Source organism: Carassius carassius, chromosome 15 (genome assembly GCF_963082965.1).
Source record: "Carassius carassius chromosome 15, fCarCar2.1, whole genome shotgun sequence".
NCBI lineage: Eukaryota > Metazoa > Chordata > Actinopteri > Cypriniformes > Cyprinidae > Carassius > Carassius carassius.
Window position 1 is genome coordinate 20968377 of NC_081769.1, and position 72089 is coordinate 21040465.

At 37.8% G+C, this 72089-nt stretch overlaps 5 protein-coding genes across 9 annotated transcripts; 3 read left to right on the forward strand and 2 right to left on the reverse strand.

Annotated features, from left to right (window-relative positions):
* The first annotated feature begins 1346 nt into the window (after positions 1–1346).
* Positions 1347–4555, forward strand: LOC132158509 (Golgi-associated plant pathogenesis-related protein 1-like). The gene is made up of 5 exons (XM_059567939.1): positions 1347–1701; positions 2564–2672; positions 2775–2878; positions 3289–3366; positions 4230–4555. The coding sequence occupies exons 1-5, from the start codon at positions 1689–1691 to the stop codon at positions 4388–4390; spliced, it is 465 nt and encodes a 154-aa protein (XP_059423922.1). The 5' UTR covers positions 1347–1688; the 3' UTR covers positions 4391–4555.
* An 828-nt stretch (positions 4556–5383) lies between these two features.
* On the forward strand, positions 5384–14769 carry LOC132158511 (uncharacterized). Of its 2 annotated transcripts, none has more exons than XM_059567942.1 (2): positions 5384–5951; positions 13521–14769. In XM_059567942.1, exon 2 carries the CDS (start codon positions 13523–13525, stop codon positions 14462–14464), a length of 942 nt encoding a protein of 313 aa, XP_059423925.1. In that variant the 5' UTR covers positions 5384–5951; positions 13521–13522; the 3' UTR covers positions 14465–14769. The 2 variants fall into 2 exon arrangements, with proteins under 2 accessions (XP_059423925.1, XP_059423924.1); XM_059567941.1 differs by lacking the exon at positions 5384–5951 and adding an exon at positions 12829–13053.
* Positions 14770–15984: 1215 nt separating this feature from the next.
* Positions 15985–21238, forward strand: LOC132158512 (Golgi-associated plant pathogenesis-related protein 1-like). The gene is made up of 5 exons (XM_059567943.1): positions 15985–16419; positions 17277–17385; positions 17488–17591; positions 17999–18076; positions 20933–21238. The coding sequence occupies exons 1-5, from the start codon at positions 16407–16409 to the stop codon at positions 21091–21093; spliced, it is 465 nt and encodes a 154-aa protein (XP_059423926.1). The 5' UTR covers positions 15985–16406; the 3' UTR covers positions 21094–21238.
* Positions 21239–21835: 597 nt separating this feature from the next.
* Positions 21836–37294, reverse strand: LOC132158510 (serine-rich adhesin for platelets-like). Its single transcript, XM_059567940.1, has 10 exons — positions 37275–37294; positions 33794–33908; positions 25076–29821; positions 24731–24976; positions 24542–24630; positions 24005–24076; positions 23754–23900; positions 23464–23595; positions 23100–23222; positions 21836–22112 (listed from the first exon to the last, which is right to left on the reverse strand). Exons 2-10 carry the CDS (start codon positions 33876–33878, stop codon positions 22098–22100), a joined length of 5655 nt encoding a protein of 1884 aa, XP_059423923.1. The 5' UTR covers positions 33879–33908; positions 37275–37294; the 3' UTR covers positions 21836–22097.
* A 3244-nt stretch (positions 37295–40538) lies between these two features.
* tbrg4 (transforming growth factor beta regulator 4) lies at positions 40539–51451 on the reverse strand. Of its 4 annotated transcripts, none has more exons than XM_059567944.1 (12): positions 51307–51451; positions 50395–50867; positions 50131–50312; positions 49027–49171; positions 48713–48887; positions 48459–48616; positions 48243–48353; positions 47998–48142; positions 45695–45937; positions 45425–45536; positions 45227–45341; positions 40539–41192 (listed from the first exon to the last, which is right to left on the reverse strand). In XM_059567944.1, the coding sequence occupies exons 2-12, from the start codon at positions 50797–50799 to the stop codon at positions 41091–41093; spliced, it is 1893 nt and encodes a 630-aa protein (XP_059423927.1). In that variant the 5' UTR covers positions 50800–50867; positions 51307–51451; the 3' UTR covers positions 40539–41090. The 4 variants fall into 4 exon arrangements, with proteins under 4 accessions (XP_059423927.1, XP_059423930.1, XP_059423928.1 ...); XM_059567947.1 differs by having other exon boundaries at positions 50395–50816; positions 51307–51370; XM_059567945.1 differs by lacking the exon at positions 51307–51451 and adding an exon at positions 51178–51267.
* Positions 51452–72089: the final 20638 nt, after the last annotated feature.

Genomic DNA, 72089 nt, shown 5'->3' on the forward strand with positions numbered 1-72089 from the left:
CTGAAATGTTCCCAGACCCAGAACAGAGTAAAAACATAAATAAAACAGTCCATGTGACATCAATGGTTCAACCTTAATTTTATAATATCATGAACCGTGACTTGGATTAGAGGAAATTGTTAAATAAAATTTTTTTTTGCACACAAAAAATATTATTGTAGCTTCGTAAATTACGGTTGAACCACTGACGTCACATTGACTGTTTTACCACTGTCCTTATTATGCTTCTGGACCTTGAGAACATTTCAGTTGTGTTGCTATCTCTGCGGGGTCAAAAAGCTCTCGGATTTAATCAAAAAGATCTTGATTTGTGTTCTGATGATGAATGAAGGTCTTGTGGGTTTGGAACAACATGAGGGTGAATAATTAATGACAGAATTTTCATTTTTGGTGAACTAGCATTAATTTTAGCATTAGTGTAGATGCCCAGATAATTATATAAACTTTTAATAATATATATATGTTTTACATATATGTACACATTGTATTTACAACCTCTACCATTTATTGAGTTATTTTGTACAAACGATTTCTTTTTCTTTTTTTTCGTTTGTACTTCTAATTTTGTCCACCCTCTATGTTGGCTTGCTGGTTAAATCGCTAAAATCTAGCTAAAACCTTGCTGATATTTTCTGTCATTATTATTACTTTGATTTTGAACTGTAATTGTTTTTCTTTTAGGTATCTTTTTATGTTTATAATTTTTTTTTAGAAATGTCATATTTTAGCATAATATACTTCAATCTAATGTCTAATTGCACTAAAATGTCTTTTAGCTGTTTGAATCTGGTCTAAATTAACATTGATTGTAAGTACATTGATGTTATGTAATATCAAGTTGGTCTTTTGCTAAACCAATAAATATGACTATAAAACAGTAGTTGGCTTCCTAGTCTTCATCTGATAGGGAAGGAAGATTCATATATCCACACTCACATTATTTTGTAAAAAATATCCAAATCTTTTTCAGTTGCATGTTCCTTTAAATAGTGATAATGATAAAAAACATAAAGGTCAGTGGCACACTATTAATAAAAAATTACTGTCAAACAGATAAAAACAAACCATATTTTGTGTAGGATTTTATCTGTTTTTATCTAATACAATCTGATTTATTATAGGACTAACAGCCCTTAAAAAAAAGAAAATGAGGATTTGAGTTTATAATCTTAATTTCAGGTAATAAATCTAACCTTTTCATTCAGGGCTTGGTTACAATATTTTAAAATCTTGTTCGGCACATTTCATGCTATCGGTTTGCATTTAGTTTAACTCAAGTAAGTGGTTTCAGCTCACTGCTTCCAGCTGAAAGCAGCAATGCCAACACCATATAAGGCCACTTGGCTCATACAGATGATGTCATCATCACAGTCCTGACTGGAGAGTCTCCTTTGCCCAGTACAAAGTGTGAGAGAAAGAAAGTGAAGGAGGTGTGGTGAAGACCAAACAGAAAGAAGAGAGCATGCATTGTAGGTAATGCTAAAATAGACCTAACTGAAGCTTGTTTGTAAGATGTTTTAGTGTGTGGCTTCCAGAGGATGAAAAGCTAGATGCTACTTGGTTTACTGGAAAAACACAAGAGCGAAAGAGAAGAGAGAGAAACGGGTGGGGAAGAAGAGTGAAGGATTGTAACAGCTGCCAGGGACTGACAGTGAGGGAAATACTTCACTTAGAGGAGTCTTCTTACCATGGGGAAGTCAGGTAAGTGCACCATCATCCTCTTCTAAATCCCTGTCTCACTTAGCATTTGTGATGTTGTCAAATATAGATTTTCTTCAGTCTGTCACTGCCATCCTCTGCTCTTGAATGAAGTTTTGTCAGTGCAGGTTGAGTATATGCCAGCTTTATCACGTTGTATGTGTGTGCTGGGGATTGCTAGCTACTCAATCCTTGCTTTGTTTGAGTGGTGGCATGTAGTTGGATTTATGACTCAGCAATAGAGGCAAGCACAGCTGTTTGACAACATTTGTCCATTGTCCAAGAGCACAGGTTTTGAACGTTCAGTTTTCTTTATCAAAAATAGATGAATTATCAAAAGGATTAAACCATATTTTAGATAAATTATTGACTGCTCAAAACAATTAAATATAATTTATTTTTAGCAGAAATACTTTTTGAAATGTTGTTATTAGAAATATAGGCCTACTGAAACATTTTAACATTTTATTCTAACACAAAGTTCCAAAAAGCAGACCGAGGGCTGTGTAAATGTTGCATTACTGTGTTTGCATCTAACTACAGTATGTTAAAATAAAATAATAAAGTTCACCTACATTCTCTACATTTCAATGGAGATAAATAAATAAATAAATTGGCTCGAAATTAAGTTATGTTCCAAAGGCTTGTTTTTCACCATACCCTCCCCCCAAACACACACACACACACACTTGCCGAGCCAAATAAAGGGACATCAAGGGCCCTGGTTTGGACAACTCTGTTTGTCAAACGAGTACTAGCCTTGAGTAATAAATATTTTAGACCATATGTTTGAGTTTAGCAAACTGTATGAAAAAATTGCAGTACTTTCTAAACCCTTTCTATTGATTCACTGTTGATATTGCAGCTTCCAGGCTTTTTTGTGAAGAGGTACTGAAGACTCATAATGAGTACAGGAGAAAACATCAAGCCCCTCCTTTAAAACTCTGCAGTAAACTGAGCAGTGAAGCGGCACGGTGAGATCTTTTATAAGCTTGCGCTACTATTTGCTGTTAATTTCTTATCTTTGACATTGCTTTCATCTTTACTACAGTTTAATGCTCTTCAGTGTCTTGTAGATATGCTGAGAGCCTCGCAAGCACCAGAATCCTGAAGCACAGTGTTGAGTCTAGTAGAGGAAACTGTGGAGAAAATTTAGCATGGGCATCTTATGATCAAACGGGTATGAATCCTCTTCTTCGGTTTAAAAATGTCCATCTTAAACATTTACGTGGATGTAGGAGTACAGACTCTCAACCTCTTCTCTTTGCAACAACTAGGACTAATGAATTGACTATCTCCATGTTCAGTCTATAGTTGATTACTACGTAGATCGTAATGTCTGGCCAGTCTGGAGTCATTTGTAAAGTGTCACTAAATGTATAGTGTGTCATGTAAAGCTTCAAGTTGTACCCTGGAATCTTCAGATGGATTTACTATAATATTGTAATTAAACAACCAGATTATAAATACACATTCTACGGAGTAAGGAATTTGGGATTATTTGAATTGATTAATAATAATAATAAATAATTAACTTATTATTTGTAATTCATAATTCCATTTCACATGAGAATCTCTGTGTGCCGACAGGTAAGGATGTGTCGGATCGCTGGTATAATGAAGTGAACCAGTACAACTTCAACCAGCCGGGATTCTCCTCTGCAACTGGTAAGAGTATTTACAGCAGTGGGGCTCCTTGAGATCTACTTACCTGCAAAGTTTACTTTAGGAATGCTAGATTTTGTACTTCATTCACTTACGTTCCATAACAGCCTGAATGACTAAACTGCCCAAAACCTCTCTAAAATCAGTCAAATGACCAGAAACAAGAGCTACGAAAACCAGATTTGCCTGGTTTAAGATGTTCTTTTTTTTAGCATAGAAAGAATGTAAACATAATTTATTAACTTCTTGGCTCAGTACTCAGAAAAACAAAATGGAAGTCTAAATCTTAATGGTTTGCAGTGCTTCAGGAATGTAGAGTGGATGGCTTTTTTTTTTTTTTTTTTCTTTTTTTTTTTTTTTTTTTTTTGGAAGTCAACACATAAAATCAAAATTTACCCTATTAGGACACGTACTAGTCAATTAATGCATGTCATGTAATGTAATCATGTAATCCTCAGAATTTTTGTTTTGTATTTTGTAATCTCTAAAATCTGAAAAGTTCATTATGATTATGTCAGTTTGACAGCTTGAGCACTGTTTTTATATTAATAACCCTTGTTTTATAACCAAATATAATATAAACACATACAGCAGATAAGTTTGGCCCAGAACAGTGTAATACAATATTCTTCAGTATAATTTGTAAGCTTTCCAAAGTAATTAGCTTTGGAAAAGCATTTGCCAAAAGCATAAATTGAACTTGAGTTTCTTATTCCACTCAAAAGTTTCAAAATCTCTCAGCATATAAAAATTTAACGGAGCACTAACACAAGCACCAAATGGTTTATGTGAATCAACCACTTTGTGACAACCACACATCGCTGCAATACACACCAATTAATGAAAGAATCATTGTTTTGTTCTAGGTCACTTCACTGCAATGGTGTGGAAAAGCTCGAAGAAACTTGGTGTTGGTAAAGCTGTGGCCTCCGATGGTTCTACTTTTGTAGTGGCACGTTATTTCCCTTCCGGCAACATTACCAATCAGGGCCACTTCCAGGCCAATGTCCTGCCCCCTAAAAACTGATCCAAATGTAGCTGGACACAATGAAAACGAAGGTAGGGAGGGGAACTAAATCAGGATGGGGAACAGCTGAAATCAGAGAGACTTTTATCTGGAGGTCCAAACACAGGAATTGTTGGCCTTAATAAACAAAACTTACTTGAATAAAGAAGAGCTTCTGTCTTTACATTTTTAGGCTTTTATTAACTTGAATATAAAGAGGCTTTCAGTAAACTAATTGTTGAACCTAATGCTAGTTATACTTTCCATTAAGCTATACTTTCATTGTGGTGATTGTGTGCCTGTTTGTGCATGGGTGATGTCAACAAAACCGTATTATAAATTATTTTTTATGAATGAAACAAACACAAATATAATCACATACCTCCAGTGCACTAGGGGCAGAGGGATGGAGTCTTGGAGGTATGATATAGTGGAATGCGTTTTTGTCTATTACCATGTGTGGAAAAGTACAGTTGTTAGGAGATGTAACCTTGAAGGCTAGGGAAGAGATCTAATATGGGATGAAATTAGACTCAGTTATGTTAAAAAAGTGAACAGTTTAAGTCATTTGTAGATTAATGCTTATTGGAGACGCAAACCATTTCAAACGATTCCTGTTCGATTTGGTGAACTGGTTCAAGAAGAACCGGATAAATCGCATGATTCATTCGCGGACCGGACATCACTACGCTGCGGTGTTGTGAACGTGCTCACAGCAGACCCGCAAGAGAAGACAATGCTGAATAAAGTCGGAATTTTTGTTATTTTTGGACCAAAATGTATTGCTTCAACAAATTCTAACTGACCCTCTGATGTCACATGGACTACTTTGATGATGTTTTTATTACCTTTCTGGACATGGACAGTATACCGTACATACATTTTCAATGGAGGGACAGAAAGCTCTCTAAAATATCTAAAATATCTTAAACTGTGTTCCGAAGATGAACGGAGGTCTTACGGGTTTGGAACGACATGAGGGTGAGTTATTAATGACATAATTTTCATTTTTGGGTGAACTAACCCTTTAAGTAAAGCAGGGTTTGTAAACAGTGAAGTGCTTGGCATGATATTATATAAGTGATTTGCACTTAAAAGTAAACATTTAGACATAATATACACAAATCTATGAACTAAAAAGATAAAATATGTTATAATCTAGAACAACGGCGCTCAGTCTGGCTTTTGGAGGTGCTTGCACACTTGTCCATAATTCTTAACAGCTTGGAGAGATGTGTTAAGAGTAGCATTGGAACTAAACTGAGCAACCTTGCTATAGAATGTAAAACCACAACAGCAGCAGTTACATATCCATTGCTGGCATCGTCTTTCAGATAATTTTCTAGTTCTAAATTTGATCGTAAACCATGTAAAACTCTAAAAGCTATAAACATTGTCAGAGTCAGACGTCAAGGTCTACATATGCTGAATATGTTTGTCATTTCAGGATGCATTCAGTCTGTTGCGACATTTCACATGATGGATGATCACAAGCAATGGATGAGACTCCTGCAGGTGTGATGATGCAGATGGATGACACACTGTGACTGGATGCGAGCATTCAGCGTTCTCCTGTACTAAGGTGAGTGGTTCATCCAAACACTCTTTCACATACTCCAAGATGTTACATTCAGGAGGGTGGTTCCATTGAAATATTTCAGAGGCTCTTGGGGGATATTGCATCCTCAGCGGTGGTCATACCAATCGGGGTGGTTCATATGTGACCACTTCAGCACTGGCTTCACCCCCGAGTCCCGATATGGGCTTGGCAACAGGACACGTTCCGGGTGATCATCACTCCAACCTGCCTCCGAACCTTCACCCCGTGGTTGGACCTCTCATTTCTATGGGCTGGTTTTCCCCTAGAACCAGTGTCCAGGCATGTTATTGTGTCAACAATAAGATGCTTTAGCCATGGGCTGGGGTGCCATGTGCAACATACATGCTGCGTCAGGCTCCTGGACAAGCCTCTGACTTCAGTGACATGCCCATTGCCTCGAGTTGCTAGCAGTACAGCTTGCTCTGCACTGCTTCAAGGCCCTGTGGAGGGACAAGCACGTACTGAAAAAGTGAAAGTGACGGGACATACGGCCAAGTATGGTGACCCATACTCCGAATTCGTGCTCTGCTTTTAACCTATCCAAAGTGCACACACACAGCAGTGAACACACACCGTGAACACACACCCGGAGCAGTGGGCAGCCATTTCTGCTGCGGCGCCCGGGGAGCAGTTGGGGGTTCGGTGCCTTGCTCAAGGGCACCTAAGTCGTGGTATTAAAGGGGGAGAGAGCACTGTACTGTTAACACGTACATCAACTGTCAGGGTGGTCTACGCTCCCGTCACATGTCGCAACTTGCTTGCCATCTCCTCTTGTGGAGTCAGAAGCATCTGATGTCGCTTTGTGCCATTCACATCCCAGGCAGGCTCAATGGGTTCGGTGCACAAGATGGCGCTAGTGAGCTTCAGCGATGCGAGTGTGTGCATGCATACTTCCGGTCTTGCGACGCTCGCATCTACTATAAGGGAAACTTGCATACGAAACTTGGCTAGATGTATATAATCAATGATTTTTTTTAATTTAACAGCGGATAGTGGCATATCGAAGACATGGGGAAACATCCTCCCTACATTTTTGCGTACTTCTGTGTGGAAATTCATCATGATACAACGCGGAGATTGCTTTATTTTTCTGTTGATTATGCGGATCAGCATCGACGTCAGGTTAATCAGTCCACAGTGATTTCTTCTTTCAAACACAAACCACTCAAATATGCAATACTTTACATCTTCGAAGAGCTGGTTTTTTTCTGACTGTTATGTAAGATCAAGGTTTTATTTTATTTGATAATTTATAACTGTAACTGTACAATTAAACAATGTAATTATGGTAGGTTTACATTAATTAAAAATCGATGTTTGCATTCATGTGTTTTTATCAATGTTTATATGTTTTGTGAAAGATCTGCAGCATAAATCATTATCTGACTGACATAAATCATTATCCGAGCAGCGCAGGTATATTGTTATTCTTTTGCATTAATTATCAGATAAAACAGATATTAAAATAAGTCATGTATTAGTTAATTGTGTAAAATAATAAAATATGTTGTGGAAATAATGATGAAACAAACTGATGTATGTGCACAATTGAGAAATGGATACTTATGAAGATAAATCGCAGCCCACGTCTCACGAGGTAAATATTTCATTAAAAAAAATCCATGTAATACAAACATTTTCGAGAAATAAGTAATTTGTACATTTACATAATTGGTAAGATAAAAATACATTATGTAGCTGTGTATACACACCATGAGTTCAACTTTCATTTTCATTCGTGAACAGTAGGGAACAAGTGTAATAAATTCATTCACCAGACCAGTGGAAGTTTCAAATCCACTGGCTCAGTTAACATTTATAGTATAGTAATAATAGCAGTGTATATCTTATTTGCATTTGAAGTGATATTATAAATCCTGTAAACATATAGAAGGTAATATTTGGATTTCTCCGATTCTCAGCACTGATGTTTAGCACAACCGGAAATATCTATGCACACACTCACAAGACTGGAAATCCAAGATGGCGGAGCTATGCAACTAGCCCATTGTGCATACAGCGAGCTTTCATGTCAGCAGTCTTGCCCCGGAGAATGGAGACTCCACCCAAGTCAGTTCAGCTGATTGGGAAACGCTTTGGAGATGCTCATGTCGACCTATTTGCCTCTCCACAGAATTCCCACTGTCAGTTGTTTTTCTCCCTGACCGAGGGCACCCTTGGCATGGATGCACTGTTGCACAGCTGGCCGCTGGGCCTTTGCAAGTATGCATTTTCCCAGTGAGTCTTCTTGCACAGACATGCCTGTGCTTTGAAGTGGAACCTCTTTGTTGCTTGGTTTTCTTTATGTTGTGAAGACCCTCGGAGATGCCCAACAGAGTCAGTGCTTTTTACTTTCTTCAGTAAGGGTTGGAACAAAGGCTCTCTCCTTCCACCCCGAAGGTCTATATGGCTGCCATTTCATCTCACCATGACCCTGTGGATTAAGTTGTAAGTTTCTTGGGAAGCATGATCTGGTCATCAGATTCCTGAGAGGGGCCAGGAGGCTCAATCCGCCTCGCCCTCATCAACTTCCTTCTTGGGACCTCGCAATGGTTCAATCTGCACTGCAAAGGGCTCTCTTCGAACCCTTTCTCTCAGTAGAGCTGAAGTTTTATCATTAAAGACTGCGCTCCTGACAGTTTTAGCTTCGGTTAAAAGGGTTGGGGACCTGCAGGCATATTCAGTTGACGAAGCGTGTCTGGAATTCGGGCCGGCCAACTCTCACGTTATCTTTAGACCCCGGCCTGGATACATGCCCAAAGTTCCCACCACTCCTTTTAGAGATCATGTGGTGAACTTGCAAGCGCTGCCCCCAGATGAGGCAGACCCAGACCTGGTGCTGCTCTGTCCAGTATGTGTGCTCTGGACCTATGTAGACTGAACTCAGTACTTCAGGACCTCAGACCAACTCTTTGTTTGTTACAGAGGCCAGCAGAAGGGAAAGGATGTCTCCAAGCAGAGGTTATCCCACTGGATAGTAGGGGTGGCTGGATTCCCAGACATTACAACAATAGCAATGAGGATAAAAAAAAAAACCCTAGACAAACCATTCACTCTTGATCAAGTGAAAAAAAAGTGAAGTAACATTCAGCCAAGTATGGTGACCCATACTCAGAATTTGTGCTCTGCATTTAACCCATCTGAAATGCACACACACAGAGCAGTGAACACACACACACACACACACACACTGTGAGCACACACCCGGAGCAGTGAACACACACACACACACTGTGAGCACACACCCAGAGCAGTGGGCAGCCATTTATGCTGCAGCGCCCGGGGAGCAGTTGGGGTTCAGTGCCTTGCTCAAGGGCACCTAAGTCATGGTATTGAAGGTGGAGAGAGAACTGTACATGCACTCCCCCCACCCACAATTCCTGCCGGCCCGGGACTCGAACTCACAACCTTTTGATTGGGAGTCCGACTCTCTAACCATTAGGCCACGACTTCCCTTTGATGTGAATGCCTTATATGCTGGAATGAGAGCAATCATTTATTCTGTAATCACCCGGCTGCTGATAGCAGGTGCGCACAGTTGAGACCTGAACAGCACATGTTAATATTTATTTAAACTAAACTCATTTAAGCTTTGTCAGTTTAAACATTTAAGAGCCAAAGGACACGTGCTCGCATGCACAGTGAGAAGAATTGTGCATGCGCTCTCCTGAACGCACGCAAATATTTAGCTCTCTCTGAAGTATTGTTTAAATGGACAAATTCACACAAAAATTGTCAAAATACCCGTTTTTGGTAAGTATCCTACAGCAGACATAGCTGGCTGAACGTAGGCCTGCTGTATCAGTGTATTCTCTTAACAAGTGGCAGTCTTTATATTAATAGAAACAGCAACAACAAAGAAATCCCTCACTGCTCTTGATTAAAAAGCTTTTATAACTTTAATAAAGAATAATTTTTAATTTATACAGTCCAATTACTTTATTCAATTTCTGTACCTAAAAACTTACGAAAATCACTGTTTATTGTTTGTATCTTTCCTCTATTGTATTTATTTATGCTGTGGATGTTATTGTTCTGGTTTATCAGACTCTAGACCTGCCATGCCCCCTAGGGGTGAGAGCTCACTCAACTCACTCACTCGCTAACAGACATCTGTAGAGCTGCAGGCTGGATGACACCTAATACATTTGTGAGATTTTTATAATCTCTGTGTACCTGCTCTGTGTCAATCCGCTTGCTACGCCATTCCACTCCACGGACTGGATGCATGCTCTATTCCCCTCAGCGGAGTTCCTCAGTGCAGAATACTAGGTTCCTCCAGCACTGTTGATGTCCAGAACTTGCGTGCATGCCCTATTGGTCAGCCCCTGTTTTGTATTAGGTGTCTCCATGTGTTGTGATTTGCCCTTTTTGTGCAATCTCTTGTCTGTGTTTCCACAGTAAGTCTCTTGGTAGGATGTGTCTTTCCCTTGGCAAGCCACCTTGCCATCTGTCGTTGAAACATTCCACCCTGTGGGCTGAGTACCTCAGAGATTCATCTGTATCACCCCCACATGGTTGGTATCTGCCCTTGGAAGTCCTCCTATGAGCAGACAGTCTGCTAACATACATCCAGCTGGAACATGCTACCCAGTGTCTTCTGTGTCTGATATAGGCCCTCACTCGTGCAGGCCTCACAACAGGCTGCTATCACTTATACAGTTCACTGGAAGACAGGCATGTGGCGTTTTGTAGGGACCCCATTCGTCAGTCTCTTTCTGACCTAATGTCGAACATGACCGACTGAAAGGGAACGTCTAGGTTACATATGTAACCCTTATTCCCTGAAGGAGGGAATGGAGACGTTACATCCCCGTGCCACATCGCTGTTTCGCTGGTCACATGGTTTGGCTCCTCAGCGAAGACTTGAATGCAAGTTTCTCGCGCTGCGAACCTACCTGTGATTTATTTTATTTATTTTATTATTTTTTTTTTTTTCATGATCCTGAAGACACTGAAAACTCAGGTGTGCTTGATTAGGTTTAGAGCTTAACTCTGCAGGAAAGTGGATCTTGTGAGTCAGAGTTAAGGATCACTGGTTTATAGTTATAATGCAGGAGGCGGGCGCTTCTGATTCTAGAGATCCATTGATTGGTCAAAAGACTTGATGAGGAGATAAAGTATGATCAAAGAGTATAGAAGCCCAGGAGGCGAAACTCAATAGAACGCTCCATAGCAACAGTTGCCCCCATGACGTGATGGTGCGGCCGCCATTATGGACTGAAAACTGAAGGAAACGCAGAGAAATGGCACTGAAAAACTTAACATAACAAAAACTTAACAGAACTTAATTTTTTCTGGCCGTCATATCTAAATATGAAAACAATTTAAAATACATTGAGGATGACCGACATTAAATGACGTTAAATGACAGAAAATATACGTCTATGTGTTGGTTATGCATGGCCTAATTACCCTTAGGAAAAAAGTATTTTGGGACAAAATATTACTATAGAAGTACTATAAGACTACTAGAAATACTATAGCGGCTCTAGGATATTATAGAGGTATTACAGAACATAACATACTTCTGTGATGTTCTGTAATACCTCTATAATATTTTAAAGCTGCTATAGTATTTCTATAGTAGTCTTAACGTACTTCTGTAGTATGTCCCAGATTACTATAGGCCTAGTATTCCTATAAGATTACTATATTTTGATTCCTATATAATATAAGATTCCTATAGCACTTTTTTGTAAGGGTATGTCCCCCACCGAATCGGCTTCATTAGCCTACCACTAACGGTTTGCAAAGATACAATTATAAAATTATTGCAAACCTTTAATCCATCAATATTTATGTTCTATTATGCATTTTCCTTGTTATATGAATAACAGAAATTCATGAAATGATATATATAGGCAGACACACAGTAATAAGATTTATTCAAATGTTGATTTTGACATTAGTGAACATCACCATCACCATATATATGATTTGGAAAAATAAATAAATAAAAGACAGTTCACCTTTAATAAGAATATCACAAAAATATTAACAACTTGTTTTTCAGCATCTTCAGTGAAAGTGCACACAGTGAACGTTTCAATGGCAAGAACAAAAACAATCTGTGAATGTCCTATTACAGGCGGAAAGGTACAAAAAAAGATGTGCAATCTAGCAAGTGCACACACGAACTATAAACAGTACTAAAATGGAAGTGGTGCCATAAGATCTCAGTAATTAATCAGACACCACCATCTATTGTGTGTGCATTTGTGTATGAGAAGTTTGTTTGTATTTTTTTTTCTTTTTGTGAGAGAAGAGGCATTGACATAGAATGGAAGCATTAGTCAAAAAGGTGTATAATCTAGCAAATGCACACATGAACAAAAAAGAACTCTGACCATCTTTCGGAAACTAGTGTACTACTAGCCAGCTACTTGCTAGCCAGCTACTAGCCAGTTCAAGTTTTGTATAGATTTCTAAAAACGAACAGCAAAACCTCTACACTCAAACTGCGCTAACGATTTCAGCAGCTTTCAGTCCATAATGGCGGCCGCGCCTCCGCAGCGCCATCTACAGACTGTTACCCATAACACAACAGAGTTTCGCCTCTTGGGCTTTCTATACTCTTTGGTATGATGTGACGTGGAATTATTTGTTGAGCCATTTTGGCAGAAGAGAGAAACCGCAACCTTTGAATTCTTACATGTTCTTCTAAATGTAAATTTTGACACTGCCTTATAGATAGCATCAATGTGTTAGTTAAGGTTAACACCCAAAAAACTAATTTAGATTTCATGGAAACTTTAAAAAAAGGGAAATCATAGCAGGTTTCATCCATATGTTAGTTTAAACGTCTGCGTTTCTTAAAATTGCATCTTTGGCAACATTATTATATAAAAATTATTTGTATTCCGATTCTGACATCTAAAGGCACATTTCTCTTATTCCATGGATTTTACCCTTTTCCCTCCACTACCAGTGTTTTTCTGACACCACAATGCGCGCGCAGCTGCAATTCACGTAACTGTGACGTGCTTCTTTACTTGCTTTGAATCAGAGGCGAGTGGTGGAAGCTGCTGATCATTTTAATGCAGAAAGTTTATTGAGCGGATTAAAACGCCTCTTTCATAAGGTAAAATTGACAATTAAATTATGAATCTAGTACTTTATAGCTGTATTGTCGTTATTGCTACAGTGTTTTGGCACGAACGAGCAATTTCTTGTTTTTATAATTTGGCGGCAAAGTCGTAAATTATAGGCTGTTGAACCGAAATGAAAAGCCATCTTATTATGATTCTACGGTAGGTGAAATGACTGAAATCTCTCAAAAGGAAAAACGCAAAGCAATATTTTTGTAACGTTACCCTTTTAAAGCATTTCATGTTAACAATTTTTTTGTTCCTTTTTTTTTTCACTGTAAGAGCCAAGTAGCGACTTTGTTTCGGTCTAGAGGCTAACGAAATGAGGACGAGACACAAGAAAATGAAATATTGTCATCCTTATAAATTGCAAGCTTGTTCGGGATGGTTATATTTAATTTCAAATACTTTGATCTTTTAAAATAGATGGAAAGTTAATTCTCATCTTATTTGGTTTCAGAAATGAATATGAGTCGAAGTGCACGTGATTGTGAGCGGACGACTTTTAAGCGACAGCATCTGAGTCTGTTGGACCTAAAAGAAATGGAGTTACAGCATGGATACCTGTATAAGAACACTATCCCTGCTTATCCTGAATCTGTGGAGTTCTGTGTTCAGAAAGTGTCTCATGTCACTGGAGAAAGTGGTCTTAGGGCTATTTTTCTTGATTCAGGGTTCAGACAGCCACCGGACCTGGTAGATAATGATCAGCCCCATTTCCTCTGGTGGAGTTTTGTAGTCACACCTGATGACATATCCTCAGCTGAGGAGCGTTTCCTCACATCTTTATTCCCTCATCGTAGTTCTGCCCAAATTTACAACCAGCCACGTGTCCTTGAGCACTTCACCAACTCGAAGGCCTTCCAGGAGAAATCTTCCTATGGAAACTTTTGCTTCACTTTTTCACTGAAGGAGCTTCTCTGGCACTATAGCAAGCAGTTTTGTGGTGACCAAAGTCCAGTTCTGCGTGTGTATGAGACTCTGCTTTTCAAAAAAGAAATTCAATATACAGTTGTAGTGCATCCTCGGCACGTAAACCTTTATGATGATTTTACGCGACTTCCAAGTCAGGGTGATGGTGTGTGTGGGTTCCGTGAGGGGGTCATGTGGTGGCGATGTCAAGCCCCCTCTGATATCCATAATAAAAGGCTTGAAGTGAACAGCTTTGATGGAAGAATTGATGTGAGACCTCATCACAAAGAAGAATACTACGTCTGGGATCATGTGTGTTTAGCTTTCCACATGGAGCCGGGGTGGGTGTTGAACGTGGACCGGAACAGACTGTTTAAAAGGGTGAATGCATGTGAAGTGTCTCAGCCGTGCCTTCTGAGACCTCCGGAGACTCCACTGAGTTTAAACGAGGCTGAGTGTGTACTAGCTGATCTTAAGGCCGAAATGGGCTAGACTGAAACTACTGATAGCACATACATCATGTACATAGCACATATACCATGGAGACGTCTATTTGACGTCTGCATTTACATCTGCAAGATATATTCTTTTAGAGTGTTTGCTCATCTGCAATACTGGACGTTTCCTATCAGATGTCAAATGGACGTAAATTTGATGTCTTTATGTGTATGATTTAGAATGTATGTGAAACTGACATCTGAAAGACGTCTGTCAGACGTTTGCACACACCAGTTGTGTTTCAGATCAAGAGATCTTTAACAGACATCTTGCAGCCATAATTGTGCTATCTGTAGATATTACATTCTCAAGGAATTGCAAAAAATAATGATTCTATGCATGCTAGTTACATAATTTACACCAGTTGCCTTCATTAAACACCATAAATTCACAGCTGTCATTAAAAATACAAAGCCTTACTTACAAAGCAACACATTTTTCATTGCATTTTTCAGTCATTTTTTTTCAGGCACTTTGAGGCATTTATAGATTTTTATATTTCATACCCAGTGTAAATCTGGGTAAATCTAATCAACACATTCTGAGGCTGATGATGCAAACGATTACCCTAACTATCTAGATATCTGCTTTCGTCCTGTTTGAGGGATTACTAATGCGCCTTTGCACTGATCGACACAATTAAGTGAAGAATGAAACCCAATTAAGCATTTATGCAGATAATGCTAAAATATAATTAACTTTTCCGTTTTACATGTATGTTCACATTGTATTTACAACATCTACAACGAACATATTTTGTACAAACATTTTTAAAAGATGCACTTTTAATTCTCTCCACCAGAGGTCTATGTTGGCTGGCTGGTTATTTTGCAGTCACATTTTTACTTAAACCTTGCTGATATTTTCTTTCCTTATTGCTTTGATTTTTAACTGTAATTGTTTTTCTTTTAAGCATGTTTTTTTAATGTTTATTATGTTTTTTAAATGAAAGACTTTAATCTAATTGACTTAAATCTAATGTCTTTTTGCACTAAGGTTTTTAAATGATTAGCCTAATTTTGACATTGATCAGTGATGTTACTTAATGTCAAGTTGGTGTATTGCTAAACCAATAAATATGACTATACCACAGTAGTTGGCTTCCTAGTCTTCATCTGATAGGGAAGGAAGATTCATATATCCACAATCACATTATTTTTAATAATTAAAATTAAATAAAAAATTATCACAATGTCCAAATCCTTTTTTAATTGTATGTTCCTTTATCATTAATAATAACAACATAAATGCATTTAAGCATCTGCATCAAGGTCATAACAGATAAAAACTAAATTTTTGTATAATTGTATCTTTTTTTATCTAATCTGATTTACTATATGACTAACATACAATATCCTTTTTTTTCTTTTTTTTTTCTTTATCATTAAAAAAAAAAATCAGGTTTTGAGTTTTTAATCTTTATTTCAGGTAATAATCCACCCTTTTCATTCAGGGCTTGGTTACAATATTTTAAAATCTTGTTCGGCACATTTCATGCTATCGGTTTGCATTTAGTTTAACTCAAGTAAGTGGTTTCAGCTCACTGCTTCCAGCTGAAAGCAGCAATGCCAACACCATATAAGGCCACTTGGCTCATACAGATGATGTCATCATCACAGTCCTGACTGGAGAGTCTCCTTTGCCCAGTACAAAGTGTGAGAGAAAGAAAGTGAAGGAGGTGTGGTGAAGACCAAACAGAAAGAAGAGAGCATGCATTGTAGGTAATGCTAAAATAGACCTAACTGAAGCTTGTTTGTAAGATGTTTTAGTGTGTGGCTTCCAGAGGATGAAAAGCTAGATGCTACTTGGTTTACTGGAAAAACACAAGAGCGAAAGAGAAGAGAGAGAAACGGGTGGGGAAGAAGAGTGAAGGATTGTAACAGCTGCCAGGGACTGACAGTGAGGGAAATACTTCACTTAGAGGAGTCTTCTTACCATGGGGAAGTCAGGTAAGTGCACCATCATCCTCTTCTAAATCCCTGTCTCACTTAGCATTTGTGATGTTGTCAAATATAGATTTTCTTCAGTCTGTCACTGCCATCCTCTGCTCTTGAATGAAGTTTTGTCAGTGCAGGTTGAGTATATGCCAGCTTTATCACGTTGTATGTGTGTGCTGGGGATTGTTAGCTACTCAATCCTTGCTTTGTTTGAGTGGTGGCATGTAGTTGGATTTATGACTCAGCAATAGAGGCAAGCACAGCTGTTTGACAACATTTGTCCATTGTCCAAGAGCACAGGTTTTGAACGTTCAGTCTTCTTTATCAAAAATAGATGAATTATCAATAGGACTGAAATGCTATGACTGTCGCTCAAAACAATTACATGTAATTATTGTTTTTATTCTTAGCAGAAATACATTTTGAAATGTTGTTAGCAGAAATATAGGCCTACGGAAACATTTTAACTTTTTTTTTTTTTTCTTTTTCTTAACACAAAGGTACAAAAATCAGACCGAGGGCTGTGTAAATGTTGCATTACTGTGTGTGTGAATCCAACTACAGTATGTTAAAATAAGTCAAATTCACCTATATTCTCTACATTTCAATGCTGAAAAATAAATAGATAAATTGGCTTGAAATTAAGATATGCTCCAAGGCTTCTTTTTCTCCCTATTTCCCCCCCCACTCAAATGGTATGCCGAGCCAAATGAAGGGGAATCAAGGGCCCTGGTTTGGACCACTCTGTTTGTCAAACGAGTACTAGCCTTGAGAAATAAATATTTTAGACCGTGTGTTTGAGTTTAGCAAACTGTATGAAAAAATTGCAGTACTTTCTTATCTCTATTGATTCACTGTTGATATTGCAGCTTCCAGGCTTTTTTGTGAAGAGGTACTGAAGACTCATAATGAGTACAGGAGAAAACATCAAGCCCCTCCTTTAAAACTCTGCAGTAAACTGAGCAGTGAAGCGGCACGGTGAGATCTTTTATAAGCTTGCGCTACTATTTGCTGTTAATTTCTTATCTTTGACATTGCTTTCATCTTTACTACAGTTTAATGCTCTTCAGTGTCTTGTAGATATGCTGAGAGCCTCACAAGCACCAGAATCCTGAAGCACAGTGTTGAGTCTAGTAGAGGAAACTGTGGAGAAAATTTAGCATGGGCATCTTATGATCAAACGGGTATGAATCCTCTTCTTCGGTTTAAAAATGTCCATCTGAAACATTTACGTGGATGTAGGAGTACAGACTCTCAACCTCTTCTCTTTGCAACAACTAGGACTAATGAATTGACTATCTCCATGTTCAGTCTATAGTTGATTACTACGTAGATCGTAATGTCTGGCCAGTCTGGAGTCATTTGTAAAGTGTCACTAAATGTATAGTGTGTCATGTAAAGCTTCAAGTTGTACCCTGGAATCTTCAGATGGATTTACTATAATATTGTAATTAAACAACCAGATTATAAATACACATTCTACGGAGTAAGGAATTTGGGATTATTTGAATTGATTAATAATAATAAATAATTAACTTATTATTTGTACTTCATAATTCCATTTCACATGAGAATCTCTGTGTGCCGACAGGTAAGGATGTGTCAGATCGCTGGTATAATGAAGGGAACCAGTACAACTTCAACCAGCCAGGATTCTCCTCTGCAACTGGTAAGAGTATTTACAGCAGTGGGGCTCCTTGAGATCTACTTACCTGCAAAGTTTACTTCCAGTTCTTACCAAGCACACCTGAACCAGCACCTTAAGGTCTTTATGTGTGGGAACGCTAGATTTTGTACTTCATTCACTTGCGTTCCATAACAGACTGAATGACTAAACTGACCAAAACCTCCCTTAAATCAGTCAAATTACCAGAAACAAGAGCAACTTAAACCTGAAAACCAGATTCGCCTGGTTTAGGATGTTCTTTTTAGCAGAGAAAAAATACAAACCTCATTTATTAACAACTTTGCTCAGTACTCAGAAAAACAAAATTTAAATCTTAATGGTTTGCAGTGCTTCAGGAAAGTAGATTGGATGGCAATTTTTTATTTTATTTTTAGCACACATACTTGGCAATTAATGCATGCTTGTTAATCCTCAGAAAAATTTATTTGTAATCTTTAAAATCTGAAAAGTACGGAGCCCCGTACATGACATGCAGGAAAACAATTAGGCTAAATCGTGTGCACTATTTGCTATTTTGTTCCCTCGATTCATAAATTGTCTGCATGATTTACTAATTCGTTTGCTAAATCGTGTATCTGATTTATAAATCGAGAGAACGAATAAGTAAATTGTGCATACAATTTATTTATTTTTTTCTTGAAAAGTTATGTGCGGGGCTCTGTAGAAAAGTTCCTTACAGGAGCATCTCAATAAATTAGAATGTCATGAAAAATTTCATTTATTTCAGTAATTCAACAAAAATTGTGAAACTTATATTGAATAGATTCAATGCACACAGACTGAAGTAGTTTAAGTTCTTTTCTTTGTGATTTTGGCTCACATTTAACAAAAAACCCATCAATTCAATCTCAACAAATTAGAATACTTCATAAGAAAATTTAGTGAATTTTTGGCCTTCCAGAAAGTATGTTCATTCACTGTACATGTACTCAATACTTGGTAGGGGCTCATTTTGCTTTAATTACTGCCTCAATTCGGCTTGGTATGGAGGTGATCAGTTTGTGGCACTGCTGAGGTTGTATGGAAGCCCAGATTTTGACCGTGGCCTTCATCTGCATTTTTTTTGGCCTCTTGTTTCTCATTTTCCTCTTGACAATACACCATAGATTCTCTCTGGGGTTCAGGTCTGGTGAGTTTGCTGGCCAGTCAAGCACATCAACACCATGGTCATTTAACCTTTATTTTGGTGCTTTTGGCAGTGTGGGCAGGTGGCAAATCCTGCTGGAAAATGAAATCTGCATCTTCAAAAAGCTGATCAGCAGAAGGAAGCATGAAGTGGTCCAAAATTTCTTGGTATACGGGTGCAGTGACTTTTCAAAAAACACAATAGACCAACACTAGCAGATGACATTGCACCCCAAATCAACACAGACTGTGGAAACTTAACATTGGACTTCAAGCAGCTTGTGCTACGAGCTTCTCCTCCCTTCCTCCAGACACTAGGACCTTGGTTTCCAAATGAAATACAAAACTTGCTCTCATCTGAAAAGATGACTTAGGACCACTGGGCAACAGTCCAGTTCTTATTCACCTTAGCCCATATAAGACGCCTCTGACATTGTCTGTGGTTCAGCAAATTCCTTGACACGTCTGTGTGTGGTGGCTCTTGATGCCTTGACCCAAGCCTCAGTTCATTCCTTGTGAAGTTCACTCAAATTCTTGAATCAATTTTGCTTGACAGTCCTCATAAGGCTGCGGTTCTCTCGGTTGGTTCTGCATCTTTTTCTTTAACACTTTTTCCTTCCACTCAACTGTCTGTTAACATGCTTGGATACAGCACTCTGTGAACAGCCAGCTTCTTCGGCAATGAATGTTTGAAGGGTGTCAATGATTGTCTTCTAGACAACTGTCAGATCAGCAGTCTTCCCCATGATTGTGTAGTCTAGTTTACCAAACTTAGAGACCATTTTGAAGGTTCAGGAAACCTTTGCAGGTGTTTTGAGTTGTTTAGCTAAATGGCATGTCACCATATTATAATTTGTTGAGATCGGTGAGTATTTGTTAAATGTGAGCAAAAATCACCACAATTAAAAGAACCAAAGACTTAAATTGTGAAACTTGTGTATTAAATTTAATGCGCACACAGACTGAAGTAGTTGAATTCCTGCAATTAATGAACTTTTCCACGACAATCTAATATATTGAGATGCACCTGTATATGATGTCAGCTTGACAGCTTGTGCAGTTTTTATATTCATAATCAGTTATATTTGGTTATAAAAGACACATACAGACATGCGTAATACAATATTCTTCAAGGTTTATAAATATATATATATTTATTTATTTTTTTTGTAAGATGCTTCTCATCCTATTGGAATTAAGCTTTTTTTTTCACATGTCATCAGCTGCAGGAAATGAGTAATACTAGCCACCACCTCAAGAGGGCAGAACACTTTCGATAGTCACAATTCTACAGCAGCTGATCCAAAATCTTCTGAAGTGACTGATAATATAGATTGTGGATAACGTGTATACTTGACTAAACCTTTAAATATGTGGTTGGGAATTTAGGAACGGGTGTTCCTGTAACTCTATTGGTAGCATATGGTGTTGTCAACATCAAAACTGTGGGTTTGATTCCCAGGGGGTAAACACAAAGTGATGAAATCACCAGTAATTAGCTTTGGATAAGCATTTGCCAAAGGCATTAAAATGTACTTGATTTTCTTATTCTACCCAAATGTTTCCACTCTGTCTCTCAGCATATAAATATTTAACTGAGCTCTAACACAAGCACCAAATGGTTTATAGGAGTCAAACAAGCATAAACACTTTGTGACAACCACACATCGCTGCAATACACCAATTAATGAAAGAATCATTGTTTTGTTCTAGGTCACTTCACTGCAATGGTGTGGAAAAGCTCGAAGAAACTTGGTGTTGGTAAAGCTGTGGCCTCCGATGGTTCAACTTTTGTAGTGGCACGTTATTTCCCTTCTGGCAACATTACCAATCAGGGCCACTTCCAGGCCAATGTCCTGCCCCCTAAAAACTGATCCAAATGTAGCTGGACACAATGAGAACGAAGGTAGGGAGGGGAACTGAAACAGGATGGGGAACAGCTGAAATCAGAGAGACCTTTACCTGGAGGTCCAAACACAGGAATTGTTGGCCTTAATGAACAAACCTTACTTGAATAAAGAGCTTGTCTTTACATTTTTAGGCTTTTATTAACTTGAATATAAAGAGGCTTTCAGTAAACTAATTGTTGAAGCTAATGCTAGTTATATTTTCCATAAAGCTATGCTTTTATTGTGGTCATTGTGTGCTTGTTAGCTTATGGGTGATGTTAACAAAACAGTATTAGAAATTATTTTTATGATTAAAGCAAACACGGATATAATCACATACCTCCATTGCACTAAAATCTAATGTGAATATTTCTTTTGGTTGCATTCTTCATGCTGAATGTGAAAAGAAGTGTGTGACCTCACATGACATTTAAATACATGAGATGCTGCAGAAATAAGTTTTGGTAATGTTCATCCCTTTTGTATCATAGACTGATCATTCACTATTATTACTTTGGTCCTCTTTGTGTACAGTATATTGATATGGATTAAAATTGACAGTGTTCAAATATTCTATCAGATGTCATGATTGCATTCAAAATTGAGAAAATATTATCTTTGATTTAAGTGGAATTTTAGTGTCATGTGCACTATTTATGCTTGCAAGATAAATATACATATACCCCAGGGAAAAGTAAAAAAAAAACTTCAGGTCAGATTCAAGCCATCAGCTTTGAGGACATAAGCATTTATTTCTACAATCCTCTGATTTACCATTTGAGCCATTAAGGCAATATTAAAATTTGTTTAAAATGTATAACGATACATTTTTGTTTGTAAGGTGCCTTTATATGATTCATAAATAGTGTTGGGAAATGAACAACTCGTTGTAATTGATTTATTTCAGCAGGAGTTTGGGCAGCGCAATATAGCAGCATTACTTAGGGAAGAAAACACGCAAGGGGGCGGGGAAGAAGTCTTTTCCTCTTTTACATGGTCAGCTCCTGAGAATAGACATAAAAGATGAAATATAAACAGCAATCAAAGGGTTTGCTTATATTTGTGAGCCATCACTGTTTACAGGAACTAAATGACTGAAAATGGCCTCACCAACGGTAACACCTCAAAAACAAAACAAAACTTGTTTTAATAGCATTCACTTAAAGGGGTCATTGGATGCCAATTTTCAACAAGCTGATATGATTCTTTAAGGTCTTAATAAAAAGTCTGTAACATAGTTTGGTTAACATTTCTCAATGGTAGTGTAAAACACTGTTTTTACCCTGTTTTTTGCATTCCACTTTAAATGCTAATTAGCTCTGCTCACTCTGCCGCTCTCTGAGAGAAGGTAAGTTTTAGCGGCAAAAATCGCTAACTAGCACATTATTGTTGTTATTTGCAAAGATTCATTAAAAAAAACTTTACACTCACTCACTGGAGGTGAAGCTGGATCATGAATGATTTGTGCAAACATAGACGCATTTAGGTAGATCGGGGGGCGCATTCCCTTCAGAAACTAATGTAATCCACAGCGTCTTCAGCGGCTCAGATGTTGGCAGTAAACTTTGGAATACTGATGACAGCTCAGGGTGGGTCTAAGGTAAAACACCAGTCCAGTCTGTGCTTAAACGGAACTGTCAATTAAACTATCATGGGAGATCTCAAACCATCTGAGATTAGCTCGATTTGAGAAAGTGGAAATTATTTAATGATAAACACACTGTGGATCTTTATAATTTTAGGGTGGTTGTGTACATTTACTGACAACACAAATTTCAGTTCAAACAGATTGTAAAAGTGCAAGTCGCATCCGATGACCCCTTTAATAATAATACAGTACATTATTTTCACAGTTAACAATGCCAAAAATATGGTTTGGGTTAGTTTGTTTACTTAATTAAGGAACAATAAAACATCTATGTGAGGCTAGATTAGAGGGAATCTAGAGTAAAATTAGGCATTAGACAATGTACAAATGCTGAATCACTCACCATAATGGCATTGACAATGTCATTCTTGTTGTGGCGCAGTGCACGGACTGCTTTAGCTCGAGACACATTGGCCTGTGCCATCACCAATTCGATATCTCTCTGCTCCAGCCCACCCTCATCCAGCTTACAAACAGACAAAGAGAATATGGTTCATCTTAATTTAACTGCTTTATTCATTCAAGCATATTTCTAAAAAGAAATGGCCATCCACAAATGGTGTCATTATTTACTGACATTATTTCATCACAGAACCAAGAAAGACAAAGGTTTGGAATGAGATGAAGCTGAGTAAAATATATGACAGAATGTACTTTTTTTTTTTGGGTGAACTATCCTTTAAATGGAGGAAATGAAAGATTTATACCTCCTCTTCTTCCTCGCTCTCTTCTTTTATTGTCAGGCTTGGTGTGATGTCTGATGCCAGAGGTGAGGGGTCAAGAGGAACCTTAAATTTCTCTGCTGCTGCCTTGTGTACTTGTTGTGACAGGTCTTCAATCTGAGAAGAAGAGACGGACAGAAAGCACAGATGAAGATCAATGAACAGATATAAATATTTAAATATCCATCTTGCAATTGGAAATCTGTGCCACTGTAGCCAGATTTTGTAAGGTATCTTTGCATATGCAATAAACAAAATTATGTGAAAATACTAACTTTGGCCTCTCCAAAGACTATGTAAATATCCGAGGCAGGACTTTTGAACACATCTGGACGTGTAATAACAAAGAGAATATTCTTGGACTTCCGAATGGTGATGCGTGTCACTCCGTGGATCTGTTTCAGCCCGAGCTTTGACATCGCCTTGTAATGATAACAGCCACATGGAGGAAGAGAGAGTAGGTCAGGGACATTTTGCACAATACAGTGAGTCTTAAAACTGCATGAAACTGCATTTGCATTCCTACCTTTCTTGCTTTTTTCTCACTTCGACTCTGTTTGGCTCTGCTCATTGACTCATCAGCAGGAGAGTGTGAGAGCTATGAAAAAAGAAGATATGAAGGAAAAAGAGAGCATTGTAGGACCAAACATTGTTCATTCAGTAGATCCAACTAGACTTAAAAGTTAAAAAATATATAGATTTTTTTAGCAATGATGCATGCAAGTATATCTTTGTTGATGCTTCCAACATATGCTCTGCTGCACTCAATTAATTGCTGCTTGTCCGGTTTACTTAATTTTAACATTTATAGCTGTCCAGTTCTCCTTAAGTGTATGTGTGTGTTTTAAATCAAGATAAGAAAAAGCATTTAGTGTTATGTATTGTGCATGTTGCTTTACTCATAGTTTACACCGCAAAGGTTACTACAGAGTAGCATTAGTATTTTAACATGCACTACTGCTATGCCAACTTGTAGTTATTTGTAAGAAATGCAATTGTGATAGTTTGACAATTTTGAGTTTTATTCAATTCACTCAAGATCACTCATGAATATACAGCCCACCTGTGGATTTGAGGGTCTCAGCAATGTCCCACTGGGTTCCTCTAGCTCAGGTACTGAGCCATCACTGTCGGTTTCATTACCTGAACCTACTAAAGGAAAGAAAAACAAATAAACACTAAAATTGCTTTGCTAGAGAAGGTACTTGGAAAGATGCTGATGCCTTATGGCTAAAACAGATGATGAACATACTATTGTTTTTGAATGGGAGATCCAAGTCCTCTCTGCCTTTTGATCTGTAGCTGATTGGGCACACGCCTCGCTCTATGCTCTGTCGCTCAGCTTGCTGTGTTTTTATGAGGGAGTCTGGTCTTGGACTTAAGCAGGGTAGCATCTCTCTTTCATCTGACTTTTTCCGTGTTCTTTGGGCATGGTTACTGTCTGATTGTCCAGTGGATGTTGTTGACTGGGACTGTTCTGTTCGGTGACCCTTCCATTCTATTCAAGAAAAAAAACACATGACATGTCTACAGTTAAATACTAATGATTCCTAGGATGAAACTAACTCAAAAACTAAGGAAACAATCTAAAGTTTACCTGGAGGATTCTCATGTCTGCATGATTTTGTTGTCATGGCTGTTCTCTCACTTTCATGATCGCACATGTCTTGAATAGGAACCAAAGTTTGTGTTTGTTCCACTGTTTCCCATGCTGCTGATTTCAAACTGGTTATTCCAGGAGTCCGACAGAGACTTTGATAGTCAGGTTGGTTGGGTTTGCTGTCTGGAGCTGTATGTGAGAAGGCAGCAGATGTTTGGGAGATGTCATGAATGGGCTGTGACTCCTGAACGGGGGTAGAGAGATCTTCCTCCTGGACAATGGTGGATGAACATTTTGGAGAAACCCTGTCTTGTTCTATACACGATGAACTGCCCCCTAGGTGATTGTCATTGATGTCTCTTGTGCTTTCTGTCAAACTTACTCTGCTCAAAGAACTGTCTGGAAGTTCTTTCTGCCTATCTGGCCTCGTAAGGTCTGTTGTCTGAGATACAACCACTGGCTCTGTATGAACAGACTCTTTTGGATCAATATAGTTAGGGTCAGGGGAGTTAAAAATGGATTGTTCTGGTGTTTGATCAAGTTCACAGTTCTCCGTTATAGAGTCATCCTCTTTCTGATGAGTTTCACCAAATTCCTCTCTCACTGAAAATCTATCAAAACTTGGCGCTTGATTACCTGTAGTCTCCATTTCCTTTCCTTGGCACTGGATTTTTTCATTGTCCATTGAGGCTAAATCTGCAATGTTGGTTTTAAGGGCATCAATTACCTTTGGTTTTCTGGCATGACTTGAATTAGCAATCTGTGCTGTTTTTGGTGTTGCCTCATCACTGTCAGCTTGAGAAAGACCTGATTTATGTGAACCATCATCATCAAGAGTTTTGTTCTGCTCCAGAAACGAAACATTCTTTGTAAAATCTTGTTCTTCTCTATTTTGACAAGTTTTCAGTCCCTCGTTTCCCTTCTCATGGGAGTCTGATTGATCTATCTCCTGATCCTGAACGTCAGTTGTAGTCGCTTGTTCCTGAAGTTGTGTATCAGTGGTTTTAGCTTCATCGGTTACGGTTTCATTTTTGATGTGTTCTCTCAGCTGAATTACTTTCTCCCCCACAACCTCATTTGAAGAACCATCATAGGGATTTGTCTCTTTATGTGAGACAGAAATCTGTTGGATAATTGTTAATTTTGAGGAGTCAACAATCTTTAAATCAGTTGGTTTCTTTCTGAATGTGAAGGTGCCAAACGATCCTCCTTGCAAGTTGAATGTGAGCTTGTTTTCCGAGCCAGAGTCAGTGTTTGTTAAGGTAATCTGTTGAGAATTTGAATTACCCTGATTTAAAACTGGACTAAGATTATCTGATTGGTTAGAAATTACTGTTTTTGTAGAAGATTCACTCTGATCAGTTTGTTCTGGGGAGATGGTTGCTATTAACATAACATTATCAGGTTCTTGACAAGATTCCAGCTCCTCAGAGTGTTCAGAAGTTATTTCATCACTTTCTTTCCTTAATGTGTCTGAAGATAAATCCTCTGGAATGTTGAAGTCTCTATTTGTAGTTTGATCTTTCCCATCTTTCCCATCATCTGAAAGCATATTCAATGTTAGGTCTGATGGATCACTCACGATTAAGGGCGTGAATGTTTTTTCTGGATCATTCCACGATTGCACCAGACACTTATCAGAACTGCAATGTATAATTGGATTGCTCTCTGGATTTTGAAGGTTATTTGCATCATCCTCACCCCCTCCTGCCTCTGAAAGATCTTCAATTGATCTCCAGCTGACAATGTTTGACTCAACCACACCAACATCAATGTCTGCCATTTTCTCTTGGAGGTCACAATATCGGTTGTTGTCCTCATCATCACCCATGTTGTCTTCTCCAGTGGCAATGTTATGAGCGACTGGCAAACCTTTACTGTGCACTGATCTAGCTATCTCACACATGAGCAGATTTTCAGCCTCAAAGTCACAGCATTCACCTAAAGACAGGGGATCCCTTGGTGTCCAGCTGTCAGCGTAAAGTCCCCTTTCTGTCATACTGCTCTCAGAGTTCTCTTTCTTTGGTGAAATGACAAGTCTGCTGTATGTGGAGCAGGACATATTTTGAGAGCTATGGTTTACATCATCATTGCCAGGTTGATTCTCTGTCAGATTATCTTGATTCATGGAACGTTCAAATGGTAAAACATCTGTTGATGTTAAGTTATCTGGCACCTCACACAGTTCAGGATAGGCACAAACTGGAATGTTTGTGGGGCTGCAGTCATCCAGGTATGTTAGTTGGGGGACTCCTTTATTTAGGTCATTGGTTGCAGTTTCTGCTAACTGCAATAATGTGTCCAACTCCATACTATTTGCATTTTTCTGATCTAATTCCTGGCTATCATCTACATTAGTCTCGAAGCAAATGTCAGAAGCTGTAGCACCTGCTACACAGGATTCAACGGGACTATTATTTTGTCCTACTTTGTCTTGATTAACAGATAATGTTGGATCACCTGTGGAAATTTGCTGTCCTTTTTCTGAGGTTACCCTGACTGTAGAGGGATCTGTACACTGTTTGCCTTCCTCATCAGTTGTTTTGATCTCTGTAGTTGATTCTTTTGAAAGCTCACCCTTCAGCAAATTTGTTTCTGAAATTTGTTGTGCGATTACACTTTCCCCATGAACATTGCAGTCTGCCAGATTCCCTTGCAGTTCTACATGTGGAAGCTCAGATGATCTTGAGGATATCACTATTTCACTCTCACTGCCAAAAGATTTGGGCTTAGCATGGCTTACTGACTGCACAGGTTCATCTGGCCCAGGGAACTGTTGGGAGAGTTCAGCATGCTTCTCTGTGCAGTACAGATGGTCATTTTCATCCCCGTTATAAGACTTGGAATCACTTGAATCTTCAGTGTCATCCTGATAAGCAAAGGACTCATCTACACCCTCGTTTATTGAGTTCTCTGAAAGGGAATTTAGGAAAGATGTAGAGGTGTTATCTTCATTTGGGTCTTCCACTTCCTTTCCAACCCTCGAAGCTGCCTCTTGTTGCTTTGCCTTGTCATTATCCACATCTTCATCATCACACTCATCCTCATCATCCTCATCATCATACTCATCTACATCAGCTTCCTCCTCTCCAGCAGCATATGCATCCACGTCATCCCCCTGCTCATTATCAGTGGGGAACAGGGTTATATCCATGGAATCTGCCTGGAATATCAGGCTTCCATGGAATGGCAACATAGAAGCAGGAATCATCGCATCACTCTCAAGCTCATCCTCTCTAGAATAGCCATGGCACAGAGGAGCAGAGGAACCTATCTCGAGATATAAACTATTACTTTTTATGTCTACAGTCTCTGGAGAGTGGGAGACAGGGGTTTTGCTCTTTGTATCCAGTGCTCCAGTTGCATTATTGTCTGGTGTTAGGGAGTGATCCAGGCTCACAGATGGCTCTAAGAAACAGGCATTGAAATCAATTTCAATACTTTGTTGTGAATCACTAAAAGCTTCAGTTGCATCAAGGGCTCTCTGGAAATCGCTTGGCCTCAGAGAGCCCTCAGATACCTTTGTGTCCTCCTGGCAGTCCGTTCTTCTCCTGCTGCTGTTGCTGTCTTGTGTGGAATCATGTTCTGTCACCCAATGAGGAATACAGGTGTCCCTTGTTAGTATATCCACTTCACAGGGCACATCTTCCAGCAACTCTGGCAAATCAGGTTTACCCAGACAAGCATCCCTCTCATTACCAGTTCGATCATCTCCAACCTCGTCGCCAATCTCTGAGAGGGAACCCACATAGCAAGCAGGAGCTTCTTGCAACTCTGCCTCAGCTGTTAAGTTTGGAGAGCATGAGTGGGAGGTGCTGGAGGTGTATGAAGTCCAGCTGCCTCCCTCAGCAGTCATGTAGGAACCAGAGGGAGAGGTAGGAGGGGAGCACAGATCAGACTCATCAGTTGGGGAACCTTGACTTTGGCTCGGGCTCCCTGGGCGCCATTGTTGTTTGAGATGTGAACAGTAAGCCATCTTAATGGGGGTGGAAGGGGCTGTATAGTAGCGATCAGGATCCAGTCCCGGAAGGACACCAATGCGCTGTGGGTCAACAACATAGGGAGGTTCTGAAAATGATAAGGAAGGCACTTCACCCTGAGATATAGACACTGGCTCTCCCTCATTGTCTGGGAAAAGAGTACTGCTGTCTGTCAATTCAGCATCTCTCACTTTGGACTCTAGGACTTGATATTCAGGTATCTGACCCATGCATTTCTCTTGTTCTGGAACTGAAGTCAAACTCTTAACCTGATCTACAGTAGAACTCTCCTGACCAGTGTCTAGTTTTGTGTTTTCATCTACCCCAATATGACATTTCATGGAAGGCTCTGAGGGCTGGTGTCCTATCTGCTTTCCTAGCAGCACTCCACTTTGTGTCTCCATGTTTCTCAGCAATGCCTCTTGGCCCATTACCACCCTTGAGTCCATGGTCTCTGGCTCTTGAAAGTCACTTTCGATTTCTGATCCAGTTAGGACTTTGATCCGTTCCATTTTCATAGGACCTCGTCTGCAGGCTCTACCAAACCGCCCTGTTGGTCGGCCGATATTTCCAGAATGCCCTTCTAATTCAAAACTTGCACCCTCAGGCTGTGGGCGAGGATAAGTGGTTGGTTTGGCCATTACCAGGCGGGGTCCAAAAAGAGTACATAGTGGGGAGGGTTTTGGAGGGCTGCTGGGAGAAGGACTGGAGGCACTGTCTGTTGGAGTTGAAGCTGAAGAGCTGGATGTTTGACCAGACAGATCTGAAAGATTAAAATAAAAAGAATGATTTCATTTTGTCCCATATATATATATATATATATATATTATATATATATATATATATATATATATATATATATGATTTATTATTGAGGTTACACATTTCTGCACGAAAATGTATTAGCAATTTTTTTTACAGAGATCAGAAACATCCTGACAATATAGTATATTATAAAAATCCTTTTTGAAAAAGAATTCTGAAATGACACTAAACTTCAATCTGACTCTTCAAAGCTGATCTCTTTTTATCCATCTGCCTTGCCCCAAACATGAATAGTATTGCAACTTAAATGTCACTGTATGAAATATTCAATACAGCATTGGAAAATTGTCATCTGAACTGCAGATTCATTTTAAGTGTTTTAAAATGAACTGTATGCAATAAATCCAGCAAAATAAATGAAATTCAGTTTCATAGGATACGACAACTAGAAGCACTATCCAAAAGTAGTGTATTATACTGTATAGGGTGGGATAATATTACATGCCAAAACATACTTATGCAAGCTGTGATACCATAGCCTTTTTGTACAAGTGTTTCTACATGAACTTTTCACAAGTATTCCAGAGATTTCCACAAGTCCTGATCAAACTTAAAGATATCACAGTTTAACTATTGTTCTTGTCTTCAGAAGGAGTGAGGGTTTTTGGTTGGGGGTGTGGTGAGGCCTTAATGGTCAGCCCCATGGGAAGCATTTTAATGCCCAGGGAGTAATTGGACGTCTTTGAGAAACAGGGCTCTTTTTTGCCTTTGCGGCAAACTGTGTGACAGCATGGATTTTAAAGAGAGCAAAATAAGCAGCAGTGTCAGCAGAAATCTGGATTTCTAACACCATGCACACACAATGTATTTACATGAAAGGATGGAGTGTATGTGTGGGTACATGTACTCAGATAACTGAATTAAGGAAACTATTTATTTTAAAATACCTAACCTAACACTTCATTGTTGAAAAGCATGGAAATGTCAACACTCATAGCAGTTATGATACAGGCAGTGCCAGCCATGTACCTCATTACACTCAACAGATGCATGACATTCACGTGACATTCAGAGCATTTAAATGTGTACAGAGTAGTTCCTGTCAGCTCTTCACCCACTGCACTCATTATCTGACAGGTTAGTCTATGGCAAAATGGAGTTATTAGATTATTTCCCCATTCTCACATCAATCTCTCCAATTCTCCTAGGATCACAATAACCTTCCAATGGACTCGATGTGGATTATCATCAAAATCTCTTCTTGTTTCATAATGCTACATCACCATTAACATGTTGTATCTTCATTTCATCAGCTTAACAATGTTTTCCACACATAACACTGTGCATATAAGTTTTTTTTTTTTTTAAAACACCACTGATGTGTTGCTGGGATATAAAGATTTTTTAAGTTTGTCCTTGCAACATCAAAGACTTGGCATGCAAGCAGATTAACCTGAGCACTTGAAAACATCAGCAACACTAAAAGGCAAGGTTGCAGTTCTAAATAATCTGAATTAATGTAGGCTTGCTTGTACACACACACACACACACACACACATTTATTATCTTTAAATACACTACTTTAAATTGATTTTTGCCTCTATGAGTTTTTCCTTTCTCATTTTATCCATTGTATTCCTTGGCCTTCTCAACATATGTATCACTCTCTCTAAATGTCCTTCTCTGTATCACAATCTTATTCACTCCCACTTGTCTCTCCTTCTGTGTCCTAAAAACGTCACTAGAGGGCATATCCATCTTATTGTGCCATAATAGTGTGTATCATTGTGTACACATCACAATCATCATCCCAAACCATTTGGGCTAAATTGTGCGTGTGTGTGCATACTTGACAGTATTTGTTTGCGTGTTTGTGCGTGTGTGAGAGAGTGACTATAGGCTAATTGTTCTGCTTAGTCATGATTCAAAAAGATAACGTCACGCCTTCTGTTTTCTGCACAAGGCAGCACTGTTTTGGAGCTGTATACAAAGCCATCACTGTGTGTGTGTGTTCACAAGTGAGAGGGCGCTTTGTTGCCTCAAAACGTAATTTGCAGTGCAAAATCACTAGAGGGGAAAGGCAGAAGTGTGTTTTTTGTTAGTACGTGTGTGTGCAAGTTTTGCGCACTTCGACCTACTCCAAGTTACACCTGCTCAAGGCACCTCCTCAAATAAAACAGCAGATGGACTTAGTTTGTGTATGCGTGTCTGACTTCTTTCTTGATTGCCCTTCGCTCTTAGAACCCTGCTGTTTGCCAGGTAGGATGACCAGGTGGTGTTAGAGTTCATCTCTTTGGATCCAAAATCTAAAACATGTGATTTTACTCTTAAACATGAACTGGAATAATGAAAGTGAGTAGACATCATCGCAATTCCGAATACCATTTCAAATGCCGTATGCTTACATACTTGCGTAATACAGCAAGTCCAGAGGATAGTCTGATGCAAGAGGGGCATTCAACAAAATCTTTCCTTTTCCACTGATTTCAACAGATGTCAACCATCAAATTCTGTTCATTGACAAAACTTATTGAGGTGAAGAAAGATTGTTTAGATTTAAAACAAATGCTAATGAGACTTTCTGAAGCAGTGGTTGACTGAACAATGCTTTGTCCCTAGAGACAAGAGAATCTAAATGATGAAACATCCCTGTTATTTTACCAATACATTCCCCAATGGTAGGTCTCTTGTGTCCACTGCAATATGGAACTTGTCAACAAATAAAGCTTTGATAATACTTTCATAGCTGAAAACTTTCATGTTTCAAATATATTATTCTGAGAAAGTCACAGTGGGTTATGTATGGAACTGGCCTTGTTAATACACATGCTTTGCAGAACATCCTTCAGCACAGACAAATTAACCCCAACTGTCTGATCATCTAATGTCTGACCTATCTGATTCCTTGGTGTGTGTGTGTGTGTGTGTGTGTGTGTGTGTGTGTGTGTGTATGTGTGTTTATGAGTGATGTAATTGAGAGGGACTGAATAGAAGCAGGCCATGCAAACCAGATCAACATCCACTCAGCTTATCTAGCTCTACAGTGCCAACACATTATTCAATTAAAGAACATCTCTGGTACTTTCACAGTGCCTTTACAACAACAACAGTTCAATAACAATGAAATGGGAATAAAGAGTTGAAATGGAGAGCCCTTTTTTGTAACAAATGTGTGTTGATTGTATTTTAGCTTATGCACTTATTTTTTTCAGAGATATATTTTAATGCTGACAATAGAAATTATACATAAAACTGCATCATCGCCAGGTGGGCCTGCAAAAGATACAATCATATTCCACAATGCTATTCAATACCATCACCACTAAACACAAACATTATTGTCCTATCATGCCATTTTGTTTTGTGATGCCCAATTCAACACATATCAGATTCAGAGGCAGAGTTGACTGAGACGACTACAAATTTACGGAGCACTAGGTCCCAGGTCTCCTTTCTTATTAGTTCAGTCATCTAAAGATAGTGCAGAAAAAACTGTCACACATGAGGGTTCTCTTTTTTTTAGGGCAATCTTTCTGCTCGTTCAAACACACACATACACATGAGCCTATATGCTTAATGGGAAATTTCACGCCATTTTACATCTTAGATCAATGTCATTTCATGCAGGCATGTTATGGACACCTATGCACTTGTCCTTAACATCCTTGATTCCAACTGATGCTGTAACTTGGGGTCCTGAGAGTGATGCTGTGTCATGCTGTTGTAATTGCAGGCAGAGAGGAGGAGTGTGTGTTTGTGTGGGTGTTTGTACTACAACCACTTAATGCACACAATGCTCTTTTAGGACTCTGCTATATGATGTTTCTGGGTAGGGCTGGATGTGTTCCTGATTTCTGGCTAACTGTCCTAGCAGATAATTATATTTGACACATGCTTTGAGCTAAGCATCCTTTGTTTACTTCTACTTATGCATCTTACATAGCATGTTTTGAGGTGTGTGTTTGCTTACCTGGTCCTGGCAGCTCTGATTGTGGGTCTCCAGAGTCCAGAAGGCCCTGCGCGGGGCCGCTCCGATGTGCAGTCTCACCAGGCATATCTGTGTTGCACAGCCTCTGACGCACTGCCTAAAAGATAGGAGCCAGTAAACGGAGGACTGAGAAAACGAGTAAAGGATGTTGCCTCCTCAGTGCAGAGATACAGATCCGTGTTCACTGCGTGTGCATTTATGTCAGTGTGCATGTGAGAAAGAGAGAGAGAAGGGTTACAGAGCCACGTCCATTAACAGCATGGGAAATCTGTGCGTGAGCTGCAGTATTCTCTCTGATTACGAGAGAGCCCACCCCAATCAGACTTTCTGTCGCTCTCCCCTCCCTTCCTCACTGCTGTGCTGCCTCATAACCTCAATCTCCCCCTCCCTCTCTCTCTCTCCCTCTCTCCTTCCCTCCTGCTCTCCCTTTGGCAAGTGGGTCTTGGACAATGGTGTCAGCAAATTTCTGTATCTCTCGGAGGCTGAGGGATAAGAATACAAAACACAGCAGGCAAAAAGATAGAGATGCTGTGGACTGAAACAATAAAATCTAATCTGATAGCCATGCTGAAATAAAAATGTTTAAACCAGCATAAACTTGTTGGTTTTAGCTGGTTTAAGATTATCTCCCTGCCTGGCTAAGCTGGTGTTAGTGTAAAAAAAAAAAAAACTCTAAAACCATCAAAACTGTTTGGGAGACCTGTTAAAGTTGGTGTTTTGGGACAGTTTGGGTCCTCATGAAATTGACTCTCCATCAGATATCAGTTACTATCGAGTTCATACAAATAATTTGAATTTAGAATATAATGGAGTAAATTCTTTATGGACACAATCACATCTGTCTCTTCATGTTTTCTTGTTTTAGAAGACATTTCACTTCATTTCACAATAAGAAAGAAAATACAAATGAGAGTAATGCAATTTCCATTTTATTGCCAACTTTAAGACCAGCAAACCAGTGTTGGGTGTTATATTATTTCAGCAAGAAGCGTTTAAATGATAGCCATACTGCAGACAAACAATAAAATCTTATTCTCCACTTCCCTCTTCTCTATACAACACAGTCACTCCCCAGGGAGCACTTCTCCGGTATTACCATCATGCAGAAATGTTTGTTTGGTTGTGACAAGTGAGATACTGTAACTAAAATACATTGTGCTACATAATGTGTTAAAATCATAATGAAATTTATAAAATTTATAAATAAACAATGAAGTAGAAATACTCTTTCAATGATAATGTTGTTTCAAATCAATGAGATAAAAACAACATCTTTAAAAATCAATGTAACTGTGCTTCATGAAAGTGTATACTGCAGTAAATTTAACTACAGAGTACAGGGCTATGTTTCCACGGCAACTGTGGGGGAGAGCTCATGGATGCTTTAGAAAGAGAATCCGATATTCAGCAGGTTCCAGCACTGGCAAGACCTAGGGACTTTCCTGAGGTTTTTTTTCTTTCTGCCTCTCACTTTCTGTTTCAAACATTCTGCTCTATCTCTGGAATTTTAGGGAACTGGATGTCAGGAACAGTCATAAAGAGTGATAAAGTACTATTCATTTCTCTCAATACATTTATTTATATTGAAAGTGAAAGTGAATAAGAACAAAGACAGACAAATAAAGATGACTCTCTAATTCAATCCAATTCAGAGATAGATCCATTGGTTTTCCTGGTAAAATGATGGATCAGTTTACTCAGAAATGCCCAGAAAATACATGAAAAGTATATTCATATGTGCTTTACTGTAAAAAACCTTTACATTTATAGGGGGTTCGTTCTGCTTTTGCTGCTATAACAGTTTTTATGCAGGCCTGTCAAGTTTTTTGACACCAGACTCAATAAAACATTTGAAATGTGTGCTTAATTCAGATGACCCAATAAAAAGAGACAGGAGAGGGCCTTCTAACATAATAGATAAATAAATAAACAGAACGAGAGATGTGTGGATCGAATAAGGAAGAATAACTACTTGTCACCTTCCCTGTAGCCTGCAGAGAGGTCAGCTCTCGTTCGTTCTTCAAGGCTCTTCAGAGGGCCCCTGCATAACTCAGAATGACTGAGCTAACCCGAGCTGGGGTCAACCTGCCCTTCAAGGTAAGGAAGACTGGAAGGACTAAAACTCATCTATAACATGACAGGGGCTGAGCTCATTAATGTCATATAATGCAAAACAACAAACTAATTTATAAACAATTCGATAACAAGCTAATTATTTTAAACCAGAATTTTTCTTATAACTGATGGCAGTGACATTAATGCCATGATGCATGATTCCCCAAAGAACCTTTCAGTGAACAGTTCTTAAAAAAGAAAAAAAAAAAATTGTAATTGCGTAGAATATTTTAATTATACAAAGAACCATTTTTTTTCACTATAAAGAAATTTTCTGTAAAAAAAGGAAAGGTTCCATTTATCTTAAAGTTTCTTCATGAAGCCATGGAGCTGAAGAACTTTGAAGACACTTTTTGCAGTGTATGGCAAGAGCCCGTCTACGGAGAGCCTTCCCACTCCCTATTAAGTCCTATTGTACCGAATTTTGGTTGCAGTACCACCAGAGTTCCACTGGGGGCGATCTCCATGAGTGCAAAATGAATGGGAGTCTATGGGGCTAGACGGCTAAATTTGTCCCTTTCACCCGATTGCCGTTGAGAAATCTCAGATCTGATTGTAGGTTTTGCAAGTCTTTCGATTTCTTACAGGTTGAGTTGTTGTTGCCCATAACATGCTACCATTCTGCTAATGAACGCTGATTGGTCAGTGAAGGACTGATTACGACCAGAGATACCGCTTGATGGCATCCGAATCAGCGGGATCAGAATGTTAAGGCGGACTTTTTCGCCCAAGTTTTTCTTTTCAACGCAGCAACTTTTTTTTTTTTTGGTTGCTGGCACTTTTATCTGCCTATTGTTATGTATGTACTGTGAAATTTACACGGGAAATAAATTTAATTTGAGTACTTGTGTTATTCTTGTGTTAAGAAATACCGGATACATATGGTATAGTATTGCCACCTTAAAAAAACACAAACAAATGCCACGCTCAATAGTGCTAAATATCAATAAAAATGTAAAAAGGAAAAAAAATGATTTGCAGGTGTGCAATGATAAATAAGTGACTCTAAAAAATCTAACACCCAGCAATTTGTAATTCCTTTGCATCTCCTTTCGAATACAACATTCAAATTACTAGACAAAAAAATTATATCCTGAGTAAAAGTGGATTTTGAGGGGTATACCGCCATTGACCTCCATTGATTCTGCACTCGTCCTGTGAGCGCCCTTATATGGAATCACAGTGGAACTGCAACCAGTTCAGAAGCCGGAAGTGTAGTGAGAGTAAAACTTCTCGCCATATTAGACATTCTCTGGTATGACATTAAAATAACCTCCATCCCTTAATAATTTTTCCAGCAGGGGATGGTCAGGTTTAGCACAGCAAGCAGTTAGAAAAAAAAACTTACCTGGTCCTTTTGAATGAAAGGGCCGACCAGTCTAAACAGAGGTCGCACAATCGTGGGAAACTCTCGTCAAGTAATAAGCTGTGGACTCTGTGTTTGATTGTCAACCATTATAGTTTGCAATAGATGACAAATTATTGGGCATCGTTTTTAACAATGTCTATATATTATACAACAGTTAAAGGCCATGTTGCAGGTTAACCACCACTTTCGATTAATGGGTACATAAATCACTCAAGATATGTATATCATTTTTTAAATGTCTCAAAAATAGTCTTAAAAGACCTATTTTTAAAGTTTTTGGTATTAACGGTTTTTTTAGGCAACTCGGTGATGACGTCACGTTGGGGAGAAGTCGAGGAAAGGTAGCCTCAGTCTAGTATGATGCCGCATTCCAGGCAACCCGTAACCCGTGTTTTTCCAACCTTAAACCCGTGAAAGTGCACAGGAACGGCAATCAAACTCGTGACTTCCCATCCCTGAACTCGTGTCTCGTACTAGATCGATGTACTCCGAGTTCCGAGGTCACACAGCACGCGAAACAACAATGACAGCCCCTATGGATAATAATGCCTACGGATGCAGTTTATGCAAGTGGCACACGTTGAAAAAACGATTTTAGGTCAATGTACCGTTGCAATAAAAAAAAAAAATAATCTAGTTACAATTCCTTGCACTCAGAAAGTTTGGCGTTACTTGCCTGGAACGGTACAAAGTCGTTAGTCGTGGTATGAAATAGTGATTACGAGCTCAAAAACCTGCCTGGAACGCAGCATCAGAACTAACGTTATAGCAACTGACTGGGATGAGGAAGAGGTGGCAAGAGCCAACATGTATGATGACCTGCAGCTGTGTAATTTCGAACCAGCCAGACGTGAGAGGGCAAATGAGGAATTGCCAAGAACTGATGTCCGTCAAAGCTTATTAAATGCATGGTCCGAGGAGAATGAGTGGAGAGTTGGTGAAGTGTCCTGGTCAGTTGCTATCGTTTAGCATCGCAGCAATGAGCACTGGAGCTAGTCTACGAGCAGCAGTGCACAATAACGACACACACACACACACACACACACACACACATATATATATATATATATATATATATCTATCTATCTATATATATATATATATATATATATATATATATATATTTATTATTATTATTATTTTTTACTGTCATTGAGTAGCACCGAGTGAAAAATCAACGTTTTCTTTATATCTAGTGGCAGTGATCATGATGTTAGTTCAGATAAGTACCGGTAACCTTTGTCATAGTGTCGTAGAACTGGTAAACGTTGCCTTTTGTCATCTAGAAATAGAAGGCATCATGCTAGCTATATGGACGTTTCTAAGAGTTTATCTCTTCCTCCGGTGAAAATGTTGTTGCAAACGTAGCGGTGTGTGTCGCTGTGTTTGGCAGGTGCTTGTGTGGGTGCTGTCCCATGGAAACTGCGCTGAAAAGCTTGTGCTGTAGGGAAGTGAGTGCGTTTGGGTCGCTGTTGGTCGATATGTATCTATCTGTCTGTCTATCTATCTATATATGTAGTCTATCTATCTATATATATATATATGTATTTATCTATAATCTGCGCCATCTGAATACTCTCGTCTACTACTCGTCTCTCTCTAGTCACTCTCAATGCTCTCAAGGCGGGCTTTGGTAAATTCTCTCCCCAACGTGACGTGATGCAATGCATTATGGGGGAAAGGAGACCGCTGTAAGATAGTACTTACTTTTTCGTATTATATTCCGTTTTGTGATACCCAACAACATAAAATACAATGGATAACAGTTTAAATGTTTATTACCATCAAGCAAATTGCACAAATTCGTAAAAAAATGTACCCTGCAACACGGCCTTTAGGTGCTCGAATGTGTTCAGTGTTCAAAGCGCTGAAACTTAACTGTTTGTATCATTCTGATTGTTTGTGTTTTAGCGCGTTTTTTGACGAGTTGTTGTCTGATTGGTGGTGATCGTGACGCCAGTGGGTGGCAAGAAGCGACCGTTATTTATGAGGGAGTCATTAAAACGATGTTTATTCTGGAACAGTCCACGTGTTACTAGGAGACTTCAGTTGATCGGAAACGTTTTCGCTGGTGGAGCAAAACCGACAAAATAACCTGCAATAATTTGGGTCTAAAATGTAAGTTACTAAATTTTAACACTTTGTTTATTTAACTGTTGTGTTGGTTGGTAATCTGACCACAGAAGAGCTAAAGTTAGGTTTTTTGAGGTCTGTCCCAAAAATATTTGGATACTCAACCACACTTTAAGATGTCATTATGTTATCCCAGTCAAGTGATAGTTATTTTTTAAGGTAAATATAGACCACAGATTTTCAAAGTAACATTTCATTAGGTTCCAAATTATAAATGAATAGGTAGCCTATTATTAAAACAAAAGGTGAACAAGGTGAAAGAAAAGTGAGCTACACTCGTGTTTAACTTACCGTTCTATGAACTTCAGGGTATGTGACTTCAAGTTTTGATTGATTTAAAGAGTTACTGTTTTAAAATTAAAATAATTGCATATTTGAGCTAAGGTCAGATACACCTAAATATTTATTGTTGATTGATCACAGACAGCTCATTATTAAAGACGTTTATTAGATTCTGATACATATCAGTGTCTATGAAGTCTTAAATCTTAGTAACAGATAGAAAAATAAATTCAGTACACATTTCATCAGACTTCTGTACTCATTTCACAAAATATTTTAAGATATAGTACATCACAGCATGACTGCAGACCGACAGCCAGCAAACCACATTCTCAAAAATACAATCACGAGTCACCATATGCTTTTTGATGAAAATACAAGATGCAATTTTATTGATAACTCATTGCAAACATGGAGGTGAAAGTCTTAAATGAAAAAAATCCATTCTCCGCACATAATCTTTCAAGATTTCAACAGGAATGTCAGTTCTCCATGAAGACTGATGAGAGTATGCACTTCAGCCATACCTGACAGCCATTAAGTTCTGCAACTAGATCTAAACATACCAGAATGCAATGACAACCTTTCCAAAATAAATATTTAAAAGAAATATTTATTAAAATCCAATATTTATTATTACATACAGCCTTGTTTTACATAATTTTAATTAAATCACAAGTATGTTCGCAAATATACAGATATCAGGTGAGGCAAGAAGTTATTTTACTTTTTTAATGACATAACCAGTAGAGTAGTGCTTTCTAAGTGTAAAGAAATCTTTAAGTACTGAACTCCCAATCCCTTTTGCCATAAATATTTCCAGTCTCCTTGGCAACAAGGAAAGCCCCATGTGTTGTCTAGGCAACTGCATCAAAAACAGAAGGTGCATGTATTTATTATAAGTGGAAGTAGAGCGTGTGAACATCCAGTTGTTTGTGAGGACATGGACGATTAACACAAAGGTCTGACAATTTAGTTGTTTTCCCATGTGGTGAACACTGCTTGTGCCCTTCAGATCACTCATGCTTTAATTTCTCAACATTCGCATAGCTCTTTGGCTCAGAGTTTCTTTTTTGGGAAGGCAGCGGATACACACACTACTCTGTCGCTTCCAAGCATCTGCTGATTTCTGGAGGCTCTGCTTTCTGTTCCTGCAGAGATTGATCACAGCTCCCAGATGCATTTGATTTCCACTCTGATGTTCGGGTGGATCATGGGAATTGAGGATGCTGCAACTATCTTTTTGTTGCGTGCATGTATATGCAGTACTCAATATCTCTGTAATTTCCTCACCTGTAAGTCATGTTATTGTCTGAGGCTGTTAATGTCTATGAGCAGCCCGTGTCAAAAGCACTTAAAGTTATTGACAGGCTTGATGGCTCATTTAGCCATGTCCTCAGCCACTGCCTTCCCTAATTTGTCTTTTAAGTAAGCCACTTTCTGCCAGTCAGACTTCAGCTCCAGCCATTCAAAGTAAGGCACCTGTAGGGGAAAACGTAAGGAGTTTGTGACACATCAGTATGCTTGAGAATGAAGGTGTGGTCAACTGTGGTTAAATTTTCATGAGTCATTTCAATAAGTAATCAGAGGGTGAACGACTTCTCAATGAGTTCAAATTGGTCATAACTGTTGATTCATTGCATTGGCCAACTGCTTGGTTTAAAAGTGACATCGGTTTAAACCGTGCTCTCTCTCTATAATATATATATAAAATAAGTGGTGGGCCGTTATCGGCGTTAAATTGCTGCGTTAACGTGTGGCCGATAAAAAAAAAAATATCGCCGTTAATTTATTCTCAAAGTTGAGTGGGAGCTGGGTCTATACTAGGTGAGCTATGATGCCTTTCACCTTGATATTTTAGCGTGGATTTATACCTTTTCGGTTCAGTGTACTAGTGATCCGAAAACCGATGCAACCGGTTCTTGACTCGAGAACGAGAATCACTCTAACCCGCACGTGCTACAGTTTAGTATCATCAGCTGCTCTACTCGTGTTCATGTTCTGTTTACTACAAACTCAATTTGTTAATGTGTCATCATTAACTATAAATACAGTACAGATATTTCTTAAATCATCCCTTATTCCTATTAAACAGAGTCTTTTGAGTCTTAATTATTGTCCAACTTCCCTGAAAACCCCTTTGGCCTATACATAATCTACAATATACAGATCTTAAAAAAAAAAAAAAAAAAGCAAAATAAAAGTTATTTTATCACACTTTCCGATGTTTAACAAAATACTTGAAAAATTACACGCATGCGCAGTATCATCAGTTCATCAGTTCTCAAATCAGACGCGTCCGAAAGAAACGGTTTTCGGTTCAGTGTACTGGTGATCCGAAAACCGATGCAACCGGTTCTTGACTCTAGAACGAGAACTGCTCCAGCAGTGGGCGTGTTCATTCGTTATCTGGCTCGGCGTTCATCTTCAGTTCGGTCTCCACAGCAGCTCAGTCAGTGTACTCAGGGCCGGCTTTGCCGACAAGCGACACAGGCGGCCGCCTGGGGCGCCATCTACTGGACGGGGCGCAAAATTGCAGAATTAAAAAAAAAAAGTTAATTAAATGTATGTATCGTATTATGAAAGCTGCACACACGCTGTACACTTTTACTGTGCACTGTCCACACACTGCTTGTATTTGTCCATTTCTTTTACTAGATTTACAATCCTAAAAAACGACTGAGTCACTCTGACAGGCAGCTGTCAAACTCAGCTGCTCAGCAACCGGGAGTGGCGCGAAAACATCTGACAGCTGGTTTTAGCGCTTTAAATGATGGGGTAAATGAAAACACGTAATAAAATGAAAACACTATAACTGCTTTTCCTTGAGGTGAGATCTTAATGCTTCTCTATTGTTTTCTACTGTATCCTTCAGGTTGTTGCTTTTAAAGAGTTGTTGTGTGAACATTTAAAATAAAAAATGAATAACTATGGAATAACTGTCGAGGTTCTTTTTCCCGAGGGGGGGGGGATTGGGGGGGGGGGGGGGGACTCTCGCCTTGGGCACCAAATAACCTAGAGCCGGCCCTGAGTGTACTGTTTGAGTAAATGAATTACTCCGGGATATTGGTTTATTCAGACTCAGAGGGAGTGTCAGCCACATTAAAAAAATGTTAACAACTTAAGTAATTTGTAGATTAATGCTCATTGGAGACGCGAACCGTTTCAAACGATTCAGTTCGACTTGGTGAACTGTTTCACACATATGTTTCACACAGTGCGTATGCAGTCTGTGTGCATTACGTACAGTATGTGGTGCAGATGCAGCACGGACTCATACTCATTGTGCTTTCACACAGGACGCGTTTGCAGTCCGCTACTCGGTACATAAACGATCCAGGAACGCACTGACGGACCGCAACCACGTGAATGCTGGAATCAGTTATCATGGGTGTGTAAAAAAAAAAAAAACGAAAAGCATACAGACTGCAGATGGATTATGTGTGAAACAGGTGTAAGGTTGTTTGCACCTTGTGCATTGTGGAATTTCTCAAGCAGTTTTTGATGCATTTTGGAAACAGGAGATGAGCCCCTGGTCCAATGCACCACCTGGCTTGAGAAACCCGTTCTAGAAGACTTACTTTTAGTCATTTTATTTGGGTAGCACACATATTCTGAATGCCTTAGGCAGAATTCAAATGAGCCATTTTAATCTAGATTAATTCCAAGATTACAGTGAGATTAATCTATATTAAAAAATTTAATCTATGCCCACCACTATATATATATATATATATATATATATATATATATATATATATATATATATATAACAACACAATTGACAATATAACTTTTTACCTGTTAAATTTTGCATCTGTGATGCAAAAATCAATCTCAGAAAAAAAGAAAACTGAGAAGTGTTATGAACTTTTGCCTATTGAAATGGCTGTTGTCAGCAAGCGCATCAAATGGCAAGAGCATTATATCAGGCCTGTGCTCAGTTGGAAGTCAAGACCAGCCAACTCTATCTATCTGTACCCCAGGAGGCAGAGGGCTAACAGGATTGGCCTACATGCTGCAGACAGAGCCGGAGACCTTTTCCACAGTTCTGTCTTTACCGCTGCTATTTATAACCCAAAGCCAGGGGGGACCGCCTGCCATGTAATAGCCATGACAATGGGAATAGAGCTAATCAGGCTAACTACACCAGTATTATAAAAAGGAGAGTACATCAAATAAGAAGTGCTATTTTGAGTTGGAAGACCATCAGTAAATTAAGTATAGCTGATACTAACAATCTAACCCTAATGCCCATATAACTTAACCCTAATTAAATGATGCTTATAAAATTGGCTTACTTTTGTGCAGTAAACACTGCTGACCTTGCACTTCATTAAAACTTATTTACAAGATAACTATAAAGTTTTAATACTCGTTCTAAAGGGCTGTTTCGCAGCAAGTAACGATAATGATAAATGTTACAATAATTCTTCTAATTCTATGAGAATAAAGAGGTCATCACCACAACTACTGTATAATAAAGACAAAGAGGAACACTATTGTTGGAATCACGTTCGGACTGCTTTTTTCCAGTTGATGAACAAAAACATTAAAAGCCATTTAGAATGTACATCAAAGATTAAACAGTTAAAGCGGCAAATGACAAACTGCAGTGCATACGTATAATAAAGTTAACAGGAATTTGTGTGGACACTAATATAGTTATCGTTTTTTGTGTCAATGGAGCTTAGTTGAGAACACTACAGATAAAATGATAAAAACAGGAAAGATGGACACTGGAATCACAATTAAGAGTAAGAACATGAGCACCAGCTGATGCATAGATCAGATACACCCTTGTTTTCTTTCTCAACTCTTAAGTTTCTTCAATCAAGACAATCAATTGTATTTATGGAATATTTTGATAATTCTTTTTATTTGTCCATTCAAATCTGTAAGAATGCGATAAAGTGAGATCAGTCTAGTGATTGCATTTATAAGAGGCAGCTTTTGTGCATGTGCTGTGTGTTTGTGCGTGTGTATGCGCGCATCACAGAAAACAGCCTGCGAATGCAGAAGTGAGTTCTATTTAGTCTTCTTGCTGTTGAATCTTTTGAAATCACAATAAATGCACATACAGGAACCAAGAAGCAGAATCTAAATTTAATTTAATAACAAGTCATTTGATTCCTGATCTTACACATCTGATTTCTGAATGTGGAATAGCTTTTCGATTCCCAACCTTTCTACTAAATTATTTCATTCTTGCATGCAAAAAAACCTTTATGGTGACTTTCCGGGCTATGTAAAATATTTTTTCAATGTAGGTTTATCATTTGTCATTTTCTTCCGATAATGTCGATAATCGTCTGTTACCGAGCTGTTGACATGGACATCGCAATACTTCCGAGACATCGTAGATATACGAGAATATCGTCATATCGCCCAGCCCTAATGACCAACCAATCAGAACCCATTTTTCAATAGTTACCGATACCAAATTATATCGAACATTATATCGTGATAAATGTTTTTAGCTTCATCTCCTATCCTTGTATTTCACTGTGTCTCACCTCCACCACTATAAACCCAGCCAGCTGTAGGTGGCGTTTCTGCATGGCAAAGCGGCCCAGAAGATCCTTGCTCCTGAGGCAAAAGTTAGGAAACTCCCAAGCCACAAATGCTATTCTGAAATGGACAAACAACATTGACATATTTAGAAATCATCTCTGTATGTGAGCTTAGGACAAGGCTTTCACGTTAACACTCACTGTCGAGCCCCTGCAGGTAAGGCATCACGTCCACCACCTCCAGGTAAATGAGGGGCTTTCAGGTTCTCCAAATCAATAGGTTTATTTTCTGAATCTACCACAAGTTCTCCATCTGTGGTGACAGCAGTCAATAGATTCACAAATTAACAGGATTAACATGGTCTGTTAGATTACAATAATAAGGATCATGAATCAGATCTATGACCTCCGTTACCTTGAAAGTACAAAGTACATAACTCGCATCGCTCTGGTGTTCACAGTTCTACTCACCTATTGTCCAGCCGTATATGGTTTTGACAGCAGTGCGGAGGGCCTGTGTCCGGCTGTTGGTCAGGCTCTGAAGGGCTGAGTGTAGGCTGCTTTGCAGAGGGGTGCTGACCTCTACTTTGCCCTGGGGAGCTAGCAGCAGCACAGCTGGAGATTCAATAGTGATACCTAGAGGCTCCAACTGAGCAAAGGAAGAGATATGCAGCAATTTCAGCCGATAGCTCTCGGTCCGATCCACAATGCCACCTGTTGGACAGAACAGGAAAACTTTATCATGATTATATTCGATTGCAGACTGACTATAGTGCACAGATTGACAGCCTTGTTCAATAGTATGAGCTGTCCCTTGTATGAAAAGAAGTGAATGGTGATTGACATTTATGTTTATGTGTTCCATGAAAACAAATATCAGCATACAAGTTTAAATGGACATTAAACTGTATAATTTAATCATAATTTATCATATTAAATATATTTTTTATTTTGGGGTGAACTATAAAAAAAACAAAAAAAAAAAAACATCTCATTACCAACGTGTCACACAAGAAACATTTCATGATGGGTAAAAGAAAAAAGGGCTCTCTCAGTACATTCACAACCTTAATGTTGCAAAAAATACTGACGGCATTGGTAACAGAAGGATTTCTATACTTCTGAATTTTCCAGTGAGCACTGTTGGGGCCATAATCCAGATGTGGAAAGAACATAATTTCACCATAAACCAGCAATGACCAGGTGCTCCTCGCAAAAATTTCTAACAGAAAAGTGAAAATTAAATTATCAGAAGAGTTGTTTAAGAGCCGAGTGCCACTTGTGGAGATCTTCAGAAAGACCTGGAATTAGCAGGTACAATTGTTTCAAAAGAAAACAAAGTAATGCACTCAACCACTTTGGCCTGTATACACGCTCAACATGCAAGACTTTATTGCTGAAGAAAAAGCATGTTGAAGCTCGTTTAAAGTTTACTGCACCACATTTAGACAAGCCTGTGAAGTACTGGGGGAATATAGTCTGGTCTGATGAGACCAAAATTAAACTCTTTGGATGACATAATACACACCATGTTTGGAGGTCAAATGGCACTGCACATCACCCCAAAATATCATGGTGTAGCACTGGCCAAATTCATATAATTTAATAAAGGATGAATGGAAAAATGTACGGAGACATTCTTGATAAAAATCTGCTGCCATCTACCAGAACGATTAAGATGAAACAAGGGTGGACATTTCAGCAAGACATTGATCCCAAACACAGCCAAGAAAACTCATTTGGTTTCAGAGATAGAAAGTATAGCTGTATGATTGGCCCACCCAATCACCTGACTCGAATCCAATAGAAAATCTATGGAAAGAACTAAAGATCAGAGTTCATAGAAGAGGCCTACAGAACCTTGAAGACTGTTTGTGTGGAAGAATGGTCCAAAATCACACCTGAGCAATGCATGCGACTAGTTTGCCCATACAGAAGGCGTCTTGACGCTGTCATTAACAAAGGTTTTTGTACAAAGTATTAAATTAATTTCAGTAAGAATGTTCAATACTTTTTCCCTGTCGTTATTGTGTCACTAACTTATTTTCTGAATTATTTTGTTTTGTTTTCTTTGTAAATATGGATTACTTGGGTTTTTAATCGACATACTCCTTTTACCCGCTGTTAGGGATGGGACGATAACCGGTTTTATCGATAACCGTGATAAAATGTGCTGAAGGTTAGTAATATCGTTTAAAAATGAATTATCATTAAAACCGTGTTTGATTATCGCGGTTTTAATAACTCACTATTAAATCATGTCCAGCCAGCAACAGTCTGACGCAAGCGCAGCGCACAATGTTTTTTTGTTTTTTTTCGAGAAGGAATGGCGAAAGTCAGTGACTTTTCTATGCTTCTACACTTTTCATTGTAAGGAAGGAAATGCCACAGAATTTAATCTTTCTTTAAATTAAGTGCATAGAGTTGCTTGTTTTATTAGTTGTTTGTTGATTATTAAATATAGAACTTGCTGAAATGTTTTCAGTGTGAGCATCAACTATTTTTGAACACTTTCATCTCGTTTCAACAAAACCGTGATAATATTGATAATCGTGATAATTTTAGTCACTATAATCGTGATATTAAATTTTCATACCATCCCATCCCTACCCGCTGTACAAGAAAATGAGGCTATACTGCCACCATGTGTTTCTGGTGAGAACAGCAAATGATATTAATCACTGTGCAACATAAGAAATGTGAATTCAGTAGCTGTCCCAAAATGCAGAGTACAGCCTTTTCTGAATATTTTTAGCACAATCATTCCTACGCACCTGTAAGTTTCTTCTGAAAGTCATACTTCGTAACAGAGGAGATATAATCAGGACTGGCCTGGTTCAGCACACACAGTGACCAAACCACGTCTGTTTTCAGGAAAGGCTCTAAATTCTGAAAGGAACCTTGCAAAGCTCTGTGTACCTATAGCCACACAAAAAACACATTACATACATGCATGCATATCAATATAAATATATATATATATATATATAGACATCTATATAGTACTTTTTTTGGTTACCTTTTGGTAAAACTCCTCTCCTTTACCAAGTTGGAAGTTGAGTTTGGCGAAAGATATGAGGAGATTACACACCTGCAGAGTGCTGTAGTTTTTACTATTATTCACATAGTGCTGAAAAACAACAGAGAGGGGAAAATAATAATTAAACTAAATATAAGGCTGCCTTTAAAGTATCATTTACTTGGTGGTTTGAATTTGATAAGAAATGAATCAAACCTGAGCAAAACCTTCAAATAGAGGCAAGTGCAGCCACTTGAGAAAGGCTAGAGACTTGGCACAGCGGGTTACGTCGAGGGAACTCAGTTCTGATAACCTAGGCAATAGCTCTGCCGCAATTCTCTGGAGCACTTGTGTCTGATGAAAATTCAGCTTACCTTTTATTTAGAGAACAATGAGAACACAATTGCATTTTTACAGTCATTTCTACATGTCTAGACAAAAAGCTGTTTAAGCTGTAAAATCTCACTGACCATAAGTGTATGCAATGTCAAGCAGCAATGGTGTTTTCAGTTCAGAAGAGGGTTTCTGGTTCAGGTGGTATGAGAGAGCACGTAACAAAGGAACGGCCCGTCTGTTTTGAGAGGCCAGTGCAAATGCCACTCTCCGGATATCCTCTGCGCTGAAGCTCTCTGCCATCTCCAGAGCCTAGAAAGTATAAGATACAGTTTAGTGTTTGACAATCAAGTTACACAAGCTTAATACAACAAAATACAATTACAAAAGTGTATTCAAATATATTTGATTGGCTAGCTAGCTAAAAGTGTTTTTGTGTGTGTGCACTCACTTTGTCCTCCAGTTTGTCCATGAGAGAAGGGTTGAAAAGCGAAGCGCGGCCCATGAGAATGCTGACGGTACGACTGTCACACAGCTCTGTCCAGCGCAGTTCCAGTTGTTTCAGCAGGGCTGTGGTAAGCGCTTCATTTTCATACCTTTCACAACACAAACAACAACATTGTGAGAACAGATCAGCTACTTACTGGACCAACAACAGCATCAAGAACTTAAGAAACCTTTAAGAAAAAATACTGATGTAGGTATTCATTTATATCAGTTCCTTTCAAAGCAGACACATAAAAATGCTCAAAAGTTTGAGGTTGACAAGATTTCTTTGCTAAGAAGTCTTTTCTTTTCAGGAAGGCTGCATTTATTTGATCTGAATTTTCATCATCTTTGCTCCAATCTTTAGTGTTACATGATCCTTCGGAAATCATTACTGATTTGGTGGTTCAAGAAACATTTCATATTGTTATCAATGTTACAAATGTTGTGCTGCTCAATACTTTTGTGAAACCATGATCCCTGTTTTTAAGATTCTTAGAGAATAGAAAGTAAAAAAGAAAACTATTTAAATATAAAATTCTTTACTCTCACTTTTTTATCAATTGAATGTATCAAGTGTTAATTTCTGCAAAATATATCTTACAGAGCCCAAACTTTTAAACAGTAATTGTATCAATAGAATTATTTAATAGAAAAAAAAAAAAAAAAAAGTATGACAGGGACAAGAAAAAAAAAATAATTCAGCTAGTTGATCAGATATATAAACAACACGTCAGTATTAAGGAAGTTCTATATAATTAGTCAGATTCATATCCACCAGACCAATTAATGCAAGCGTCATAACACAAAAAAATTATTAGCCTGTCTGCATGTATATTAAAATTTACAGCTAATACAAAAATAATATAAAATACAAATATATATATATATATATATATATATATATATATATATATTTATATAATATAAAAAAAAGTCAACCAATATAATCAACTAGTTTATAATCCCACTGACTACTAGTAATCCCTAAAATGTTACATTTTAAATTATCATGCGATAATAATTCCTATAATTAGGAATCAAGCTTTGTCAAGCATGTGAATCCCACCCTCGTCTTCGCTGAAAGGCTACCCAGTCCACCAGGTAGGCCAGGTGACGGTATGTGAGGCGCCGGATCCTCCAGAGCACTTCATTCTGGATGGAGCGGAGTAGAGGGGCATCAGAAGGGAGACCCAACATAGTGAGAGCACTCAGAAGACCCACCAGAGATCCATTCCACACCGAGGACACCTGTGAGAGAACAACAACAAAGATAAATCTTCTACGGTCTCGATATCAGTGACGAGTGGACTTGCAATTCAATCTTGGTTACCTGAGATTGTACAGTCTCCAGCATGCTCTCGCAGCGTGGATCCTGCAGGATTCCTTCACCACCCTTCTCCATGACCCGCAGGTTCAGCTGGACCAGACACCTGGCAGCATCGCTGGCAGATCCGCCTTGCTCTTCCCACAACTTAAGCACTTCCTCTGGGGTGGACGCCTTTTCAACAAGTCGGACTAGTTGCGTTTGGTCATACGGAAACACTGTCTCCTCCATCTTAGCCAGTTCATTGCCCTGACAGAGGTGCCTAGCAGAAGGTCGGGTCCAAGACAGGGACATCAGGCACACTGGCTCTGTCTGGTGGACTGTGGAGGTCTGTAGTTTGGCTGAGGCCGTGGCAGTCTGAGGGCAGCGAGGATATAATCGTGCCCATCTGCACAGCAGCCTGGTGGTCATTTTGAAAGGGGCACTTCCTGTATTCAACAACCAGTCAAAGCATTTGCACCCACATCGCACCCAAGCACCTAAGAAATAAAACGGACAGATGAGAAAAATCTCAGTTGTGAGAAAATAAACCCAACTTATATAAAAACAGCACCAGTCAAATACTGATGTTAATTTATATGGTGGTGTCTTGGATTTAAAAATGCATTTAGCAAATCGCATTCTTTACCTTAAATTATTTTACTAGTACTTTACTAGTGGTCAATACAAAAAAAAAAGGGAAGAGTATTGGGCTTCAACACTCTCCGAGTATACTGAATCTAACCATATGAAGACTGTCAAGTGTCTAAATTACCTCGCTGTTTGTCATGTGTTAACGTCTATTCTGACCTTGCCGATTTGGGCATGCGCCGCAATAGTTTTACGAAACTGTCAACACTAATACAGTTCAATGAACATGTTCTAGCGAAACTGAACGGGCTGCTGTAACCAAAGGTAAAACAAACATTGCTTTCTTACCTTGTCAAATGAGCTTTTATAACAGCTGAAACGACATTCACATGGAGGAACGATCAGTAGGAGTCGCTGAGGTTTTGCGTCAGTGAACCGGCAACATGTGATTAAGACAGCGCATTGTGATTGGTCAGTATGCCTACGCGTTACAAAGAAAAACTGAGCCTGAATGGGATAAGATTCCTTTGCAGATAATGTACATTTCGAAATTTTACGCTGCTAATAATTACCTTATACATATATAACTGCAATTTTAACAGCATATTTTGGATTTATTTTTTTTTTTTTACTTCCACACTTTCAGTTGCTTTGGAAATACCCGCTGTGTAAATTAGGTGACCAAAGAAGCCAACGCAATTTTTCATGTACATTTAATCATTTAGCAGACGCTTTTATCCAAAGCGACTTACAAATGAGAACAATAGAAGCAATCAGATTAACAAGAGAACAACAACAGTATACAAGTTCCATGACAAGTCTCAGTTAGACTAGTACAGAACACATAGCCAAGTTCCCCCCCCCCCCCATATATATATATATATATATATGGAATATATAACTTTATTCAGTTAATTTTTAAATCATTAAAAATTAATGATTGTGTTGGATAAGTTACTGTAAAAAAGTAATTCATTACTAACTAATTACATCTTCAACAGGGTAAGTACTGTAGATTATTCATTACTTTCTCTAAAATGTATTGCATTATTTATTATTAATTAGTTCCTAAACCTAGACCAGTTAAACAGTAGGTAACAAGGATAGACATGAAACTGCTCTTTTAATTATTTCAAATAATATAAAATTGCATAAGTTATTCTTGAGCTGGCCTGTGTATGAACATACATGTTTTAAGAGGCCACACATAAGTAGAAGATTTCTCTGTTGCCTCATACTTACCTTTCAGATCCTGCAGATTTAAACCTCAGTACGGTACTATGGTTTTAATATGTTATAGTTTCTAGAAAATAACCTCATTAAAATTACAGTGGTAAACTGTGTTGCCATGTGAGTTTGAGGTAATATAGGTTTACATGTTATCTTAACCCCATGGCTTTCATTAAGATACACAAAATCTTTTGAAATAATTCATTAACTAACCATTATGTTTGTTTATATTGATTGATTTTTGCAATCTCGCAAACGAGAGATCTATTGCAGACGGTTGAGAAAAACCTACTGTATTCCTCAAGACGACCAGCAGATGGCAACATTGACTAAATCATTAAAGGGGTCATACGATGCATTTTCAAGTTTTTCTTTCTTTTTGGAGTGTTGGAAGCTGTTTTTGCATAGATACGACCTCTAAAGTTGCAAAGACTAAAGTCTCAAACTCAGAGAGATATTCTTTATAAAAGTTAAGACCACAACCTCCAAAACGCCTTGTTTAAACACCCCCACGTGTATATGTCACTATTTGGGAAAATTTGCATGCTCAAATTTTCACGCAAAGAAAGAATGGTAAATTTGATTCTCACTGTAGAATTGTTGCCACAGCCACCATGTTGTGGTGACATTGTGTGTTTCATTGTGAAATCGAAACTACTTTGTTTGGCCTTCCAAAAGAGGACACAACTAGAAATCAGTGATTAAGTTGTATACGTACAACACTGTTCCAGAACAGTTCTACCCAAATATTCAGATGTGAGCAGCGCATTTTACGGAGGACTGTTTCTTGAAACTGGGAGAGTAGCCTACAGTGATGTCTGTGTACAAAGGGTGTTTCTATGAAGTGGGGCGATTCCCACTTTGCAAGGACAGTATGGCGCTTCTCACTCACAGCATGTAATTACATTTTCATATTTAAAGAATTTGCCATAATTCAAACGCGAGTTTGAGCACTATAGAGTACAGCTTGTTGTTTGTTGTTACTCCAATCATAAATGCAGACATGGTTATGTTTACACAGCAATGGGTAAAAATAGAGTATAACTCATTATAATGAGTAATTATGTCCCCACTGGATGCAACACATGCCTTGTTTGTAATGGGTTTAAGGGAGTAACATTTCCATCATATGCCTCAGGTATTTGGCCAATCACAACACACTGATTGAATTTATCAAATCCTTCATTAACCACTCCAGTGGTATTATTAATGGGAGCACACACATGCACAATAGGGTTCTATTCAGTAATAGCATGAAAGCAGCAAACAAAATGAACATTTTGCAACATTTTTTAGAGGATGATTTTGTCTAAATCAGCCTAAGCTGTCTATAATTGAGTGCTGCAGCAGTCAAGATAGCAAAACATAATGCTCTAGAAGAAAATAGAAAATAAAATATTCTCTTCATTCAGACAGAGGTACTAAGAATTTCTGGAGGTACTTGCATGTTTAATTTATTTTGTTGTTTGGCTGATTATTTTCAGAATATTGCAGTACTATAATGTGTTTGGCATTGAAAAAGGTCAACATGTGACTGAAAGGTTTGCCTTATTTTTTTTTTCTGCAATCTTTTATCTCGCATGTGGTTTTTGGTCGAGTGTGCAGACTCTTTTCAAGTATAGTAATATATTGTGAAAAGTCTTTTAAAATGGCACTGTAGTAAAAGAAGAGTGACAGGCTAAAATGGTAAAACACTTTAAGGTAATATAATATAATTATATAAAATATTATATTGAATTTATATCATATAATTTTTGATTGGATGTTGCATGGTCAACAGAAAAGGACATGGATTTTTTTTTATTTTTTATATTGTCCTTTGGAAAAGTAATGTAAGACTACATGCCAGGATTTAGTAGCATCTCAAGGAAGCTCAGGTCTGGAAAGTGTTTTACACAGGTTTGTAAAGACAGCCATGTTTTAATGAAAAAGAATAAAATTTAGCCATTTTTCTCCTTAAAGATCACATGCCAGGCAGGGGAGAAGGGAAATGGTTCAATCTCGTACAAGGCTGTTATTTTTTTTATTGAGTTTAAGAGATAGAAAAGGGCAAGTGAAACATTTTTCAGTAATGAGGCAGCTCAATCGGAGGTGAATGGAAAGGATAAACTTTTAGAGGCAGTGCAATGTGAAGCAGTTCCATTAACTACCTCTTTCAAGGGGCACTTTGGAAAGAGAGAGCGAAAGTGAGACACAAAGAGAAGAACGGAGAGTTACAGTCACTGATTGAACCTATATCTGGTGATTTACGCTCCATTCCATCAGTTCTCCGCAGCCTATATAGTCATCGGGTTAATGGTGTGATTTACATCAATATGTGCAGCCCGTTTTACAGTCTTTAATGTACACATCAGAAATTTGACATGCTTTGTGGTAAGTTGGGTCAATTTGCATACACTTTCAGTATGTATCTCAAGGTGCTTTGAGATGGCTTCCATAAGCCTTTGAGATAGATTTGTGTAATGTTTTATGCCTTTTGAAGAAACCAACCTTTTAAAACTCAATCCAATCTTCTTGTAAAACTGAGGTGCATTTGAATGTCTCTTAAACAGAGCAGAGGGGTAGTTAGTGGGCCGGGTTAAGTGAAGTTAAGTATCTGTCAATCACACTCATGATAGTTTAACAGTGATAAGCTGAGAGCTCTGGCCCCCTCTAAGGATCTTATTTTAGAGGTCTCTTAGTACAGACATCATATTTTATTTCTATTGCAAATGTATATTTCAGAAATCTAGTCTGGGATCTGTGTAACTAGACTGAGCTGAGTTCATACCGAAGGGAGTCTGATGTCCTGGTTTAACTGAGGGTATATCTGTGAAAAGCCTTAAAGAACACTGTCAATAAAATAATAAAAGAGCTATGCATCTCATGTCTGAAATGAAATGATGTCTCTTCTAATGATGAAAATATTGTGCATATAAGAGCAATTTCTAATAAATTAATTTTGCCTAAGGAAGCACAATTCTGTGAACACTATTATACTGCAGTAAGTTCTGGTCCGTGAAATTGATTGGCCAAGGGTTGTTCCAAAAGCTGATACAATCCAACAACACTGGGAAGTGTTTCTCAGAAGCAACTATGGTCACAATTTTCATCATTACCAATTGAGTTCAGTCAAACTTGAAACCATAGTTAGCTAATGATGCTTTTGGTAAATGTACCACTGCTTGTTTGTATGGTAGCCCTTCTCAGAAAATAAATAAATTATTAATTGCAATGTTTTATCTCACAAAGTCTGAATTGTGAGTTAAAAAGTCATAATTATGTTTTTATTTTATTTTCATTTTTTAGATTTATCTTATAAGATGTGCATGTTATGTTGTAACCCTAGTAGGTGGCAACAAGTGATTCCCTTTATAAATTAATAATTATTAGTCAGTATTCAACCAATTCATTCAAAACACTGATTCAGTAAAGAACAAAACAACTGTTTTCTGTCTTTTTGAGTGAGTCATTGAATCATGCGCTCAGCTGATTTGATATTAATAAGAACATATATAAAGGTGAAGTGTCTCCACCATTATATGTAAAAACAACTATAAAGCCATATTCGAACAGAATCACATATCTGAATATATATATATTCAATTTCAATGCAGCTCCATTCTTCGCAAAGATGGATAAAAAGGCACACTGGAAACAAAAACCTCAATCTACGACGCAGCCAATGCTGGCCAAATCACAGAGATGCCGATTCTCATGGGACTAATATTACCACAGGACTCTGTGTTCGATGAAATATGGTAGTTCATTTGCGAGGGAATTTTTACTTTACAAATTACAGACATGGCCGATTCGTACGGGATTAAGATCACAGACAACCTACCTTCGCAATCATTAAAAATGACTGGAGGTCACCAGGTAATACTAATCCTGTGTGAATATGGCTAATGTCAGAAAAGATTACAGTGACATTTGCCTTTTATATTAAAAAAATACCTCAGGTAATTCTCATCCTGTGCAAATAGATCAGCAGTGGATATATATGTCAATATTTCATAATTTTCTGTTTAAATGTAGTTTTCCACAATTTTCCTTGGAAAAGCATATAGTTGCGTTCTAACAAGTCTGTAAGAAACCTAAAGTGTTTCCACATATGATGACGCATAGCATGCAGATGAAAAAGAAGGCTGAAAGTGCTTGTTAGAGGCACAAAGCTCCCTTTGGCTTTAGTTAAATGACAATTACCAATTAGAATGCAATAATTTAATTCATTTCTAAATGGTTCAGTGTGGCACATGATGACATGGATGTGGTGGCAGTGCCTAAATCGAGTTATTCCCCCCACTTAGTTTTGCTGAGATTTCTTATCCCGTGTGAATTGGCCATTAACATTACAGATGTCCTGTGGTTAAATTATGTTACACCGTCTACCCTTGTAAAACTAATTCCATCCGAATAGGGCTTAAGTAAACAATTAGTAGACTTATTTACCTGGGAACTGTGGCAATATGAAGACGTATATTTCTTTAAACATTTGATTGGCTGAGTGTCATTCCAAAAGCTGTTCCTGTGGCTCAATGGTGGAGCATTGCATTAACAGTGCAAAAGGTTTTGGGTTCAATTCCCAGGGAACACATATACTGATAAAAAAATTTATAGCCTGAATGCACCATAAGAGTGTCTGCCAAATGCATGAAATGTAAATGTACTGTAAAAGCTGATACAGTCTGACAACTCTAGGAAATGTTGTATCGCTCTGGGGTTACCAAAAGAGTTAAATGAAACTTGAGACAGTAGTTAGTTAACAATACTTTTGGGAAAGGCGAAAATGTATAATGTGATAAAAAATAAATAAATAAATTACTCATCCTCAGGTTATCCAAGATGTTGTTTGTTTCTACATTGGGACAGATTTGGAGAAATGTAGCAGGTCTTCTGCAATAAATGGGTGCTGTCAGAATGAGAGTCCAAACATCTGATTAAAAACATCACAATAATCCACAAGTAATCCACAAGACTCCAGTCAATCAGTTCATGTTTTGTGAAGTGAAAAGCTGTGTGATAAACAGATTACTTTTAAACTGCTTCGAGCTAAAATGAACACACACACACACACACACACACACACACACACACACACACACACACACACACACACACACACACACACATATATTATATAGTACCTTCTAGTGATGTGGTTTTTATGGTTTTTTTCTTCAATGTGTACCAAGAGCATTTAATCTTATGTGTGCACATACTCTGTATTATTTTGTTTCTTGCATTTTCCTTTCAGGTATGGTGACCAAACACACTCTCACACCCCCAGATTGATTTTCTTGGGCAACGTTAAAGCAATGCATACATCTCCACTGAAGCGAATCAGACTCTTCTACCTCCTCTATCTTTTTCACTCACTCTCCCTGTTGTATTGTTGTATCACCACCTCTCTAACTGTAAGGCTGTTGTTCCTGTCTTTCTCTGCCTGGTGTTTGCAAGTTCCATTACAAAATGATGATGGCTCTGAGAGCCCATCTGAAGTGTGTGTCGCCGTTGGCTCAAAAGTTTGTTGGTTTTGTTTATCTTTTATTTTTCTTTCATCACAGCCTTGTTTTTCTGTTCTCCAACTGCATTGCTCTTTGTGACCTGTTTGGCGAGGATGCAGACAGGAAGACATCAGCTCTGCTATGCCATTCTATAAAAATGTGTTTAGAAACATGTTCATACTATGTATATGTCCTGCTATTATCTGCTGCAGTCAAGCTGCTAATAACAGGATTTTTGAAACAGAGAGCCATGTGCATGTTTTACCCATGTCTGCTGCTTTTCTCACATTATTGAAAGTATTCATGGTAGTAGTTCAAACTGTTATTTTTTTGGGAAACAACACGTTTTGAAGAATCACTCTGGTCGCTTTTTTATTTACAGTGAATAAGGATTGAGGAGTTCAAGCTTCAAAAAGGACATAAAAATTATAAAAATAGGCCAAACAACTTGCATTTTATTCTAGTGATGACAAAACATAGCTTTCTGTTGCACTGTGGCTTTTTAAAACAGTGTATTTTGATACTTCTGCTTTGGGAAAAGAAAATGAATTGCACTTAACAAAATACGGTGTCCCATTAATTTGTATTCGGATTCTTCATGAACTCTTGATTTTAATTTGTTTTACAGAAATAAAAGTCACTTTCTAAGTTATGAAAATGAATGAAAAGAATGAAACAAAATCATGAATACAATCTGTTCTCTGCCCCAGTCTGTTTCTATAAAATACTAAATATAATCATGTGATTCTTGTGCAAATTACGCTTTGGATGTCAAATCAAAGGTTTTTAGAACAATCAAATAAAGCTTCAATATGGTGCATCAATCTTCAGGTCATCTGAAGTCACACAAAATGTTATTGTGATGTAAATTTAGTTTGTTCCTCTGATAAAAACCCTCTTCAGTGAAACACTAACCTCTGTGGTTTTATGTACTGGGTTTATTTTTAGAGACATGTCTGAACATAGTTGCTCACAGCGTAGCTTCAGTTATAGGAAACTATGTGATTTATCTGCTTGTTTTGAATCAGTGAATTGTTCTTTTTACAGTTGGCGTTAACCCTTTTAGATTTCACCATGTCGATAATGGTCTTATATTGAAGAAAAGGCTTCTGGATGAACAAGTTGTGCATTATTGTGGATTTTTCACATCCTCAGTTGGCCAGAACCAAAACACTTTAGAATTTTAAAAGCGGAATCCACTTTAAATGGAGTAGGAATCCATTTTGTGACCTTGACAATAACCACACTGTGAATAGCTTTTGCACATGGCAAGAAATGAACAAAAAAATTCTAGATAAAACCTGCAGAAACGGCAAGTGTTTCGGTCACAAGTGACCTTGCTCAATGCCAGCTTTTGGACATTAGAAGTGTGTATGACCTCTTTTTAAACTTTTCATTCGTACACATGAGGATGGTTGTATAAATCTGCTAAATCTGTTTTGTAGTGCTGCCTAAAGAACACGGATTACACCACAGAGGTGTGATTACTGAGTGTGAGACACACACGTCTGCGCACATACCCTCACCCACAAACATCATACACGTCTCTTTCAAACGGGCTTAAACCCTTAGAGACGTGACCTTCAACTCCATTCCTTGAAAAAGTGAAGGATATGACTATTTGAAATAAAATAAGTCTGAGAGCAAGAGGGACCAGGGGGACATGGTGAGGAGCATGACCTCTAAATGTGAGACTCCCTGTCTGTGTGGATGTCATGCACATGATTTCACTCCCTCTTAACTTTTTCAGACAAGTTTTTCGCAGCCGAATTCCTGCTCTTTTGGCTGTCGGCGGTCTTGTGTATGAGCGAATGAAATGACCTGTGATCAACAATGCCTAATTTGAAAGATGAAGAGAGTTGTTCATGCAGAGCTGGAGGAAATGTGTAGGACAAAGCATGGAATAATGAGCATTGAACTAGTGAACAATGTAAGGAGTAATGTACAGTCAGCTGGTCATTATCGCCTAGGGGTGGCGTTGTCACGAAATAACATAGGCCTGCATTATCACTCTAATTATATGACTACTCACCAAAGAAATAGATAATTGTGCATTAAATATTGATTTGAAGTAAAATTATATTACTTGTAAAAAAAAAAAAGTCCTTTATAACGTACAAGATGAACATTGCAAGAATATTATAATAAAGTTAAAACTGAAGACCTCTGAGATAATTTTCACTACAATTGATGACTGAGATGAGAATTCATAAAAACATGAGCATTGTGTAATTAAATGATTAGTTCAATTACAGAAAAAAATCCTGATCATTTTCTCACCCCCATCTCATCCAAGATGCTCATGTCTTTCTTTCCTTCAGTTGTAAAGAAATTAAGGTTTTTAAGAAAAACATTCCAGGATTTTTCTCTTATAGACTTCAATGGCGATCAATAGGTTGAAGGTCCAAATTGCAGATTCAATGGGCTCTACAGATTCCAGTTGAGGAATACGATTTTTAGCTAGCGAAATGATTTGTCATTTTCTAAAAATAATTATAATAATTTATACTTTTTAAGCACAAATGCTGGTTTTGCTAGCTATCCAATGCACTTCCATGACTTCAAACATTACAGAATTACATTGGAAAGGTCATGCGTGACGGGCAGAAGTAGTCCCGAACTCCATCTCATTTTCTAATTTCTATTTTTTTCAACAAAATGACCAATTGTTTTACTAGATGAGACTCTTATTCCTCGGCTGGGATTGTGTAGAGCCCTTTGAAACTGCAATTTGATCCTTCAACCCGTTAGCCACCACTGAAGTCCACTATACAGAGAAAAATCTTGGAATGTCTTCCTCAAAACCTTAATTTCTTTTTGACTTAGGGAACACAGACGAACAACTTGGATGATGTGGGAGTGAGTAAATTATCAGGAAGTTTATATTCTGGAAGTGAACTAATCTTATAAGCTCAACAGTGCCACTTTTTCAGCCTTAGCTATTGAAGTATTTCTCTGACTATTTTTCAAAGCATTACAAATATTGATTTGAAACATAAATGTATTTGAAAATATGTCAAACAGCTTTAATATACAAACAAGTACTGTAGTTTGATAGCGGAATCATGAGTAGTTCTCTGCAGAATCATGAGCAATATTTATTTCACATTATTTAAAAAATGATAGAAAAAAATGATTAATTTCAATGGTTCAACACAGCAGTGTTATGAAGTAGGAATGTATGGATTAATGTTTTTTAAGGCAGTAAACATTGTGAGATCACACAATGTTCCTTTAAAGCAGTAAGCAGGAAGACATGATGAAAGTGACTGCAGAGAGAGATTGAGCTCGACCCTGCAACAAGAAACAATTGAACAGCACGAAGACACAAATGACCCCATATGCTCAACAGCCATTCAGTGTCATGTTTAGCTTGTAGCGCTCATGCAGACAAACTTAAAAAACTCTTTCAGATTTACAGACAACGTCTCGCTGGGTGTTATCTGTTCTGTATCCATGGAAAATTACATCTTTTTTATTTTTTGAAAAAGAACGAGAAGAGCAAACATGGGGTTGGTGATGCACTGTGATAACTGAGGGTAAAAGAAAGGTAACTGATAAGAGACAGACATGAGTTTGGTTAGGTATGGGGCAGAGGACAATGTCCTTCCCTTGAGAAAATAAGATGTCTGAAATGGATAAGGCCTGCTCTTCAAAAGAAAGAGAGAGACCGTGGGAGGGTGAGAGAGAGAGAGAGAGAGAGAGAGAGAGAGAGAGAGAGAGAGTGATAAGGCATGGAGAAAATGTTCCAAAAGCCTGAGCGACATCTGTAACCCAGAGCTGATGACTGTGGGGTGATAATCAGAAAAAAATAAAAAAAATAAATCATACACATGAAGGAGAGCTAAGTTCTTCTCTAGAAAAGATGGCATAGATACAAGCATGTTGCAAGACTAAAAATATTGAGCACTGAATGAAATTGGAATGAAGGCAGTAAGAACCTTTGGACAAGCTGCTAAGAACACACACTCACCCACACATGCAAAAGCATCCAAGCTGATTTTCACAAGAGAAAAGACAAACTGTCAAGGGAAAGGAAAATGCCAAGTTGATCAATGTTTCCTCTGCTCATTAAAATATATCTAAAACATGTCATTTCCCTTATTAAATTGCTTCACACACACAGGCTCGAGGCTCTTGATCATCTGGGCAATGACCCTGCTAAAATGCCTAATCAGCCTTTGGGTCATTCGGAAAATATGGTAAACAACATGACCCTTGATCTTTCAGAAATTAAAAAAAACTGAAATGTAATTATATCACCAAGTATTTCAATAAATTATATTACTTGACTATAAAAATTACATTTTTTTGCATGTTTTAATTTATTTGCCCTGTGCAAATGTAATAAAGCTTGTTGTTTTATTTTTATGCATGTATTTATTATTTTGTGAATTCCAGTAGGCAATTAGTAAAATATATAATTTAGAATATTTGCCTCTTCATTTCACATCATTGGTGTGTTATCTATTGTAATGCTTATTTTGAAAAGAAGGCAATTTCAGAGTTTAGAAGAGGCTGTTTAAATGTGAAAGTTATTCATTTACATTTTTTATAATTTTTTTACTCAGCTAACAGTTAAAGTGCCACCAGTGCTAATTCAAAACCTAAAGGTCAATTTTCGGACTTTCAAAATGTTTATGTTTTTTTTGACCCCCTTTGATAAAAGGCTATCTTCTTTGTATGATACTTTAGTCTTTCAGATCACTCTCTAATGTTACATAAACAAACATTCTGTCAGTGATGCAGAGCAGGATCCTCTGATTGCCACAGATGTGAGAGTCCATGCTGCTGGGGTTTGACTTTCACCTCTAATAACCGACAGTCAGACAACACGTGCTGTGCTGTGTGTCCATGAGGCAGAGTGAGGGAAAAGCTTTTGCTGACTCGCAGGTCAGTGTGTGATCAAAGGGCTCTCTACCTAGACCCCCGGGTTGTAATGGATGAAATGTGTCTCAGATGCTGGGGGTCAGCACTAAAAAAGCAACAGACAGAGTAGTTTGTTGGTGTATGTATATGAGAAGAACATGCTTTTTGCAGCAAAATTCACAGCATTACTTTACAGTAGCAAGGCAAAACAGGCATGTTTGACCAGACAATGACTTATGTTTATGTTTTTTTTCTTTTTTAGTTTGTTAAAGCTTATAATTAATCTTGAGACCCTGCATCCTCGTATGAGGACATTAGTAAATATCTCTGAGACTATATATGCCACAGTTTTAAGTCTGGATGTCCTATATAGAGCACATTTAGGGCTTTTCAGAGATACCAAATGTATGGATGTTTTACCATGACAACTCCCTCGCATTGGTCTTCAGATATGTCTTATATTATTTTAGTGGCACTCTATGGAAATATGATAATATTTTGTAATTATCATTTAAATCTGACATATTTTTTAAACTGTGTGTAAAAAATCAATATCTCAGCAAAATGTTATGGGGTTTCAAATCAAAATACAGCTTTCTTTTATGAAACAGAATGTTGATTTAATTCATACATGTCCTCATATGAGGACACCGGGACTAAAAGCATGTTTATTACGCATTTTGGGAGACACAACAAATGAATAGATGAAAGAAAATATATTTCAGTATTCCTATGAAATATTATGTTATTATGAAAATCTTGTCAGTTATTACTCCCATTCTTCTTCTTCTATTTTTCATTACATGTTGGCCCAAAAACACATTAATATGAAAATTAGATTTAGATTATACTGTAGATACATTATATATAATGAGAAAACCTGTATATTGCCATTTTACACATATTTTGTATAAAGAAAAATGGTCTATCAAATCATTCTGTTATATCATAGTTTAGAATTATCTTTATACAATGTTTGGTAAAAAAAAATGACAAAAAATTTAAAATTAAACAATTGTTTTTGCCGATGCATGTTCATTCATGTCTTTTTAATTATTATTATAATTTTTATATAAATCTAAACTAGTAATGTAATGTAAACAATGTAATGACATGGGGAAAAAAAATTCCCTAAAACTTTTTGCCTGGTCTCAAGAGGTTAAATCAAAGAAAATATAAAAATTAAAGGCTAGCTTAAATGCTAACTAAAAAATGAAGAAATATTAATTACCCATGACCATTGACCAACACCAGAGGACCGTGAACATCAAAATTAGTTATGTTATTGAAATATTAATTTAAAATCTCAGGACATTTTTTTGACTGACACAACTTTAAGTAAATTTCACAAATTATTTCAAAGAAAAGCTAGTAACACTGGAATATAACATGACATTTTACAGTAGAAATGTTTTAAAACAGATACTAATAATCTTTGTTTTATTCACAACTCTATTTTATTAGTGTACATTAAGTAAATCATCAATCTATCAATCTATCAATCTATCTATCTATCTATCTATCTATCTATCTATCTATCTATCTATCTATCTATCTATCTATCTATCTATCTATCGTTTTATCTGTTGTTCTATATATTGTAATCGTTCTAGCCATCATTCTGTCTATAGAGGAAAGAACAAGAGAACAATACAACCATAGATGGATAGATAAAGCAGAGACACTTGTCCTTTCATAACCTCTCTTTCACATTGTCTAAAACACTTGTCTTGGCACAAAACCAATAACTTCACATTCAGTTAGATTTTGTAAAGGGCCACTCCAGTAACTGCGATGGGCTCTGGACCATTAGTGCGATCAGAGTGATGATAGGGTGAAGTCAAAAAAAACTGTCATATAGCGACTCGCGCACTTGCCCCTATATATTATAAATGAGTACTTAATAATTCATCGGGAGTTTTGTTTCCGAGCGAAAAGGCGGAAAAGAGGCTCTATTAAATATGAAGATACGGTAATGAGGGTTAGGTGTCGTGTTGCCGTGGTAACACGGGATCGCTGGGGATAGAATCTCTGTGATGCAGCCGGGCGCGCGCTCTCGCAGGACAGGCTGTTTGACTGGTGAGTGCGCGCGGAGGCGTGCAGCTCTTGACCCGGCCACAGGAAATACTCCTGTCTTCACTCTGGCTGCGATCTAATCAACTAGATCAGGACAAGAAAATGGTGGAGATCTAGGCTATCAAACTTGACGTTATGCCTAATATTCCAAGGCTGTCAATCTTTAGGTTCTATACACAAATCAGAGATACATATCTGCAAATTAAATGTGAAATAATGCAGAAAATATTGTATTATACATTTTCTTTGCCTTTTTTGTATATTTATGACATTCTACACAACAGCAGGATCCAGCTTGTTCCTCAAATAATAAAGGATGTCTGACTCTCGAGATCAGTGAAATTATGCCACTTTTAGCAAACTATCTAGAGGAGCATAAAAAGGTCAATCCACATAATGCACTTATATTCTACAGTGAAAGTACAGTGGGCTCCTGAAGAAAATGCTACTGTTTAGATTTTTTTCATTACATATTATCAACATAAACCTTTGCTGACTTTAAAATGTAGAAATTTGCACTAAAAAAAAAAAAAAAAAAACCCTTGGTCTGTTCCAGTTTTGCTTTATCGACACCCAAATTACATTAACTGCACAAGTTTGAGCAATATTCCTTTTGAATAAAGGAGTTCACACACACACAGAGAGAGAGAGAGAGAGAGAGAGAGAGAGAGAAAACACATAGAAAAACAATAATGTTACTGGTAATGTTCTGCCAGGAGAGATGGCAGAAGGACGCATTTAATGTATCAACAGTGACATTAAATTTTTTATAGCTACAATTTTTTTTATTTCAAATAAATGCAGTTCTTTCGAGCTTTTAATCCATCAAAGAATCCTGAAAAATATCATGATTTCCACAAAAATATTAAGTAGAACATCTGTTTTCAACATAGATAATAATAAGAAATGTTTTTAGGGATCTAAATCAGAATGTTTTCTGACTGACCATGTGACACTGAAGACTGGAGTAATGGCTGTTGAAAATTCAGCCTTTCCATTACTGAAATAAATACAGGTACTTTTCTGCCTTTTCTCTTCTTCTTTTTTTTTTTGCATAAATTATAGGCATAGAAATCTAGGCCAAAATGGATTTTTCATCTATTTGAGCTTGCTTGGCCCTTGTAAAACAATAAAATATGTCTGCTTTGCCATTATGATGATGATCGCTTATTTTTCTAGAGAGATCTGCCAAGACTGATTTGCAGCAGTACAGTAATAGACAGTATGAGGAAAAGTATAAAACAAGAGGTAAAATGAGTACAGTGACTGACAGTAATTAAGTCCTATTGCAGTGTGAACATGTGATGGTTCCATAGTGCATGTGTCCAGTGTAAAAGCGTGCAGCATGGGATTGGGATGTAAGCTGTTCTTGTATTTTGATGTGCAGGTGCTGATGGACCTGACTCGCTTTCCAGAAGGCAGAAAGCAGAAAAGTGTTGGTGCTGGCTGACTGAAGTCCTTCTTAATGCATTCAGCTTTCCTGAGACAGCGTTTAGAATAGATGTCCTGGATTGCTGAGAGCTGTGTGCCCATGATCCTTTGAGCAGTTTCAACACCCTCTGCAGAGCAGCTGCTATGCCAGGATGTAATTCCCCTGTAGATAGAGTCTAGAGTGCACATGTAAAAGCTAGTCAGAATTGCAGTGGACACAAATTTTTCTTAGGTCAGTGGTGGGCGTTATTAATATCAGACTTTACTCTGTTCACTTAAGAGTAGAAGTGAGAATAATGCAAAAAATGTTAGTGGCCAAACAGAATGAGGTGTATTCGATTATTAATTGATTGTTAACTGTATTTTTTGAATTAATGGCAAATATTTGCTTTATTTATATGCACAGTTTATCTATGTTCAGATGAATGTAGAAATCTGAGACTTATTTAGTGGGTTGATTCATACCTGAGTGGGAGTGACCTGCAACTTGGAACAGGCACAAAGGTAAAATTACATCAACATATATTAGGCGGCTGCATATATGAAAATAAAACACCTAACCCTAAAAAAATTCTAACAAAAGGTTTCTCAACTGTTTTTTGTAGTATTAGTTTTATCATTGTTTGGGGTGAACCAGAGATGTAAACAATTTAGCCTATTCATGTAACTCCTACTCAGTACCTGTATTTTTTTTTTTTTTTTTTTTTGCTAAAACACAGACTTTACATTCGATGTAAAAGTTATTGCACCCAAAAGTAACTTAAATTGCAGTTGTATAACTTTGATCATAACTTTGATCATAAACAACCCTTTATTAGCCCAAACAGAGGCCTGTGTGTGAAACCTGTAAAATGGTCACTCATTTCAATTTTAATAAGGTAATACATACAGTATGTAATGCATCCTCTATAGATGTTTTTGAGTATAAAGGTGGCATTATACTAAACCCAACAAAACTAAATTCCCAATTTTCAGCAATTCAGAAGATAGTAGTAGAGAATACTGACATTTGATATTGCTTGACTCATTGTAATGTTGTTGGCAGCACAGTGTATACCATTTTGCTCAAACAAAATTCATCCTTGACTACTTTAAAAAAATAAAAGTTCTTTATTTTTTGTAATTTAATTAAAAAAAAAAAGTAAACTTTTGTATATTCTAGAATCATTGCACACAAACAGAAATATTTCAAAAGTTTTTTGTTTTAATTCTGTTTGTTACGACTTACAGCTTAGGAAAATAAAAAAATCAGTATCTCAAAAAATTAGAATATTCCATTTTGAGCTTGATTAGTTTTATTAATTATGAGTATAAATACTGGATACCTCCTGGGCTAGTTCAGATCATGCAACCACAATTATGGGAAAGACTACTGACTTGACAGTTGTCCAGAAGACAATCATCAACATTCTCCACGAGGAGGGTAAGCCACAGAAGGTCATTGCTGAAAGGGCTGGCTGTTCACAAAGTGCTGTATCAAAATATATTTATAGAAAGTTGACTGGAACGAAAAAGTGTGGTAGCAAAAGGTGCACAAGCAACAGGGATGACCACAGACTTTTCAAGAACATGGGAGAGCTTCACAAAGAGTGGACTGAAGCCGGAGTCAGCACATCAAGAGTCACCACGCTCAGACATTCAGGAAAAGCTACAGCTGTCACATTCCTAAAACCAAGCCACTCCTGAACCAGAACATCAGGAGCATTTCACCTGGGGTAAGGAGGAAAAGAACTGGACTGTTGCTCAGTGGTTCACAGCCCTCTTTTCAGATGGAAGTAAATTTTGCATTTAATTTGGAAATCAAGGTCTGGAGGAAGACTGGAGAGGCACAGAATCCAAAGTCCAGTGTGAAGTTTCTGAAGTCAGTGATGATTTGAGTGCCGTGACGTCTGCTGGTGTTGGTTCATAATGTTTTATCAAGTCCAAAGTCAATGCAGCCATCTACCAGGAGATTTTGTAGCACTTTATGCTTCCATCTGCTGACAAGCTTAATGGGGATGCAGATTTAATTTTGCAGCAGGAATTTAGCACCTATGGGATGTAGGAGGGAGGACCCAATTACAGTGTGAGGTAATAAGGTTTTATTGACAAAACAGACTGATACAAGAGGGTAGTGAAGTGAACAATAGATACCACAACAGAAAAACAGTAAATAGGAACAGCTAGGGGAGGCCACTGGGAAAGCTTCAGGAAACAACTGGCAGAATACGTCGCAACAGAGGGGGCAGCAAAACCAGGCTGATGGAGAAGACCACACAAAGCACCATAGAGTAGAGCTCAGACACTTGTTGACCACAGACTCTGAAACAGACCAAGTGACAGGTAGGTAGAACCAGGGGACAGGTCAGGAACTCGAACACAAGACTAGACAGGACAAAGCTCCACAAAAACAAAATTAAACTCAAGACAAGGAAAGATATAAGCCAATGAACTAATAAAAGGTTTAGTAACAAAATAAGAAATTACCAATTTAACCAACTTAGAGAATAATCAAACAAAACCAAGAATCAAGACTAGAAAAACTAAATAAATATTACAAATAAAAGCAAAAAGCAAGAAAAAACAATTTACTAAAATAAGGAGCAAGACAAAAACATAGAACTACAAGGACTAGACAAGGACACAAGACCAAGGAGACACAGACACATATTCAGCCACAGACAGAGGGGGTGAGAATGACCATGAACCAGCAAACACAAAAGGGTAAGGGGCACTATAAATAGGAGGAAAATACATGAGGGACAGGTGAGCACAATAAGACTAACCAGGCTAACAAGAGGGTGTGGTAAAAAGGAAACAAGGAGGAGGGGCTAAAAGAGCACATGACCGAGAAAACAATTAACAAGGCCATGTGCTGAGACTATACACAAGAAACAAAACATAAAACAAAGTGACAGTGCAAAACCCTGACAACCTACCTACAGTGCCAAAACCACTTCCAAGTGATTTGCTGACCATGATATTATTGAGCTTGATTGGAAAGCCAACTCATCTGACCTGAACCTCACAGAGAATATATGGGGTATTGTGAAGAGGAAGATAAGTAACATCTGAAAAACAATACAGAGGAGCTGAGGGCCCCATCAAAGCAACCTGCAGAGCCACAGACAGTAATTGCAAAAGGAGCCCCAACCAAGTATTGAGTGCATAATTAAACCTACTTTGGAGATCTTGAACATTTCTGTTTTGTAAATCTTTTTTTGATTGATCTTTGAGAAAATATTTTAATTTTTTTGAGATACTGAAGCTGTAAGTCGTAACCATCAGAACTCAAACAAAAAACTCTTTAAATAGTTCAGTTTGTTTGCAATGAATCTAGAATATAAAAAAGTTAGCTTTTTTAAATTAAATTACAAAAAAATAAAGAACTTTTTCATGATATTCTATTTTTCTTTTTTACATGTACCTGTAGTTAAGGGAAATTGTACATATTTTTCCCATAAATATGCTCGTAACCAATTTCTTTAATATATAATTGGACTTGTAATCACTTATCTATCATGCAAATATGATAATTAGAATATTACATGGCCAAAACATGTATCAGGCACCAATATTTCTGGTCTAGGAGGAATGCAAAGGAGTAATGGTCATTTTAAGGACCTGGCGGCTGCCATTTTGAAAATGGGGCCTTTCTTGGAGTCAAACTTTGGTAAACTTTTAGTATGTTTTTAAGTACATTTGATACTACTGTAAACCACTGAGAAATGTTTTGTTAGAATTTTTTTTGGGGTCAAGACATATTTGCAGCTGACTATATCAACACAGTAACACAGTAAACACAAGTCAGTGGACAAATGCAAAATGAATCATGCCTCATTGCATTTTTCAAGCATGTACTGTGATATTATAAGCCATAATAAATAATAGGTATAAAATCAGTCAACAACTTAAGTGACTAGTGAAAATTTACTCACCCCCATGTCATTCCAAATGTGTATGACTTTCTTCCATGGAACATAATAAAAGATATCTTAAACCAAACTGTTCTGGTGACTTCGTCTTGGACTTCCACTGTTTGGACACAAAAATAAAATAAAATAAAAATAAATACTGAGACGTTTCTCAAATAATATATGTTCCACAATCCAAAGAAAGTCATACAGGTTTAGAACAACATGGTTAATGTTTACAGAATTTTCAGTTTTGTCAGAACAATTGCTTTAAGATCATTAAAGACAGGACCACTTTGGCAAGTTACTTGAGTTTATTGAACACAATTTATCTTTGGCGGTATGGTTCCTTATGGGGGTTCTTGCTCCCAAATCAATTGAACATACAAGAGCTTAAACATCAACCCCCTGGAACCATCAGCTTGGAAATAAATTGACAATTAAGACACTTAATAATGTCTTTAAAAGAAAACAGTGGTAATCATGTGGATGTGGTTGTGGGACATCTATTCTGTAGCTTGGTTATGAGGATGAGTCTCTCAGCAGTGAGGTCCATGCCAACCGGGACTTAAAAGCCTTAGAGATCTAAAACAAAGAGACAACAACCAGAAGGTGCACGGTGTTATGCTGATGCTTATAATGGGGAGGGAGGGTTGCGAGCCATTTGAGCATACTTACCGAGCAGTAGTGCCACGTATATATGTCCCGTGTCTAATAGGAGAATGGTGGTGATTGGAGCTATTTGACAGCTGACCGCATCAGCTGGTCGTGGTCTAGTCCGTGGCCTGACTGAACTAACGCAGCGCTCGATTTTAGGTTACAATTGCTTCCAGCTAAAACACAAGTCCTCTGTCCATAAGATTGCTTTCAGTAAAAGTCACCTCATCCGAATCAGAAGACAAATATGCACAGATCAAGCACAATATGCATGCGAACAACAGCTAAACTGTTCAAAGCAAGGGTGTTAGTGGATGTTAATGTTAGAGGACAACAGGGATGGACTTTTATTATTATTTTTAGTATTATAGTATTTTTAGCATTTAGTATTATTTTATAATTTAGTATTGTTAAGGATTATTGTATTTTGTTGGGGGGTATTTAACTGGTATTTTTTCGAAAGCAATGGTTAAACTTAAAATAGCTTATGGATTTCTTTCTCACAAACACACAGCTTTTTTTCTGCACAAGACTTTAACTGATGGACTGGAGTCGTGTGGATTACTTGTGCATTATTGCGATGTTTTTATCAGCTGTTTGAACTTTCATTCTAACGGTACCCATTATAGAGGATCTGCTGGTGAGCAGGCATGTAATGCTAAATTTCTCCAAATCAGTTACAATAAAGAGAAACAGGCCCATCTACATTTTGGATGGCCTGAGGGTGAATACATTTTCAGCTAATTTTCATTTTTAAGTGAACTATTTCTTTAAGATATTTTTGGACCAGATCGGGTCGATTACATAATCAGCAGCATGCCATTATTCACTCTTCAGGAGATACTGGTGAGATTAAAAGCAGCTGAAGAAAGAGTCATGTCATCCCACCTGATATGCTACAGATACTTCTGATCTTTGCCACCAGTTCTGTGATCATTTAGCCAAGAAAATGGTTTTCTGTTTCTGCCAGTTTAATTCAATTTGCCGAGAGGCTATATTGTCTAATAAAGCCTTCGTTCTGTGAATTTCCTTTTATATCTTTTTGAAATAAAGATGGAAAATCTAACTTTAGATTTACACTACAAGCTGGTTTTACATGATTGTTAAAGCAAACTACCATCTTTTCAGCAACATAGAGACAATATTTTTGAAAACCATCACTTGAAACAGAGGCAGGTCTGCATGGAATCCAGAATAGATTACACTGTGATGGAGTTACATGGGCATGTGTGTGCAATATAGAGAGAGAGATGTGTGTGTGTGGGGGGGGGGGGGATGCTGTTTTCTAGTTGCTTTTAAAGTGTCTATGAAATGGGGCCAGCTTCATTCCGCAAGAGAAGAACTGAATTTTTTGCAGGAAATATACACAGGCTATAGAGACAAACACAGACGCTCACAGAATTTTTGACACCCACTTTTGAGTTGTAACCCAAACAGCCTTTCATCATTCCCCTCTATGACGATACTTTGTATCACCTGAGAGATGTCT

Coding starts and splice junctions, on each gene's coding strand:
- LOC132158509 (XM_059567939.1), top strand. Junction 2,673..2,774: donor CTGAGCAGTGAAGCGGCACG/GTGAGATCTTTT, acceptor AGTGTCTTGTAG/ATATGCTGAGAGCCTCGCAA. Junction 2,879..3,288: donor GGCATCTTATGATCAAACGG/GTATGAATCCTC, acceptor GTGTGCCGACAG/GTAAGGATGTGTCGGATCGC.
- LOC132158512 (XM_059567943.1), top strand. Junction 17,386..17,487: donor CTGAGCAGTGAAGCGGCACG/GTGAGATCTTTT, acceptor AGTGTCTTGTAG/ATATGCTGAGAGCCTCACAA. Junction 17,592..17,998: donor GGCATCTTATGATCAAACGG/GTATGAATCCTC, acceptor GTGTGCCGACAG/GTAAGGATGTGTCAGATCGC.
- LOC132158511 (XM_059567942.1), top strand. CDS start 13,523: ATGAATATGAGTCGAAGTGCACGTGATTGTGAGCGGACGACTTTTAAG.
- LOC132158510 (XM_059567940.1), bottom strand. CDS start 33,878: ATGCCTGGTGAGACTGCACATCGGAGCGGCCCCGCGCAGGGCCTTCTG. Junction 29,822..33,793: donor ATCAGAGCTGCCAGGACCAG/GTAAGCAAACAC, acceptor TTAATCTTTCAG/ATCTGTCTGGTCAAACATCC. Junction 23,901..24,004: donor GTGAGAAAAAAGCAAGAAAG/GTAGGAATGCAA, acceptor TATCATTACAAG/GCGATGTCAAAGCTCGGGCT.
- tbrg4 (XM_059567944.1), bottom strand. CDS start 50,799: ATGACCACCAGGCTGCTGTGCAGATGGGCACGATTATATCCTCGCTGC. Junction 48,143..48,242: donor GAGAGGAGTTTTACCAAAAG/GTAACCAAAAAA, acceptor GTGTGGCTATAG/GTACACAGAGCTTTGCAAGG. Junction 45,938..47,997: donor CTTTCAGAAGAAACTTACAG/GTGCGTAGGAAT, acceptor TCTGTCCAACAG/GTGGCATTGTGGATCGGACC.